Source organism: Acanthopagrus latus, chromosome 18, assembly GCF_904848185.1.
Source record: "Acanthopagrus latus isolate v.2019 chromosome 18, fAcaLat1.1, whole genome shotgun sequence".
Classification (NCBI taxonomy): Eukaryota; Metazoa; Chordata; class Actinopteri; order Spariformes; family Sparidae; genus Acanthopagrus; species Acanthopagrus latus.
Genome location: NC_051056.1, coordinates 2,581,332 through 2,653,420, shown reverse-complemented (window position 1 = coordinate 2,653,420; position 72,089 = coordinate 2,581,332). Strand labels below are relative to the sequence as shown.

The following is a 72,089-nucleotide window of genomic DNA, read 5'->3' as shown; positions in this document are numbered from 1 at the left end:
GGAGGTGGATGAAGGAGCTGACAGCTGAGGACACAATCCAAAAAAATCTCCAAGTCATTTATTCTGTTATGAAGGCCTCAATTTCTTTCTTTTTTTTTTCTTAAAACAAGTTAAGAAATCAGATTAAGATTGTTAAGATTGTTTCACCTGTTTCACCTGCTCCAAATCTGCTTGTTATCAATAATCTATAATTGATGTGCTTGTTCAGATGTAACATGTTGGATATGAGATGTTGTCCTTTTGCTTTTGCTCTAACCGTTTGAGTTAATATAGTAATGTTTGTTTTGTTTATTTCACCTGTTTAATTTACTCCATCTCTTTGTATTTCTTATCTTATTCATCGTTATCATTATTTCTGTTTTTTTTTTCAGTTATTTGTTTCTAATTGTTGAGCTGTAATTGCCATTTATTTTCATTTGTCCAATCTTACACTACTATGTTTGTTCCTTCTGCTTTGTTTTGTTGACGCACTTTGGAAACTGTGTTTTTAAAAAGTGCTACATTAATAAAGTTTATTTTATTATTATTACAAACACAGCTGGACATGTCCCCACTTCCCCATTTAAGTAGCAGGTTTTTGCCTCCACACACGGTGTCACGCTTATGTTAAAGTGCAACCAAGCACCAGTTTGCTGCCTTGTCACCTGTAAGTCCACTACTGTCTTCTCCACCTCCAAACATAAACAACTGCATGCTGTACAATTATCATAAAGTTTCCATTCATTTCTGTCAGTTAGGGTTAGGGTTACTTGTTGCGTGGTGATGCAGCTCAACTGCAGATGTGTGATGACATTTCACTGAGCAGTTTGTGGTGATATAAAGTCAGCGTGATGGATCTTAAAGAGGACATGTTCAGCAATAGGCAGAACCACCGAAGCTTGTTCAATCAAATAATCAATCAAAGCTCTTGTTTTTTGTTTTTTGTTGTTTTTTTTTTTTTTTCTACAAAGTGCATGTTAAAGGCCAAAAAATGTGTGCTTCACTTTTTGCAGGGTGCATATGTCCTTTTCAGAAAGTCTGAAAAAACTCCAACTGCAGTAGAAGCAGAAGTTTCTGGGCTCCTCTGTCTCCCTCTCTCTCAGTGATGAGCTGTGACTTTGGAACGAGAATGCGAGCGAGGTCAGCGCCGCAGAGGAAAGAACATTTTCATTGTACCCCCAGAAGCAATTGTATTCAGTTAGAGAGAGCTATTTTGCAAGAAAAAAAAAAATGTTCTGAAGTGCTCTTTGAAAGACGGCCGGGGCTCCCCCTTTCATTATTTGCAGTATCTAAAGCAGAGAGAGATACCGCCATGTTAGTAGGAGGCTGACTGAGAGCTAAGTGCCCTGACTCTGACAGCTCTGCACAAATGCATATCAGCTGGAGCAGAGATGGGAACTACAGAGAGGTTTAACTCATAAAACATTTAAGAGACTGCCTCAGATTGCACTTAGAAAGTATTTAGAACTGTACACACAGCAAGAGATAATGAGAACGAAAACGTGGCCTCGTGTGAACCCGCGGTGAAAGTGTGGATGAATTAACATAGAAAACCTAAAAGACATTTGCTGCTCCGTTTATGCGAATTCTCAATATCGTCCTGGCTGAGGGCTTCTTAATCAATATCTCCAAACGCCGGTGAAATCAAAATTAACCACAAAAAGCTGGAGAAGAGGGACGCTCCTGGCAAGAGGCGTTCGATATACAAGCAGAGGGATGTGCTGCCATCATAGGCTCATGTTTGGAGTTTTTACGCCCAAATAAACTCAATTTTACAACAGCACTAACCTGATCTGAACCAGAAAATGGACCCATACGCCCGGAAAATCTCCCAGCAGGCTCTCACTGTCATTTCTCCCAGTCAGCCTCGGTGGAGCTGTACGATATAGGGAGGACGACAGATTCCTACACTTGTTTCATCCAGCCAGCAGAGATGGAAACTAAACAGAATTAGGATTTGAGTTTATTGTGTCCTGTAACCCCTAAAATATTCAGCTCCACATTGTTGCAGTAGCAACATACATGTGCGTGCTGGCTCCTCAAGCAGCCACATGTCTGTTGTGGCTGCATCTCATCCAAATATTCTAGATGCCTTTTGTTGATTTTCATATATATATTTGGAAACCTCTGGACTTCAGTGGAATTCCTCTTCAGGTTTCCACATTGCTGGACTGAGAAATGTTGTAGAGCCACTGGAAGAATGCTGAATAAGCATCATGAACATCACTAAGCACAGCTGGAATGGTGGAGACGTCTTATCAAAAATGTCTTGTTTTGTTTTGTGACTTAAATGTCCTGGTTTCTCATCATAGATGTTCCAGTTTGTAGCCACATGCGAGGATGGATATGTCCTGACATCTCTTTTAAAACACCCACAAACACAGCTGGAAATGTCCCAACATCTTGTTAAAAGCCCAGTTGAAACTCTCTAGACTTTTACATCAGTGTCTGTCATAAGTTTCCCAGGATATATAATTAAAAAGTGTCTGGTTATGTTGGATTAAAACTGCTGGAAATTTTTTGCTCTGTCACCACAAAAACAGCTCAACATCTGACCTGTCCTTCAGGTCTCGTCTCCCATGGTTTCCACATTTACAAATGTACATTAACAGCCATGAACAGTGGTCACTGGCATGGCATCTGTCTCGCCTGGCTTTACCTTTTGCTTTACAATTAGTCAACTGATAATTTCACACTGAATATGAGAGCATGAGCTGTTTTCTGTCCACACAGTGAACAAGTTTTGGATGTATAAGCTTGGTGCAGGGCCGGAGGTGGGAGGAGGCTGCAGAATAAGACCTCTCAGTGTCCTCTGATACTACTGGTTTCTCACAAGCTGGTGGATGTCTGTAAAAATCATATGCTTGGGGGGCTGTTTAGCTCAGTTGGTAGAGCAGGTGTCCCATTCACAGAGGCTTTGTCCTCGCTGCAGCGGCCCTGTGTTCCAGTCCCAGTCTGGGGCCCTTGCTGCATGTCACTCCCCCTCTCCACCTGTTTTCTGTCATTTCTACAAATAAAAGCCATATAAAGGCCATAGAAATGTATACATATATAAAAAAAAAATCATATGCCTACACCTTCAAACCTAATCAACAGTTATGCCACTTTTCTAAATCAGTGCTCAACGGCAGGTAACCATAGCAACAGCACTGGTGCTGCACGGTCTGTTAGCAGTTAAATGACTGATGAAACTAATATAACAATGATGTTAAAGTGACCACAAAAACCCTTTGAAACAATGAGGAGGATTTAAACACAGCCGACCTTCATCGAGAAAATCAAGTCTAAACTGCATAAACGGCAATGATGCTTTTAATTTGGTAAATCTACTCAGCTCATTCAATTATTCATGTGAGTGGAAGCTTCCAATGTTTAGGGACTTAACAATAACAACAACACAATGAACTATTGATGTAAAATCCAGAATTTGAGCAGGTTTTTTTTTTGTCCGGTGTGACGCCACATGTCGATACATGAGGAGGCAAAATACAGGTCAGCCTCCAGGATACCTTACGTTCCTGCAAACCACTGATACACTCACATTCATAGATGTCAGAGGCTACATACCATACTGACAATTCTAAGGTGTCATCTCACCTTCACATTGCATGCCTATGAGGGTGTCATGTCTGGAGTTGGATGGGATTGTAAAGGACTTGCAGACAAACCAGTGACCACAGTTAAGAATGTTCAAGTGGATATTTTTGACGAGGGACCACGAGTGTTTCAACATTTGAAAGCGTGACAGCATGTCTGTGTTATATTTTACAAAAGCAGTACAGACATCTCTAGCTTTGTTACTGGCAACAACATGTTCTAGCAATGGTGACGAAACTGAGGAGATGAAGGAGATGTCAGGACAGTTTCCACGTGTTTGTAGCAACAAAACCAAATCTTTTAAAGGAGACATCGCAACAATTTATAGAAACATCGGTAGCAACAAAACTGGGTGTTTTAACAGGTATTGGGGGCAACTTGCAGATATATTTGTGGGGATGAAAAAACTGATGTTAGTGGGTAAGCCAGGACATCACTGGCCATGTTGGTGGCCATAACAGCTATTTTAAACGAAAACATAACATTGTTTTTTCTAATCCTAATAAAGTGGCTTTTGTGCCAAAACAATTAGAACAGTAACACATTTTAAATTGAATCTAAAACGTGTTGCAAAAAAAAAAAAAAAACCTTCAAAAGATGCAACTTTTAAAAGTTAGAAATCAAACACTTAAATGAAATTTTAAAACACAAATGAAGCTAAAAATAAGATTATCATCATTTATCATTAGCATTTAGAGTCCAGCTAACCTGACTGCTGAGTCGCAATCCAGATAATGCCATAGTGGACAGCTGCAAACACAAACTAAACAGTGAGAAGACAAAACACATCTGAAGGCTCAGAAACTCAGTTTGCCTTTTTAAAGCCTTTGCTCAAATGCACAAGAAAAGAAATTCAGCAGAGCACTCGGGGAGAAATTCCCTGGGTGGGAGGTTAGCAGCATGTGGTTAAAAGCAGCATGTCTGCCTCAGTTTGCCCTCTTGTGAGAACAATTTCATCAACAGAAACTCAACAAGACCTCTTGGAAAATAAATTTAAGTCGGGTAATGAAGGAGCACTATGCAGCGAGCACAGGCGGAGAACATTTTTCGACTTTTAAATCTCCATTATTTACACCCGGAACGCCTTTGATATCTTGGGCCTCTGCAGAAATTCTCGCGTGTCGATCGCCCAGCAGAGCCCGTCTGAAGGTAAACCCGCCGAATCGCGGGGGAACGACACCGGCTTAACTCGATGATGTCAAGTCACTGAAACATTTTCATCATCCGGCAACAGTGGGGCAATGTTTTCAATTAATTCTTTCCATGATTTAGTAATTCCAATTTCACTGAACTTACATGGATCAGAGGAGTTGTCCTGTCCTTCTTCTTTTCTTTTCCCCGCCTCTCACTTTTTTTTTTCTTTTTTTGTTTTTCTATTTCTGCAGCCTTTATTTTGTTCACACTTCAAGATGTCTCACTGTTTCAGTGTCATCATGTTAAGATTTTTTTATTTTTTTTTTGCTGCTCCAGACCTACAATTCAGGGCACTTGTGATTCTCTGCTCCTTCTGTCTGGCAATCCTATCACCCCGACCATCTACCTCTCCAGCAGCCACTCCATTCTCTGCTTATGTTTGTTTAATACTCGGTGGAGTTGTCTGCCCGGGATTGGGTGTCTGAGGTGTGATGCAGAGAGATTTCCAATTGATGGGATGGAGAGGATGGGAACGGGAGTGGAGAGAGGGGAGAGCAAGGGGGAGGTTATAGAATTGGAGGAGAAAAGAGAAGAGGCCAAGTCGATGGGCGAGCAAAGTGTTTTGGTCCAGAAAGCATCAGGGCAGACTATTTACCACAGAGAGAGACAGACAAAGTTGAATGGAAACTGAAAAGACTTCAGTGGAGTACTGGGAATTCATTTTTCATGAGAAATTGCACAGTTTTGCACCAGCGTATTGAAATGCGGTACTTAAATCCTTTTTTTACTACAAAAGGCAAGAGAGCTCATCATTAAAATGATGAGCTGAACTCTGTTTGGCTTCCGTTAAATACCTGCCACCGCTCCTTTGAGCCTAATTTGACGTGATTTTTGGTCGATCCGCTGGGTTTATCAGGATGAAGTCATTAAAATGATCCCGTCATTGTTCACTTCCAATGATAACATTGTGTTCAGGTCAGAAGGTCTGACAGTTAAGAACTTAAATAGCAACCGGAAGGCCCTGAAGTTTAACCTTCTCATGGTAGCTTCTCCTCAGCTGAGAAACTATTCATACCTCCGATGCATTTCAATCAAAACTGTCGTGGATCTGCAGGTAATCCATCTCTCCAACAGGTGTAAAGCCAGGTATGTACTTGATGCAAGAAGTTAACAATGGAACCTACCAAGGTTTTCAATTTATAGTCTCACCCACTAACATCCCCAGCTATACTGCATGAATGTCTTGTGCGTGATCAGGCCGTATCCTTCTTTCTCCCAGCTATGATTTCTGTGCTTGCATTCAAGTTGAGATATAAGGGAAGGTGTCTGTCCTCCGCTGAAAGGAAGGTTATAGTCATACAATCACTGTAAGAGGGTGCCAATCAAGGTACACACAGGGTTTACAGTGTAGATTTGTGTAGGGAGGAAAGAGAAGACTAATGAGGCTTTATTTTGCTTGATGAGGCCTTCATTATCAACAGTTTCCACCGACATCAGAGAACACATCTCTTAACGGTATCTCTGAAGCTGCTGTAGCCCTGGCATTTAGTTACACTTTTTATATGGTGCACATCAGCTATAGCACAACACATTAACACAAAAATATAAATTCCCCTTTTTGGCCCATTAATAGAAAAGTGGAGGCTGCAGATGTTTAGGGTTGCAGCTCAGCCCCTGGAGTGAGGAGGGAAAGGGGCGTCACAGTTGAACTGAGCCTCGGTGGTTTGAACCCTGTTTAATTTTCATTGGGGTTATGCTCATAATGATCCAGATACATCTGGTGGTTTGTTATCGGTTCCATCCGACTGGGATGGAGAGTTTGTGTAGCTGGGGTTCAAAACTAACTGTGATTTGGGGCTTGGCCTTACCAAGTCAAAGCACGAGTTGAGCCATGTTGGACCTTTTCTGGAGTGAGGCCCAAGCACGCTGGCCTGCCTCCAAACGTAACTGTGGCCAGCCCTCGATGACCTTCCTTTCCCCCCCTCAAACAAGCATTTTGCAGTTCCCAACTCATTTCTTAAAAAGTGTCTGTGTGCTCAGCTCTCAGTACTTTTGTAACTTCTAACTAAATACTCTTTTTTTTCCTGTGTCCTTGTTGGTATGTTCAGATATCTGCTTTTACTGTTTCAGCCGTGACTCTGTGATAGTAATGCACAGAGTAAAAGTATTGACAGCGTCCTCTGATCATTTTACCATAAATGAATGAACAAATGAACTGGTCAGTGAATTTTATGGATGTTTTACATCCTGCCGTCTTGTGTTTTGTCCTGAGGGTGGTGTAGAAGGAAAGTGCCATCCTCTGTGTATCTGATTGTTTGATTCTACCAATGCTGATTCCAAAACGCTACTTCTTCAATATTTTACATGGACTTTGAGAATACAGTTACAAAAGGAATCCACTGTTCTCACATCTTGTCTTATACAGATGATTGTGTAAGCAAATTTAACTTTTTCAGGAACCATCTGATCACAGAAATAAACATGATTTTGACCCATCAGGTCAATGCGCATTAAGTATAGACATTTTGGGCCCTGGCACTACACCAAAAAGTTCAGTAGGCTCATTTGAGTTATGGAACATTTCATTAAAAAATCTTTTCATTAAACATGTCTTTTCATGGACAAGAGTGCTGGTGAAGTGGGGATTTGAAACCGATGGTAGTATGTTAGGAATTATCGCCTGATGAATACAGATACCCAAACAACGCTTTGTGTCAGTCTGGTCAGAAGTTGTAGAGGTTATGTTTCTCCGGACGGACCGACTGACATCACTAACCTATGGCCTCGCTACAAGCAGCTCAGCCGTTGGGTCACATGACTGAGCTCAGCTGTCGGCCCTGAAGGAACATCACTCCACTTGTCAGCATCTGTCACCACCACGCACATCTTCCCCAGCACGATTCCTCAACGTCTCTGAAGTACAGTCAAACTTTAACATCAGCAGCCGTAGAGGGGTAACCCCCGAGGGGACGAGTGTTACTGGTACGCCGCCCCTCCTTCACCATCCATCACCATCAGGAAAAAAGGTGTCATCTGATTGCTTTGCCCTCCCCGGCGTCTTCCCTCTCCTCCTTTCATTTAACGTTGGCATTCGTCCAGACACTAATGAGGATTGGCTCTTGTCGTTTTTTCTGCAGATGTAGCGTCTTCTCTCCCCCGTTGTCATAAAGTGGCGGCCAGTAAACGGCGACGACAAACTCTTCAAAATGTCAGAGATGAGAAAAATGGTGAGGGAGCCTGCGGTCAGCAGTTTGGGAAGAGGAGGAGGGAGGAGGAGGAGAGGAGGGGTTGCAGTAATTTAAGGTCCCGGTGTGGAAATGCAGGTCCTTCCCAAACATGTTGGACGTGCCTCTGTTAATGAGCACTTTAAGTACCCTGCCAGCCCTCTTTAAACATCCCCATCGTGATGCAAAGTGGGGAAAAGAGGCAGCTTTTAAAGGCAGCATATGGCTGCAGAGGATCTTCCACTGATGTATTGTCACAGGAGACTTCCCCTACCCGGCTCTGCTGCCGAGGACGCTCTCTGAAACTGAGCCAGATGTCCATGTCTTCACAGATACAAGCCCCCCGTCCTGATGTCTCGCTGCTTTATTGGCAACAGCGGCAGCGGCGTGCAGTTGGTCGTGAATGTTAAGGCTGCTCTGACACGGTGACAGTAATGATAATGACCATGATTTTTTATGGGTATGGAATTAATAACAGATGAAGATGGTGATTAAAAAGTTGCAGGTACATGAATTATACAGTTGGGGGATTGAGTCCAAACCATCTTTGATCTATTTTTCTTTGCACTGGTCTGGTTTTATGTTTGTGTGAATACCCAGGGCAGCAAAATTTAAAAAGTAACGTGATGAAATAGCTTTGAACATGCCCACCTAAAAGTACAAGATCTCATAATTTAATCATGTGAGCTGCTGAATGTCTGATTACTCCTCAAGTCAGAGAAGATTGTTGACCTCTCTAGTTGTTTCTCTACTTTGTCTGCATCTTTTCTTTCCTGCATTTTTGTTTTCATCCTTTTTTTTTTTTTTTTTTTTTGGATTTCCATTTAATAATCGTGAGAAGAAACCAGCTCATCAAACTAGCTCATCTTCTGCTCATCACCGGGTTCATGCAGAGTGGATGTGTCCACAAGGGGGACTAACGTGTCTGGTGTGATCAGATCACCTCGGACAGCTCAAAATCTCAGTCTGGGATAATAATTCAGCTTGGGAATCTAAAGTCAGTTGAGGCCGCTCTCCACACATTCACATCAGATCCAGTTCACTGTAATCAAATTATGCTGAAACATTTTCCTGTTTACATTTTAGTCTAGTGATAAACAGTGCAGCAGGGTCAAAACAACTGAGACCAAATTCAAAATACTTTAGACTCTTTTAATATGTATTGAGTATTTTATCCCAGTACTTCATATAAGTGGGTTATTAGATAAAAGAAGGTTAGAAAGACAAACACCACAGAGATCTTTTTACATATTTGGAGAACATTCCTGCAAAAAATATGCACTTGGCTTTCTTGGACTCATCACATCTTACCTTACCAACATGACCAAGATGAGCAGGGATCAACTCAATTGTCCCATCAAACAGCCAATATCACACAGCCTGGAGGTAAGTTGGCACATCAGTGATAGTGCACATCAAGGGAGGCGACCCTCTGCCTTTTAATTGGCTCCAGCAGGTCATCTCCACTCGGCTCTCATGTGTCTGGGATAATATGCGAGACACATTTGGATTTAATTCTCCTACACTCTTTTTTTGCTCATTTGATTTTGTGCCGGGGCCTGGAGAAGAAGAAGAAGAAGAAGAAGAGGAACAAGAAGGGGAGGAGGAGGAGGAGGAGGAGGAGGGTTAATTGAGAGGGAGAGTTGGTTGAAAAAAGCCAGAGAATGACTGGAGGTGACACATAGAGAACAAGAGTGTGGATTTAAAACATGAAAGGATGGGAGAGGGGGAGGGGAGGAGGGGGATGACTCGGCCGACCCGTTGGATTGAAACACCCAGAGATGGAGAGTGACTCATCTGAGATAAAAGAGGGAAGTGGAGGCTGCTGTAGCGACAGCTAATGAAGAGCTCCTCCAGTCGCTCTCTTCTTCACATCCAGCCCTCATTGTTTATTGATGCCTTGCCCTGAGCTTCAGACCAGAGCAGACGATCACCGCTTGCCCATCACACCGTTTAGAGTCCTTTAGCATAAAAGCAATCACTTTTAAAGGCTCTTCCTCTGCTGCACTTCAAAAGGGGCCTCGGTGGCCCTGGTGCTGGTGGAAAGGAGACCTGCCGTGTTTCCCGAACAGAGGGGTAATCTGAGTCGCCAACGCCGCAGCAGCTGTCTGCGATATGCTCCTGCCCTGGAAATGCAGCATCGAGGAGTGAAGAGTCTCACTCTGTAAACTAAACAAATACCCTCTCGATTGGCTGTGAAAGAGAGCAAATTAGGCCTGTCTGTTGAAGTGAGAGTGCTACATAATCAACTGTAAGAAGTGGGAGAGGAGGTAAATGAGTTTTTGGCTGAATTGATATGCAAATGCAGCACATTTACATGACCCGCTCATACTAACAAAGAAGAACACTTAAACCACAAACATACGCTTTGTTTTCGATTTTTATTTGGTTGGTGCGGCAATCACAGATGCAGAGAGAAGCTGTTCAACTGCAGATTTCATGCAGGAATCAGCTTGACGTCTTTGTTCTTTTCATATTTGTAACAAAGAGCATGCCGTTTGTAAAGAACTCGATATAAATGGATGAAAAGGCAGAAAATGGTGCAGCATTTACAAGAATGCAAGACACACAGTTGGTGTGGGCTGTTGCTTCAATAGCGGATAAGGAGAGGAAATATGGTTCAGGAAGTCAGGTTTAAGTAATAGATCTATGAGATTAAAGGCAAGGCAAACAGTGGAGTACACACATCCTGCAAGTATTCTATAGGAAGCCTGTCTTGTATTTGATTGCATGCACTGATTGCTGGTTCAGTGGTTGTGTTGCTGCTTTGGGACCCCACTGTGTTTTGTTACCACAGTGGTCTCATCAGCCCCACACGGTGTGGAGCTCCGTGCTGACACGACGAGGTGTTTGTAGTGGTCACTGTGGGTCCTGAAGAAAGTGGGGTCAGTTGATCCATAGAGTGGACAAAGCTCTTTGACATCCATCCTCGTGGATATAAAATGTCCCCCGTTGAAGCTTCAGTTCTGTAGGTCTTCTGTGCTTATTGGTGGCTGTGTCCTTGGTTCATAAACGCAGCAATCCAATTGGTGCAGCATTGGTTGGATTGGGCATGCGGACATCGGTTGTCTTTGGCAGACTTACTAATTACTGTGGCAGTAGTAGGGATATTTAAACAGCCTGTCCTGATCAGAAAAAAAGACCATATACGGTGAGCCATACTGATGTTTTTTGTTTGGCAGCAACCTCTAGTGGCTGTAGTAAGTTATACGGTAGCAAAGGAGGAAGTCAGCGGACATAAAGAGCATCAAAGCATTCATAAGGCGGAGGGTGGGATGGACTGTGGTTCAACAAGCACAGTACAGGACGGCTGATCCTTTCCAGTTTGAAACCAAGTGTCAACAGTGAAGAAAAGTGAGTTATAGTTTAAGTTATATTCCTACAGTGCAAATATACATGTGTTAAATGGAGTTACATAAGTAATGTAGTTACTTGAAGCCAAACCACAATATTTTTCTAAACCTAACCTAACTGAGCATTCAATGAAGGTCATGTGCAATGGTCACATTATTTTAGTAATCATAGTCATTTAGGTACGAGGATGTGTTATATTTTTGCGTCAGGTAAGTGACAAAATAAATATTCCTGGTTTTATTCAAGTTACGTGCCAGAAAATGTAGCAATGCATAAACAAAGGCAAGAAAGAGGAAGTATTTGTGGGTGTTAAAAACAGTTAGTGGCTGATAACAAGTGTCTAAATGAGACTACAGAGGTTGTTGAGGACATTAAACGTCCTCACAGCAAACACAGAGACTCATCTGCTCACTCGTCCATCTTTACAGAATCTAAAGTCAGTGTTAGAATGGTTTGTAACTAAAGTGTTACAAACTATTCTACTACTTTACAACTTACTTTTCTACTTTACAACTTGCACACTCATCGGTTTAGAGAAAACCCGTCTCTGCAGCAGTTCTTTTTCATTTTTAACTACACATTATCTTGTAATCAAACATTTACAGTAATATATGACAATCTGCAGTTGTTAACATGTTTCAAACTTTCTCACCGCACCTTCAAACACACACTAAGCCCCCCCAGTAAACACTATAAAAGCACCACAGTTGCTCCCAGGCAGCGGCGGAGGATCCACAGAGGTGAAGCTCTGTGCTCCATATACCAGACTCAGCAGGGACTTACAGCAGCAGAACCAGAGGCCATTGGTGTCCTACAGACCTGTTTACCATGCTGCTGTCCTCAGGATGACACCCCCCCACCCCCCCACCCACCCCCTGCTCTCAGCTTAGCTCAGCTCAGCTCAGCTCACTGTCTGCCATTGCCACAGGGAGTCGGTGTCATCCATCCATCAACCCGACGACACACCCGCAGGCAGCACTTCGTCTCACTCAATATGAGCCTTTTTTTAGGGGATCCTGCTAATTAGCTGCAGTAACGATGACTGTTTGTTGTGCCGCTTTTAACTTTATAACCTGCACTTCACCACCTTGGAAAAACTGCTAAGGTGACACAAGGGAGTCAGTCTCAGTGTGACTTTTTTGGAACTTTGTGGGTGGTTTTATAAGCAGGACTGTAGATAGTGGAAACAGTATGCCAAAACAGTTAGCAATGTGGAGAGGTGTTGGTGTCTCTCCTTGTTAGCGTTTAGCAGTGCAGCGTGTAACAAAGGTATTGTAAATTGGAAACATTAAGGGAAAGGATGATTCTACTGTAAAAGAACTTCTTTTGCCTGGATTTAGGTAATGATAAATAGAAGAGTACATGTAAAAACAACAACATCTTTTTTCTAGTTGATAGAAGAGCTTCAGGTGCTCTCTCTCTCCAGATTCCACACTTTCTCCAAGAACAAATTAGGAAAATGACAGAGGTGAAAATTGCTGATTTATGTGATCATTTGTGACTAATTGTAGCAGGAAGTGTTTAGCCTCTCCAGTAATTAAGATATAATGTGTGAGCACACTGCAGGAAGAAAAAGAAATAGAAACTCAGGTTTTCTGTTTTTCAGAGCAGAAACTGAGAGCAGACAAATATATTATAATATATAGATTTTTTTCATGATTTTTAAGAATAAACGACCTCCAGTTGTATTGAGTCATAACAAGCTGTTGCATCAGCTTGCTCATCTGTATGTATGTATGAGTATCAACTGGAAAACACAAAGTGTCCCAGCATCCCTAGTTCCCTTTTAAAAACAAGGCCGTGAGGTAAATTCACACAGGAGGGGGGTGTGGAGGGGGATTTCCTGCTTTCAGCATCATATAATAATAACACACACACACACACACACACACACACACACACACACACACACACACACACAGTCAGTCAGTCAGTCTCTGGGGTCTTTCCTCAGCAACCTCTGACTCTAAAGCTCTTTTCATGGTGGTGAAGTTGAGAGCGGCAGGGTGGAGGTTTGGTTCATCCTCCCGTGGAATTGGATTATTTCTGGATGAGAAGAACACCCCTCTTCCTTCCCCCTCCTCTTCCTCCGCCTCCTCCTCCCTGCAGAGACGGACACATGCAGTTCATCATGCAGAAACACCCCCGTGCCGCTGGTGTCGGTGGGCAGGAGGGAAGATACCGGCGCTGCTCTGTTTCCTTTCAACACCAGCAGGTTTTAAAAGTCCCAGATAGTGAAAAAAACATTTTGCTCTGTTGCTGCGTTGTGTTCCAGCATTTATACACACCCTTCTTCTTCTTTTCTGCTTTGATGAAGACAGGCCTACTAGAAAGCTTGAACATAATGCAGAGTTTTCCGTCCATATTGAAAACCAGCGTTTCCAAACCTCTGTGCTTGTGATGGCTTAATGTGGAAGAAATGTGGACAACTTTCCATTATAGGGTGCAAATAAAAGAGTTGTGAATTGTTTCATTTGAATTTTGAGACCCCCACAAAGTAGAACTACACCATATTTTTTAAACAGACATGCTAACAGCTCAAGCTGTACTCACCAATGCTCAGAGAGAAAATGTAAACAGTGGTGCTAATTAAAAATGTAATTTTATCATGGCCGCCATCTTGGTGTTAGCATGCAAATATTTGCTAATTAGTACTAAGTACAGCTGAGGCTGATGGGAATGTCATCGGTAATGCCAGGCCATTGTCGTCAATCTGCTTGTTTCTTAAGGTGTGTCGTGGGTTTGAGCTCTGCAGTGATTGGCTCTGGTGTGCATGTGACTGTGGTGACACCAGTGGACAATGCTCGCAGAATTTGTAAAGCATTTATGAAATGATTTATTAATGGTATCTTTGCAGTCCAAACAAATCCGACTTGGCACACCCTTGAACCATGCAGCAGCCATGTTGAAACTCTCAGGTCAGTCTGATCCTGATCCACAGAGATCTTTGAGGAACATATACATACACAGACAGATGGACAGACAGACAGAGATTCCTTGCCTTTATAGAGAGACATGTTGTTACATTTACTACCATGTAGCTAATGGCTAACAGCCAGCGAAAGCTGTGTTTGTCTCAACACAGTCTCCAAACTCTTGGACACTTTTCGCATTGTCTCTGTCTCCAGTCTGCACGTTTCCAGACTTTTTACTGTGCCAACCAAGCTGCATCGTAATATTATTAACATTAAACTTGTTTCAAATGCCATTGTGTAGCAGACCGAAGCGGAGCTAACTAGTGAGCCAGATTCAAGCTGACTTCACCATACTTTGTAGGCAACTGTAAATACTATTAGACCGCGGTGACACTTACCTGTGGCTCGGGTGCAGTTGCTGGGCCTTTGCTGACCCTTGTTGCTGAAGCAGTCCGACTGTAAGTGGTTAGCACACACATACAAATTAACAGGAAATGGAGCCGGCATGTTGTCATTAAAAATGAAACACAACCACTGTCTCTTCTGTTGTACTGTAGCTGGAGAGTGGAGGATGGATTTATATTCATCTGTTGGACACAGACAGCAATCTGATAGGATGATCATGTCGCTAAATCTTTTGGATGCAGAAGAAGACAGCTGTTTGCTAAATAAGAGAATACAATATTGTTACTAGCTAATTCAGTCCATTTATATCACAGTCATCAGCTGGAATTTACCTCGTGTCTGCCACAAATGACAGGTAAAACTTTCCCACAGTGGATTAGTAAATTGGCACAGATTTCTGGACCATTCCTCCTGTTGTCTTTTCAGAGCATGTCAGAGTGAAATAACTCAGACAAATGTAAAATGTCACTGTACAGCTTTAATCCACAGCTGAAAATGATCCTAACAAATGTCAGCATCAGCTAACCTTCACGCTGAGGGGAAACTGCCATCTGATCAATTACATCCGCTGGCTCGCTGACCTTTCCCATCATTTGTTTAAAGGAGAATGCCATTTGATTAGCCCTAATTGCACCACTTTAGCCGGCTGTCGTTAACGAGAACGTCCTTTCCACTTCCTTCGCGCTGCGAACTTAAGCAACAGGTGAAGTTCCTGAGACACGACCTCTGATGACATGATGACACTCAGTTAGCTCAGAGTTAGACACAGGGGTCAAACACGCTTCGACCTGAGCGTCAACAGAGCAGAAACTTTTACAGTTTTTACACATGCTTTGAATATTGTTGTCATAACACCTTACTTCTTTCTATTAAAGTAATGGAAAAATAAACCTGACAAACTCCACGTGCCAGTATTTCTATACTTATTACACAAAAATCCAGAAGATTTTTTGTTAGCATTTTTGAATTCAGTTAAAAATCAGGCCACTATGGGGCGCCCTTCTCGCCAAAGGGCTGTCCTTCAGTAATAACGCTGTGACCAGGGACCTTCAGCGGATCTTAACGCTTTCTCCTCTTGTTTCTCACCTCACGCTGTGTAACTGCATTCTCTCCTTCAGCAACATACGAAGCTGGCTGAAATAGGCAGGAGAGCCTCTGTGGGTTTCTGTGTCATGATGAAATTGGTTGAAAGACAACAAATTTACGCTTGTTTGTCCATCTGTCACACGCAATATCTCAGGCACACTGAAAGGATTAACACATTCATTTCTCTTCATTCTGGTGCAGTAATCTTATTCTGTCCTGTCTCCTGATGCTGACACTTTTCTTTAGGAGATGTGTGGAAACAAGTCGACTTGAATTGGGAACAGGTTGAAATAATTTCACTCCATGAGCAGCTTTTTTCACTTGTTCAAGAAAATACAATTTTTCAGGCTCTACATTGGACAAATTGCCATGTTGAGATGAAGGAATATGATCTAGTAAGATACACATTTCTTGCAGTGTGCCAGAGATCTGATTTTGACAAATTCATGGAGTTGATGCATCTCATTTTAGCTTCATCCCAGCATCTAAAATGACTCTGATTGGCCCAGTGGGGGACACCAGCTACAAGCTCAAAACAAGAAGTCATATTTGTCAGTGATTGGCCCAGACGGGGGGGACGACGTGTTTACTGCTGCCTGGTTTTTACTCCAACTCTTTTCATCAAGCCTCAGTTCTGCGGCTCATCCAGCGTCACCCAAATATCTCCAAAATGGAAATAATTTATGTGCTGTGGCATTAAATGTGCATGTATGCTCAAAGTCTTTGTGCATGGTGGCAGCATGTGCATGCCGCTGATGGATGGTACAGACTGTACTGTCGGAAAGGGGAAAGGGGGCTTCTATGTTTTGTACATCAAGGCAGATGCTTCATAGCTGCATTTCTGTCTCATGAAGCCACAAAAAGGTCATTTTATACAGTATATGAAAATGTTCATGATGGCTAAGAGCAGCAAGTGAATGCTTCTTAAAAGCTGACTGTTAGAAGCTTGAAAGAAAGGAAAATACAATGAGAACACTGATGGAAGGGGGAATGAAGGGAGGATGAAACAAGGGAGGGAAATAAAGAAGGAATACAGTACAAATTTAGAAGTTAATCACATATGATGGGGGGCAAGGGCAGACAGAAGTGATTCACAAAACCAAAACAAGAAAATTCAAGAAAAAAAAAAGGGACACGTGTAGAGTAGAGGAATGCAAGGAAGACTAGGGAGTTGAATTTAGAAATAGTCCAACTTGGGAGTGAGTTCAAACTCAATTATATGTTTTTATTTATCTTTACTTAAATGTTGCCTGTCATGGACAAAAATATACCCAATTCAGGTAGAATCAAGCTAGTTTGACCAACTCTACAGATCCAAAATCACATTTACTTTATCCAAACTACTGGTATGTGGGGCGTATCTTTACAGTGTGTTTGAAAGTCAAACACACTGACTACGCATTAAACATTTGTCACGCTGGATTGGAGAAGGTGCAACCAAATGCAGCTAACGGCTAGCTGGAAGTGCAGAGAGACACAAAGAGACACATGAGGATGAAGCCTAAAAAATCAAACAGGAAGCACTGAAACTGAAAACCAAATCAATGACAAGAAGTGACCATATTTGGATGAGAGGGTGGGGCTGGGGACGACATCCTGATTGGATCTGTCTGAGGACACACCCTGGTGAGCATGTTGTCCATCAAAAAGTAGCCACGCCCTAAAACATAAAACTGCTTCATCGTCTGACCATAATTTACAGCATGAACATTGTGTAGTATTGAAGAAGACTCAAAAGTTTACATATTAAACCGGTGGACTCATCAGCTCTGTCCACATTTTATACAGTCCATGGCGGAAACAGAGCCACATGTTTACCACTGAACCATTTTGATAAGACTTTTTAGTCATTTAGTGACACTAATAGTCAAAATGAAAATGAGGGCTGGGATATTTGAACTGTTGTTCCCTGAATGCAGAATATAAATTGGATCGTGACAGATGACGTCTCTGAAGAACAGACAAGAAGGCAGACTGAGGAAAGTCTTAAGAGACAGAGAGCAATAAGACAAGGCCAAAGACGAAAAGACAAAAGATGCAGATGAAGGAACACAGAAAATAATGATGGTTAAACATGAAAGAAGAAATAAAGGAAAAATAAGAGGATGGAAATAAAAGGACGAGCAGATAAAAGCTAATAAAACAATGAAGATGGAGTTGTGTATGGCATACATGCGGGGCTTGAACTCTGTGACTCCACATGATAAATCACCCAGGATTCATTGGGACGTCAACAAAGTGTCCCAGAGCCTCAGTGGTGCGGCTGCTGCATTAACAGGAGATGGATGGAGATGTACCGTGTCCTGGTGTACACAGACTCGTGCTCTTTGCTCTTCACCCTGCCATCCATCATGATTCAAAACTCATACGCTGCTGAATGCATGTACACACATCCATCAGGGACGCACTCAGGAAGACTAAAGGCAGGAGATCAGTTATCTTCCATCTGCATGCTGCATCAAAGTAAACAAATGCTGGGGCTAATGGCTGTCGCTAACAGTTAAGCTACTACGGATGGAAAACTTTTCAACATAATAATAATAAGTAATATTTTCCGTTTTCTCCTTTGGTAAGTGTTCATGTTATAAGTATAATAATAATGTACTAGTTGTGACAGAACATGACAGACTTGAACAGATTTCCCTCCCTTGGTATCAGCTTTATGGAACAGTTAGGTGTCTTTACTTGGAATGTAAATGTCATTTTGGGTTTGACATTATGTATGTAGCGTATGATCGTAACATTTAATCAAAGGGTTCTACGCAAAATGTCATCAGCCTGTGCACGTCATCCATCCCCGCTGCTAGAGTGGTACACAATGAAGCTAATGCTGCAGGAGCGAGTCCTAAAACGCTGCTCGTCTCGAAGTCAGTAGGCTTTTTTGTAAAATGCCTGACGTAAGTTCTTTTGTAAACACAAGTTTACCTTTTTTTTCACATTTTGTCCCCACGTTTGAATTAAAAAAAAACATTAACGTGTGTTAGAAACGGTGGGTGCTAACAGGTGAGACTCATCTACTCACTAGGCCCAAGTAAATAAGAAAGTATTCTTACTCTAACTTTACAACTTGTACATTGTACATATATACATCAGTTTATAATGTAGTGTGTGTAGTGTAGTCTAGTAGGAAGGTTAATAATGGTGACGTGGGGGTCATGGTATCTGGTGATTTCATTCAGCTTAAAAAATCATAAATGTAATGTTCTGTGAAGATTTTCATACTGAACAGAACGTGTAAGTTTCATTCAGTTTTGAGCTTATTTTCAAAATCCAGGACAATGCTAAGTCTCAGGGTAGCCGACAAAAATGCATCACCCCTGCAGCTCTCTGTTGGTTGGTTGGTTGGCAGGCACAGGTTATGGCACTGGTCACATTGCGCGATTGTCATTCCAGATATCTGAATGTGTCTGCATTTTGTTCCAATCTATCTTTGGTTGTGAGATTTTGACAACGTCTATATTTCAGCCTCTTTCAAAGTGTGACAACAATCTTGGATATCACCAACTTTCCTATTGATCTTTTCATCTTTCATGAGAGCCTGAGGATTCGCTGTCCACACGAAAATGCAAGGGCATCATTTTTGGATTTCTCCACCCTGAGACCTGGTTTCAAAAAAGTGCCTTTTCAGGCGCTGCGTTTACAGGTGGACGATTGGCCAAGACAATGCAAAAAATGTGCATTTACACAAAAGAGCGTTTCCATGTGGACGGCCTCTGAAATAGTGTATACTGGACTTTATTTACTTGTGTCCAGAACATGTCAATGAAAAAAAAAGTCAGGGTAATAAATTTAATACATTTAAACCATAATACATGTAGGTTAATGGGATCATTTCAACCTTGTTTGTTTAGATCAACGACTTTCAAATGTTAAAATTCCCATTAAAGAAGATGTGTGAAACCAAGCTTTTTCTTTATGTCCACAGGCTTCTTGTACCTTTGACTTTTTATCAAACACCCAGACATCTTCTAGTTGTTCATCTTTGTCCTGATGATTCAGCCGGAAGAGTTTCAGCCTGAGCCTGAGCCTTGAACAGTGCCGACTGTCTGACACAGTATTTTCTGCTGGTCTGCGAGGAGAAGATACCTGGACCTCTCATACTACATCGCCCACTTCACCTCAGCGAAAGTCCTGCAAGTTCTGCATCCACAGTCTTGTAGGATTGTAATCAAATCAGCCAGAATGAACAGGGCCTGGCCGTGTGTGTGTGTGTGTGTGTGTGTGTGTGTGTGTGTGAGAGAGTGTGTGTTTGAGGAGCCGTGCTGCGCGGTTCGAAATGTCAGGGCTCGATTGATTTCTTCTCCCTCTGATTAATTCATGTTACGCTCTAATGTTCTGCATAGAAAATTGTTGAATGGCATTCAGCGAGATTAAAACCACAAACAGTGCTTTTCATAATTTGACAGGTGATTGGCGGGAGGCAGACTCCTGGATGATTGCATCATTAGGGGATTTTTTTTTTTTCCCCAAAGGGGAATTAAGCACACCATCAGGCTTTTTTCTTTTTTTTTTTTTTACATCCATGTGGCCTCGTTCAAACACTGCTGCTCTGCCTGTCGCTTCATTTAATAATTCTCTCACTTTATTTGAATACATGAACATGGACTCTGTGTTGTCTGAAGTGATTTAAGTTGTCCATCTCAAAGAACAGTTACACTTCAATTTCAATAAATGTGGTCATCTACCACCACTGAGAGCTGGGCCTCTGTTTTAAAAACCACTCATACTAGTGGAGAGGTCCAGACAAATATCTTTCTTTAAAAACAGGCAGCTAGGGATCGACTTGATGAGCATTTAGAGCAGCCAATTACATTTAATGTGTGTAACGTCCCTCGACTCTGGCTGGACCTGCAGCTCACAGTGAACATGGTCAGAACCGAACAGCACAGGTTCATGAAGACGGATCCACTTTGATGACAGGTACAGAAAATTAGCTTTTTGGCAAATCAAGCTAACTACACCATGCAGCATTTAGTTGTTATCTCTTTGTAATTGGTTGGTTTGCAGTAGTTAGCAGTTACTTGTGTGGCAAGTGGGGGGGTAGAAAAGGTTGTCACCAACAACGCCACCTGGGGAGTTTCGCCCCAGGAGACAGTTAATCGTTAATAAGAAATAATTAAGTACCTTTACTATGATGACAGGTCGCACAGTCCGAAATACCACGGGCACGAGACGTTTTTAGAAAAAATATGAGCACAATTTTATTTAACAGCTAATTAATAAAACACATCAGACATCATTGTCATCATCATTGGCTGATGCACATGCTGCTAGACTGGGGCTAAAATGAAGGGGTGAACAGGGCTGGGGTTACCTCGGCACCCAAACTCAAATCAAGGGAGGGATGATTAAGAAAAGCACCCCTGACACCGCACACACATACACTTGTCAAGAAAAAGGCCCACCACCAGGGACTGGGTCGCCGTCAGGGGCCCACAGCACCTGCCCATAAAGAAAAAGAAAAAATATAAACAGGCCTCACAGTCCTAGCACAGCCACTTTAAAACACACACACACAGACACACACACACACACACACACACACACACACACACACACACACACACACACACACACACACACACAGCAATATACATGAATTGAATAATAAGGAAATCACAAACAAAACCCAAATAGAAAAATGGTTATTAAACCAAGTTAACTTAATTAATACAAATGAGTCTCATTCACAATACAAAATACACAACTACTCTTAATTAATCATATTAATGAATGAATGAATGAAGTTCCCAGGGGCAACAATCACAGCCCTGATGCCAGCTCCTCGACAAGTCTCTGAGGTCAAATGACCGCTCCAACACAGCTCCAAAGAGCTGAGGAGCCACAAAACACAGCTTCAGTGAGCCAAAACAGCAGTGGGTCCAGGAGGTGATGGCTTCGGTGTTTTTGGACCTCACCAGCATTACATCGTGGAGAGTTAGATTAAATGTTCTAAGGCAACACACAAAAAAATAGCAGTCAGCTGGAGGCGGAACGATGGAATGGAAAGCGAGGAGCGGACAACGCCGACTTACCACGTGGAGAACACAAGGACACCCAGAAGGGCTTCCAGTGGGACGGCCCAGCCCCACGGCACCAGCAGCCTGCCACACTGCAGCGGAGACAACCGTGTCACATTTACACACTCGACATGCGAGTGGGGAGAAGAAGCAGTGGTGCGCTTTACTGTGCCTTACCTGTGCAGTGGAGACAACGTGCGTCTGTGACAGAGATGCCAAGGACGCTCCAACGCCAGCAGAGCCACACCACCTAACCTCCACCACGCTGGCATCCACAGCCAGGCCACAGCCACCACCGAGGACGAGCAGAATGGCAAAAGGAGAGGGCGCACCAGGTGGAACCACCTGCTGATATAGAGGTGCGACTGCCCATCAATCAGTGCACCAGAGAGACACAGCACCCCCGCTGTGAAGGAGCGAGGGTGCTCAGGCTCCACTTGTGTAAACTTGTAAGTTGAGGCAGAGCAGCCAGAGGACATCTTAACATACTTTATTCATAAAATAAGAACTAGTTTCACCCAAATCAGTGGAACAGTTTCAGTAAATACTTTTGATCTTATTTCTGGAAATGTCAACTACCATGCATTTAAAATACCATTGGGAATACCTACAAAACTACTTCACCGATGTTGCTGGGCCTGATACTGGGGTAATGGCGAGATGTGGCTGATGAAAGTCTGACTGTATTTAAACCCCCGTGCTTTTGCACCCACTTCAGATGGAGGGTGCACTGACACATTCAGCTTTGCCCATGGTGAGTAGATAAAATATCCATCTCATTGTCTTGTTGTGCATGTATTTACATTATCTCATGCATTCAAGAGCAAAAAACCCTGATTCCTCTTAGAAGCACAAGGTTGTTCAGTTACACAGACACAAAAGATGAACTCAATTCACTGAACTCATTAAAAGTGACTCTTCATAAAAATTCTGAAACCACTAACTTGTTCATTCCTAAGCAGGAAATCAAGCAAGTCCCTCTATTTTAGCTCCATCCATCACTTTTTAAATGTTTTCCTCCAGCATGGAAGTTGAAACAATAAAATACCTGATTTATGATCTTCGACTGAATAAACGAGTCAACATGTTCGGCTGTGAGCGATTCATAACTTCAGGAAAATCCGCTTTATAGTCTGCTCAACAAAAAAACCAACGGAGTGAAAGAAACGCACTCTCTCACACGTCCCTCCATCGCATCAGGCATGCTTTCCTCAAACATGAAATATGCAGAGTCAAACTACGATTGGGGAAATGTGATATGACGATAATAATAACCTGCAGTTTGTAAACATCCGCTCAGGTACGACGCTGCTTTCACATCCACACAGCCGCTCCTGTAATTCCTTATTTATCAGTTTGAATAAGAACGCGATAATACTGCCAGACTGCAGCCGTCTTTGAGAAGTTTAATCATTCATGGTGGAAAAATTGCTCCTTTATGTGCAATAAATATTGATTTATGGCTCATGCATATCTAGATGTGGTGCAGCTCGCAGGTCCTCCTCATTGTCCATATTTTACTGCTTTGTTAGCCACTCCATCTCTTTCTCTCCCTCCACGGTGACTTATCATTTTTGCTTTCTCAGGAATTACCTCGTCGTATTTACAGCTTCTTTCCCACAATTCTTCACTCCATATTCAGATGGAAAAAAAAAAAATGCTGCACACACGAGGAGGCGGATAATCCTGCCATCTGGCCTCGTGTGAACGGTCTTTGGTCAGTTTTGACCTTTTATTCATCCAGAGTGGTCTCTTGAGATCCAAATCCCTTTTTGGATGGAGAGTGGGGCTGAAATGACAGCATAATTATCTTCCACACAAGAGAGGGATGAAGGAGGGAAGGTTAAGTATTAACATGTAAACTCATCTCATTCAAAACCTTTTAAAGCAATTTTTGGATTCAACTTTGATGAATGATGAATGATGAAATGATGAATTCAGGTTATTTTTTTTTAGAGCAGGATTGGTTCACCTCGCCTGAAACACAAATTGCCTCCATTGACAAACAAAAGAATCACTACGCTTAAATGAGACTTTAAGAGAAAATGAGCAGAGGTTGTACTGTGCACAACAATAATACATATAATACAAAGAGTGCAGCGGTTGTTTAGTCCATCAACCTCTAACTAAATCCATCCCAAATTAAAAATGGGTCAGGTTCTGAAGGTTATCAAATGAGCTGAACAGTTTCTTGTAGGAAACCCTGGCAAATCCTATGCTTATATTCATTCAGTCAGTCAATTCTGTGATTTGCTTATATATGAACTTAAGCAATGGAGACTAAAGCAATAAATCAGTGAAGTGAATACAAGGCTTAACTGATGTGCTGTAATTGGGATGATCAGTGTGTTAGCAGTATCTCCTCAGTTAACCAGCTGATAGTTAACTTCAGTTAACCAGCTGATGGGTCGTCTTGACAGACATTCAAGGGTGTCAAACTCAAACACAGACAGGGCCAACACCAGGACTATGTCAAGGGCCAAACTGTGTCCTGAGAACATTCATTGAAAAGGATCAACTGGCTGTTGGATGAAAGTGCAGAAGGAAACCATGTATGTGCTAGATGCTTGGCATCTTTTCTTAACTGCCAGTTCATCAATGTTTGGGTTAGGTTTTGTGAGTGAAGGTGTGTATCCGTAAGACGACTCCTTTGTGGGTTTTTGTTCATCTTCATCACAGAGAAAAGCTGCTCACATATTTATGTGTTTCCAAACATGCAGAGCCTTTGAACAACATGTAGGCATCGTTGCAGGTGCTTGGAAAGACGATGCTTAGAAACTGCTGTGCCCTCAGCGTCATACCTTGAGTGTATTATTACACTGGAGGTCTATCAGGTCCATTTGGAGGTTTACAGGTGCTCTTTCTACGTCAACAGCAAATGGATTGCAGAACAGTTCAAATGAAAATTTCTGAGCTGCGGAGTTGGAAAATCACCACGTGAACTCTGTGCCAAGTGCAGCCAGTTTATCAGCAATTTGAGTTGTCAGGAGAGCGGGGGAAACATCGTCTTCTCAGCGTTTGGCAACACGGAAAGTGACTAAAGTTTCCTTGCTGCATCTGAGTCTCCCACAGGGGCAGCTTTGCTTAGAAAGCTCTCACTGTGTATGTGATCACACGTCCTCGTCCCTGAAGCTGGAGGTTTAGCACAATGATATGTTTCCTTATGTCACGCAAAAGCGCCAGATCACATCGCCACTTTTTGTTCTGGAGCTATGTGATGTCTTTCCCTTTGCTTTCCAGAAACTGGCAGATTTCTTCATGCAACTCGAAAAATCCATCAAGCACTTTCACTCGACTTAGCCGTCACACCTCTGTGTGATAGGACACAGTGCCATGTTCAGTTAACTTTTGACCTCGGATGGACAATAAAGTGGGGGGTAAGGTGCAGGTGGGGTTGCTGGTCTGGGCATATTCTCTGTTGCAGTGCATTCTGGGACTTGTAGTGTCAACAATACGCGTCTTATATACCGACGGGCCAGATATGATGGACATATGGTATTTTATCGCGGGCCAGATATAATTGCACCACAGGCCGGATGTGGCCCACGGGCCTTGCGTTTGACATGTCTGGTGTAAATGATGGATGCAGCAGTAGGTCTCCTGGGGGGGCTGCAGCATGCTGTAATACAAGGCATTAAAAAAAATGTCAAAGAAGTCATGGGAATATGAAGTGTCCACAGGACATGAAGGCGAGTGTTGGTTAATCAGTCAACTGTATAAACTATACTGCAGTCTGGAGTCTGTTAATAGTGACAAACAGGCAGACATGTGTTAAAATACCTGATCCTAACTGCACAGTAAACTCTGAGGCCGTTTATCTCTGCTATTAAACATGTATCTCGTGATTATCTTGGCCACTTGTTATGGGATGTCACTTCCCTGCTGTTAATGCAAAAAAACACATTCATCACTGGGACAAACAGACACAATGTTAAAACTGAATAAAGCTCAAGGAACACAGGCAGAAACACACACGGGGAACAAACAGAGCTAACGCAGAGAGACTGACGACAGAAGGAGGGAAAAACACGTGGGCTCAATACACAGGAGGCCAATCAGAACAGGTGAAACTAAGCAGGACAATCTCAAGGGAGGGAAAGCAAAACAAGACAGGAAGTAACACAACATGGCACATGAGGAAGAGCCTTACAAAAATAAAACAGGAAACAATGAATGAATCCCAACATCAACGACAGATTTACAAGAAGACCCAAATAATTAAGAACCTAGTAGAAATGTTTCACAAAGGTTAAGAAGCTTCTCAACAACTTGTAAAATAGAGTGATTTTATAAGGGAGTCTGGTGGACTTTTGCATCCTCTTCATCTCCTTGCTGTTGTTGACTAGTTGATGTGGCTACTCCAATGTACAATATGTTGATTGCAAAATATTCTCGAATTGTTATATGTTGTAATAACTATTAGACATACGTTATCCTGATTAGTGAACTAGTGCACCATTTAAAATGACATCATTACAAACACTGACCTTTCATTTGTGGTTTTTGATTAATTCAGACAGTTGTGTCCATGTTTCCTACTGGATTAATTATAGTAAACGTCAGCAGATTCATGAATAAATAGGCAAATTACCTGCTGATGAAGAGCAGGACTTATTCAGTGGGAAGCTTTTCTGTTCATGCTGAAACTTTTACCCTCATTGGTGAAGCTGCTGCTGCAGTGCTCGTACTTGAATTTCACAATATACTTCAAGAAGTTATTGCATCTCCTTTTTCACTTTTAAAGCCACCCATTCTGATCTGAGGGCAAGTATATATAGCATGAGCGTAGGAGCATGCTTACTGTGTGTGTGATTTCATATTCCTTGTAATGGAATCAATTTTATATGACCCCTCTGATCATACAGTGATCTTTGATCCTTCATTTTCATCTGTTTCCTCTATTATAACACTGTATGTTTTATGACTTTACAGCTATACTGAATACATTAAAATGTCATATGTCTGTACAATCATTTGTAAGTATATACTTGCGTTTTATTAATCACTACTGTATTATACTGTGTACTAACTGATCTGACTGTATTATGATTCAATACTGTATGTGCTCCAGCATCACAAGTACAAACAGACTTGTCTTCCTGCAGGCTTCACCTGATCATATGTTTAACCTGAGCAGTTGAAAGCCCTTCACCTCCTCAGTAGATCAGTGTGACGGAGGTGACGGTGCGTCTAAGCGGGGTCATCAAACCGTCACTACTGCAGCTGCAGGTGTTGTGTGGAGACAAACTGTACCCGGGGCTCCGTGTTGTCCGTTACCGTCAGCTCTCCTCCCGGGCGACCTGGCCTCCCGTAAACCTGCTGTCACGTTTATTTGCTCCTTTCGGCGACAGCGCCGGTGGCGGGGGAGTTTGTCCTGGATGGGGGGCAGCGAGCCAATGAGCCACAAAGAAGAGAATGATGGATCCCCGGCCCCGGCTCAAACGGGGGCTGCTGTCACGGGGGCTCGCGTGGTCATTAGAGCGAGCTCCAAACACCGGCAGCAGCAGGATGACAAATCACAACAAACTCCCAGCACGCCACAGCCCTCTCTCTCCGAATCTGAACGAACGCAGAGTGTTGGACAGTTTCTGCACAACTATGATTAAGCTGTCACCGTGGGGAGGCCAGTTTGTCAGCAGTTGGGATCTCTGCAGCAATTTCTTTAGACAAGTCTGCCTTAATTGAGTATTCAGTCCCAGAGCGCTCCTGGTTGGTTTCACCCCTGCCTGTTCCCTCGAGGCTAAACAAACTGCGGCGCAAGCCAGCTATGGCTTTCCACAACAACATCAGAAACTGGCTCGTGACCAAAGCAGCAGCGGTAGCAGCAAACAGCGAGGCAGCAACACTGTCAGTCTTGTTGTCTCACAAAACAACCATCTGTAAGACTTTCTATTGTTATGGGAGCGCTGCACAAGGGCGTTTAGTAAAAAAAAAAAAAAAAAAAAAAAAAAGCAGTAGTAAACACGACAGGTATGGATACTTTTATTTTCAGCAGTTCGGCTTCAGTGCTTTCAAAAACTTTCTTGCATACTTTTCGGTCCCTGGAGGCCCCCCAGCCCGCTGTTCACTTGGCTAAAGCGGAGGCCCCAGCTGATTGGCCAACCAGAACTCTCAGACAAGGCAGCATTCACCTGTACTCTACTCGAGCTGCCCAATTACCCACAAGTCTGTGGGGTCCTTCATTACCCAGAGGCCCAAGGGCTTCTCGTGTGCCAATGTCCTAATGAGCGGGCAGAAAGACGTGTTCCTGCAGCAGCGCTGCGCCGCACCGATACTTCAGCCTCGGACTGGAGAACTTTACTACACAGAGCAGCTGGACTATGTTCTACGTTAAACAAGGAAATAATTATAATTTTCTCATCAGTAACTCAGTCCTCTGTACTTTCACCCTGCAGGCAAAAACGACCCAAATCTAATTATTTCTCCTGAGACCAGATCTGTTTTTAATGACAGTGTGAAGAAATGTTAAACATTAAAGATAAAGGGGATGTTTTTTCCCCTTGCCTTGAGAGAATGCTTGTGATTTGGGGGTTTATAAATAGATTTTATATTTTGAATAAGAGCATTCTTACATCCAATGCAGCCTCATGTCAGTTTCCCTTTGAATGAAATAAAACAAAACGAAAGTGTGCAACCACAGGATTGTTTCTGAAATTGCTTCCATGCTGCAGAACATGAGGTGTGTTCAGTATGTTCATGAACAGAAATGGTTTGTGTATTTGTATAAATGAATCTCAGGACAGATTTTGCTCATTTGTAGCTGCTGTGTTTACTCTTTAACATTAGTTCTGCTCCACATGTTTACCACTTCTACTCTACAAAATAATTAATGACATTAATTAATGCTGCGCCTTCTTATGGAGTTACTTCTCCCTCCAGACCAAACAATTTATTTCTTTTTTCCCTTTTTGTTTCCATTTCTTGTCTCATGTGATAATTAGATATTTTTGTGTGTTTGTGACCAACAGCATGTCGTTAGACCTGGGCATTTAGGGCTATTGCCCCAGGTATTTTAGGAAAAGCCCTCTCTGTGCCTAAAAAAATAAATAAATGAATAAACAAAAAATCAAATATAATTGCCTGATGATGAAAATAGCCCCCAAGGTTTTTATGTGGTTGCATATCGAATGGCCAGCAGCCACAAATGCAGCACTGTCACCAGCAAAAATTGTGCATATTATAGCATATTATGGCATATGCCCATATATGGGCAGAGTCAGAATAATTTGTTGCAAATTCAACATCAGTGTTACCCAGTGTTCTCCCAGAGCTTGTCTATTAGCCTACTGTTCAGTACCATTGCAGCATTTATAGTAGTTAGTTATTGTGGATATACAATAACTATATTACTATATAATTATTCATTTTGATTTCAAATTTTGCCTGCTGTGGTAAATCAAATCGGAATTGTGGTTGTGGGTGTAGTCTGGGTTAGTAGCCTCAATAATCAGTAATTCAAGGTAACTGAGGCAACACTGTCTGCGGGGCTAAAGCCCCAAATGTTTTGCACTCCTAGCGACACCCCTGGTGACCAGCAACACTTTGAACTGACTTATTGAAATATGCAATACAAATCTCTTTCTGGTGGTTTCATGCTTACACATGTTGAAAAGCAGTCTTGAACAGCAGGTAGCTGATGGCTTGCAAACCCAGCATCTCTGAGTTTACCCTAAAAACAGCACTTCCCCCCTGGAGCTATGTAATGGGGATTCACAGACGCAGCTTTGCAGACTAAAGTCAGGCAACAAAGAGATACATACCTGTTAATTTTTAGGTATGTATGCAGTAACAGAGGTGGATACCTGTATAAACGTGACTTTGCCTCTTAATTCTCCTGTGCATACTGGTGAAATACAGTATCACTCCATCATATAGTGATAGTTTTGCTCTTGATTTCCCACACAACCTGCGTCCTTATCAACTGCGTAAACTCCACTAGACTTCAGAATCACTCTCTGTTGGTCTAAATAAAGCTTTACGAACACAACACGAGGAAGCCAGCGCAGGTTTTGTTGTTTGACAGATTTGAGTGCCTGTTGCTGCTCTTCTCTGCTCAGCAGCAGCTATAAGGTTTAAAACAGAACAGATGCATGCTGGGAGAGTTTATATCATAGCTGCAACTGCACCATCTGTGTCATCTCACTCCTCGCAGGGTGTTTTTCATTATTTATCCTGATGTAAAGAGTTACAGCATCCCTGAATGCTTGTTTCCTCTGCAGCCATCGGTCTTCTGCTCCACTGTCGGCACTCTATTAAACCACTCTCACACCAAAATGTACAGGTTTTTTTTTCTTTCTTTCTTTTTTTAAACTGCAATCAATACTGATTGGTTTGACTTGATCACATTCTATTTCAAAAGTCAGTGGAACCAAAAGAACCAAAAGAAAAATTAAACATTGTCCTTTTTTTCTTTTTTTTTTTAAATACAGACTTTTTTACAGTTTTAACTTAAACTCAGAATACATAACTTTCCTTTATTTAATGCATCTCCGCTACTTTAACTCCAGGATCTGAACCTCTGCCATCACTGGCACAAATAAATTCTGTATAGTGGAAACTCTGCAGTCAGGGCTTTGGCAGCAACAAAATGGTCTTTGGTCCCGGCCAGGTCGGTAGTGTAGATCATCTGAACTGCCCAACAGTTCATTAATTGTTGGTGCTCAGATTTCTGCTGGTGCAGCTCACATCAGAGAGAAACACGGCGCTCTGACCGATCCATTGGTTCGCAGGACAGCAGCCGCCCTGACCCCAGCTCCCCCGCCTCCTCCTCGCGGCCGCCGCCGATGTGTCAGTTAGTGTCTGCTGCCTGGCAGAGGAAGGAAGGAGTCAGCAGCGCTGGTGAATGAATGTGTTTTGGCACAGAAGGAGTCAATAGTCTTGATTTGACTCGATCAATCCTCTCTGGTACACCTCGCAGGCAAATTACCCCTGGACAAATTAAAAGCAGAGTTTCCACCGCTGCAGATAGAGGGAAAAAAAAAAGCCGGAGAAATTGTTGAGGAAGCCGATAACTGAGGGGAGAGACGGGGAGGGAGCGGGAGAGGGGGAGAGGATTCGTTCAAAAGGATCTGGAGCTTCGCCTCGCACACATTATCACCACAGTACAAAGGGCCAAATATATTCAGTGGCTTTTCTGTGGCACAAAGCTGATTAGCGGAAGGTAGCCCCCATTGTGAGGAAAATCACTTCCACGGCTGTAAAGCAAGTGATTTCATATCCTTTTTTTTATTTAAGATTACACAGCAAGTGCCTAATCAGCTGATCCTTAATCATCAGCATTGTGCCCCTTCATGTTTCCTGTAACCTCCCGTCTCCCCCCGCCGCCTGCCTGGCTGCCTGGCTCTGCCGGCTGACGGCCGAGGTTATGAGAACACCGCCGAAAGCTGGAGAAGGAAGAGAGGGAGAGAGAGGAGGGAGAAAAAGAAAATCACTTCCAACATAATCGCCTTAAACAGCCCGGCTCTGTCTCCATCTGCAGCAGCAGCAGCAGCAGCAGCACTGGCTGCTTCATCTGTTCTCATATCATATTAGAGCTTGTACAGGCCTGCAGGAGGAGGGAGAGCAGGGAGGAGGGGTGACGGCATCAGGACTGAGAGGGGTAAAGAGAAGTAATGAATCAATTATCAGTTCCTTGGAAAAAAAAAAAAAAAAAAAAAATCTGCCTCCCCACTACCAACTGTTTTAGCAGGCCTGAATATATATATATATATATATATATATATATATATATATATATATATATATATATACACACACACACATTTCATGATGTCAATGATATGGACATGTATCTCATGTGTAGTCTGGACTTGAACTGAGAGCACGGACGGAGAACATCAATGGCCAAATGTTTCTTTTTTTCTTCTTCTCGGTGGAGGATTCAGGATCTGAGGCCCTCTCAGTCATCTCGTGTGTCAGACATGGCTAAAGTCAAGGAAGGTATGAAATCAGGAAGATCACTTTTAATGTGCACATAAATACATCCATGGACACGTGTATGTATTTGATAACGTGATTGTCATCCTTGGATTAATCATGTTTAGCACTTAATCAACAGGGTAGATGAGTTTGATGCCTTTCCTTTTTAGATTGATTAATGTCCACAAAACTTGACCTCTTCCTATGGCGCGCACATAGTGGAGTGATGAGAGCGCATGCCACATGCATGCAGCGGACCCTGGTTCGAATCCCTGCCAGTGGACCTTTGCTGCATGTCACACCCCCTCTGTCTCCCATTTCAAAAATCTATCCACTGTCTAAATAAATGTGTCTATGCCAAAAAAAACAAACAAAAAAAAAACATAATCTCTTTCCATTTCATGTTCATAACTTGTCTCCATTAGTTCCTGTGGTTTAATTGTGTTGTATTCAACCGACAGTGTCAACCGACTGTCCTGGTTTTCTGTGTTTTTTACAGTGAACCATGAGCACTTTGCTTGACCTTATTTACAGTTTAATTAATTTCCTCAAAGTAAAGATGTGTGTTATAGACCAACTTGTGCCTGATCCACAGGTGGTAGTGTTCTGTGTAGTAACTTTCGTTAACAACATTGTGATATTCACATTCCCCTGAACATGCTTTGGCAGTTCTTACAGCCACATTCATGAGCTGACTCTATTATTCATGATTTCAGACTTGCCACCAGGTTTTAACTGCAGGGTGTCCACATACTTGTAGCTACGCACTGTATATAGTGATACCCATAAAAGGCATTACAGCACATGCATAATGTACCAAACGAGTTCTTAATAATGAATACTGATGTCTTAGCAGTGGTCATATGTGAGTGTGATTATTACGATACATGAAAAGGTCCATTATCATTGCAGCTCATGATTGCTCAATCCATTTTGTGCGACAGATATAAGGTGTAATGAACATTATGGTACTTATGTGTGATTTTAATATGGAGACAAAGTAACACCACCAGGTTTTGTTCCAGAAGTCAGAAAACTTGTTTAAATACCACATTTAGTAAATCTTTAATATACAAAGAACTGAGGCTGATTGCTTTCATACATCAGGAGTCTATTCTCGCTCATTTAATACACAACATGGAGGACGTGATTGACCTCTGGAGAACATTATTTTTCTAAAGCCCATTATGCATCTCCATCCAAACACATTAGTGCACACATAGGTCAGATTATAAACGGATCCTGGGCCAGATCTCTAAATGATGGCATACGCTGTTGCTGTCTCACTACTGCTATTATCAAAAAGAATATGAGAATGTGCACATGGATTTGTGGAGCATGCAGATGAAGCGCAAACATGTGACAGAATTAAAAGACAAAACATGATTTGTTTAATTTGCTGGCTAATTTCACTCATTGTGTTTGACTGTTTGCAGTCGACACAGTGATCCGTACGATGCCAATCAGAGGTGCATTCATAACTTTGTCTTGATTAATTACTGTGTTAAGCTTTATGAATCATATTTTAGAGACATCATTTTCTTTTGGTTTTCTTATCTGTCATTGTGAAGCTCTTTATAATAACTCTTTTGGTATGATGACTGCTATAAAGTGAATTATTAATTGCCTGTTTCATATTGATGATGATGACTGGTGTCCCTGCAGATGATGGTTTACAGCCACAAGATGAATTAATGATCATAAAGGTGCTATCAATAGCTCACTGATGAGAGACAGTCAGTGAAACTGCACTTGGCTGCAAATCTCTAACATGGTCAACAAAATGTGGAGAGCAGTTAGGACCTTATATCAAAGACATCTGTGTATTATGTTGAAGATATGTCACCTGAAGTAAACTGACTAACCAGCTAGCCCCAGGCTTGAAAACCTCTGTCTCCTAGTGGTCCAGTGCTCCTGTGTAAACACCAACACTCCCTGGTGCTTACTCTGGTGATAAGCTGCCCCTATGAATCATGGTGGCTGATTCTTACGTCTTGCACCATTTAAAGGTGTAAGTAACATGACGCGCCGTCACCGAGGGTCTGTGGCTGTAGTTGTTGCTCGCAGAATTGGCAGAAAGTTCTCCAATTGGCTGTTCAGCTAAAGCAAATCAGTGCACGGAAAGAAAAGCAGCTTGAGGTGATGGTATCCATTGTAAGTGGAAAAATTAGCTTTACTTTGTCACCATGTCAGTATTATCTCTGACGTTTTCAGTTTTCCCTTTTTAAATCATGAATACAGATGACGGCCACCTGATGGTATGGAGGATGTTATTTCCTGTCATGCAGAACAGGCTGCCTGGCCTTCAGCTGTAGTCTTTGTGGTGAGCTGAGGTGAGATGAAGCTCATTTAGGCCCCACAGTGCATACAAACAGACATAACTCCATCTAAAACAATGTAACTAAGAAAAGTGGTGATGTTGGAGGAGATTGTGATTATGAAAGGCGACTGCGGTTGTTGAGCTCATTAAATACATCATGACATGTTGAGTACATGACAATTTTTCACTAATACTAGAGATGACAGACACCGACTTCAGGTGACTGACATAATGTCCTGTACTTACCGATATCCGCCATTGTTCAGACTTCTTCTTTATGTCCTGTCATCGTCTGGCTTGAACTATCGACTGCACTGCCCCCCCATGATGCCTGGTGGTACTGCTCCGTTGATCCCAGAAAACACGGATGAAATGAACGCAGTGAACGGACGGAGGGCTCCACCTGTATCTGTATCTGTCTAACACTGAGCATGAATGGGTCTGTGGGGTGTGTCTACATCCACTCACAGCACACAGCTTCAGAAATGTGAGTCATGAACCCTCAGAGTTTAATGCCCCTGGCTCAACTGTCACATCTGCCTCTATGCATTTTGCATTAAAGCTTCTAGGATGTCATGAGCATAATGCTGCAATCTGGCAAACTACAATCTACAACCATTTTTAGCTCCAGTCTGCACATTATCATACATATTTTAACTCCTAACGCAAAATGGATCCAGTAATATGAGAATTCTTTAAATCCGACCTCATACAATACAGATTGTACCTGCAGGTCTTATTGTAATGTGACATAATGCATTGTGAATGCATATCTGATTCATTATGTCAGTGTTCATGGGCTTCAGAGCGTTACCATAAACTTTAAATTTCAAGCCACTTTACACAGATCAACCCTGCTCTCATATAGAGACGATTCAGTTCAAAAGCCATAAAAGCATAAAAAATAGGACGTATAAAGCCATACAATCTGTCAGCACATCACTTCCCACAGCTGCAGCATCATCGACCTCTGCAGTCACAGCAGGCTTTTATGTTAATGCTTTTTTTTTAAAGTTGTGTGTCACAAACAAAACATTAAAGGAAGAAAAAAAGAAAGCAGACTGAAGCGCTCGTTCAACACTTCTTATTTTTATCCGGCGGAGCTTTAAGAGTCTCCAGCAGACGAGATCTGAGGGTAAATGAGAGCACGGCAGTAAAAATCGGCTTGTGCCACTGCTGGAGAAGAGGGATGGAGGAGGCCACCAAGAAGGGGAGATAATGGAGAATTTATGTTCTCTCTGAGAGCCCCTCTTAGCTGGATTTAATTCTCTTAATAGTGGCAAGATCTCAGCCTGCAACACTCGGGCTCCAACCTGCCCCACAGTTTGAAAGCCGGACGTGGGGGGGAAGCAACAGATGCATAATAAATGAGTGAAGCCCTCTGGCTATAGAGAGACGTAATTGCTCTCAGCACCGTTAATGTTTCATGATTTTAATAGCTGCGTTCAGGCTGTTTCGCAGAGATACTCGGCGAATGTGCTGATGTCACCGGGATGATGATGCGGGGTGAAGAGGTGAGAAGTGAAAAGGCTTTTTTCTCCAAGTGGAGGAGGACTCGCACAAGGTTACACAACAGATTCATACAGAGCAGGGCCATGACCACAGACACAGCTCTTTATGTAATCATTCAGTTTTTTATAGTGGAGGAATAATTCAGATTCTCATTGACCTGAGAGTATAGACAACATAATATAAAACATTCTTTGAGGAGGCAGTTTATTATCCAGCTGCAGAAAGAAAACAGGTTCCAATTTATCAGACAGACCAAACTAAATCTAACACATTTAATCATCACTTTGCAGTTTGCGCCAATTTGAGCTTTATGATTGGCCGACGATATAGGCAAGGCAAGGCAAATTTATTTGTATAGCACAATTCAGGCAAAAGGCAACTCAAAGTGCTTTACACGACCATACACATAACATTAAAATAAATTCAAAATTACATTTAAAATACATTTAAAAGCAAGTAAGAAGACATCAAGAAACACAACATTGAAACAAGTTAAGAGATAGGAAAGTATGCTAAAATAGAAAAGGTTTACAGAGACAAGACTAGAAACTCATAGCACAGGTCAAAGCTTTAAAATGTCTTCAGTGAAAAGCCGTGGCAAACACAAAGGTCTTCAGTCTTGATTTAAAAGAGGTGAGAGTTGGAGTTTGTTCCAGGTATGTGGTTCATAATAACTGAATGCTGCTTCTCCATCATCAGCTCTGACTCCAGGGACTGAAAGCAGACCTGTACCTGAAGATCTCAGAGGTCTGGATGGTTCAGACCATGGCAGCAGATCAGAAATGTATTTTGGCCAGAAACCATTCAGTGCTTTAAAAACCAACATCAGGATTCTGAAATCAATTACGGTATTTGACAGACAGGAAGCCAGTGTAAAGATCTGAGAAGTGGAGTGATGTGATCTAGTTTTTTGGTTCTTGTTTGGACTCGAGCAGCAGCGTTCTGAATCAGCTGCAGCTGTCTGATGGACTTTTTAGAGAGTCCTGTAAAGACAGTTACAGTAGTTGGTTAGTACAGCTATTGTTAATAAATAACTGTATATTGTTTCCCTCCGTTTCTCCCATCCCCATAATCAGCCCAGCAGTAATATAAGTAAATAACACAAATTCTGGCTTCCCCTCATGTTGGTTTGACTTTTGTTGCGTTGATAAGTGCCAGTTTCCATTTTCACTCTCAGCAAGCCCTCTTATATGTGAGAATCTGTCATTACAGGTTGAAAAAAAATATATATATATCTGCAGATATTACCTGCAGATATACAGAGAGGAAAAAGGCACTGAGATGCAGAGAACGTGTAGGTGAGACTGGAATTCAACATGGCGGCACCCAGCTGCTAGATCCGATTTAACACCTCTGCTGCATTTGTACATATCCAAACCGCCAGTGAAGGAGGAACTCAACAGCCTGGACCACAAGATTATCAACCAAGAATGGAACGAAACAAACTCATCCACAAGGACACCAACACACTGTCTACCACCATCATACTGGTCAAAAAACAAAAAAGACAGTTCTTGATATAGATGAGAGCAGGCATGCATCACCTTCCTGTCAGAAGAACCACGCCCTCTCTTGGGTGAAAACAGACTCTGTAAAAGTGCAGGCACAAAACTGAAAAAGCTTGCACCACCGTGCCTAAAAGCTGTTGGGCTGTATTTTAAACAGCACACAATAAAAAGTTACCAATTTTCTTTTTAGCTCCCCAATGAACAAATAATGGTAAAAGAAGAGATCTGTGGCTTCAGGCCTTCTGCAGACGAATGACCGAATCAGAAGATAATTCCTATAAGACCTAACCATAGAACACCTGCTTTTAAAATGGATTGAACCGCCAGGAGCAGAGGGTATTTAAACATTAATAATCCTCACAAATGTACCAAATAATGAACCTTATAAATAGCATATCGTAACATTGGAGGTGGAGCTAAACCCAACTTTATTTCTGCTCCTCTATATCTGTTTCTGCATCAACCGATATCAAAGTAGAGACAGCAGTTCATCTTCATCACAGTGATGTGATGACAGTTCTGTCACACTGCACAGAATACCAGCTGAAAACTGGTGGGCCATCACACAAGTACCTGGATCAACATTTACGTCTCACTTCTATTGCAAATTTACATGATTAATGACAGAGTTTAAAAGAATAATAAATCTATTCAGTTGAGAAGCATGCAATGTTTCAATCCTGAAACTCTCTTCAGAAATGGGAAAGAGAGCAAAAGAACACAGAGAAATAACAAAACAATGTGTTAAGTGACATGTTCCTTCCTGTAAACCTGTGATGTGTCATCCGATGTCACATTCAAAATTCACTTCACGGTTTTTAACTTTCTGCCACTTCAGTTCAGACGGTCCCCACAGTGAGCGATGTTATTTCCTCTAAAACTACCCCATCTCTTCTTCCTCCCTCTTCTTCTGCCCTCTTGGCTCGCGACTCATCTGCTTCATGCCCCACTTGACTCTGATGATATGAGATTTCAGTCCCCATGGCAACCGGTGCGACTCGTGGCCATCTCGACTTTCCTGTCTCTAATTCCTGCCCCTTTCATTTGCATAGAAATAACATTTTGGGATGAATGAGCGGTCCCCTCCGGTCCCAATCTGTGTCTGTCTGAGAGCTCCAAGCATCTTATTTGTGTTCCTGCCTGCCTGTATCAGCGCGAACATTTACCTCGTGATGTGAATGATGAAGCTGACAGTGTAGAGGAGCTGATGTGATCTCTCCGAGCTCTGGGCCTCATTTTAATATCGCCTTTGGCCATGTATTTTTATTACACTCATATTTCATCAAACAATCTCACCAACAAGCGGGTAATGACATAATTAACCTACAGGGGGGAGTGCCCTCGCCGCCAGGACAATGAATTTAATTGGCGAGGCTTCAAAGCAAGGCCGGCCAATCAGAGAGGTCGGAGAGAGGTGGGATGGTGAGCAGAGCGCCATCCCTGTGCATTGAGAGCCGACAGCAGCAGGCGGCAACAGCGAGCATACAGTTTAATGAGGTTTTAATGACACTAACTGTCAGGTCCAGGTAGTGGTGAGCTCCATGTTTTACATCCAGGTCACTAATATATATAAAAAAAAAAAAAATTAAAAAAAAATTAAAAAAAAGCAGTGTACCTTTATATTAACTGTAGGTTTCATGTAAAGAAGCTCATTACTCTTTGGAAATTGCAGAAATTTGAGAGCAGAGTAAATGAAGATGAATTCAGAAGCATGTAGGGTCTGTTTTTGTGCCTCTACAATAAAAGCTTATTATTCAAGTTGGACTTTTTGTTAAACAATTCTTCCCATTTTCCTCCTCAGTGCTGTACTAATGGACTACCTGAAGGCTCCCTGCACGGTTTTCTGTTTAGAATGAGATTACTTACACCCGAGGTAACTAATAACCTAAATGAGCTTCAGTTTCTGCCAAAAGACCTTCTGTAACAACGTTTTATTTCATTGTTTCTTACCACTTGCAGAAGGGTCTGAGGGTGGTAATTAGCTCGAGCATGGAACAACTCCTGGTCATGTTATACTGAAGATTGTTGTGGATATTCATTGTTATCAGAGGAAGAACTTCTACAACCTTTTCCTTTTCTGTCAAAATCCAGACAAAATGTAATATTGTGCTCGAACAATATCCAAATTTAATGTGAATATGGTATATTCTGATCGTGATCATGCTAAACCTTATAAACTTTAATGAACACCAGCTCTTTCCTCTAAGGACAAACTATTCCTCATAGTTATTTCCAGTCAGGTTAAAAAAGAAGCTAAATATTGTGAAGCCACTCCAGGACGGAGTCTTGTACTCTGGAAAGCAGAAACAAGCTGTAAATGCAACACAGGTCATTGCACCACTTTATAGGTAATATGTTGAACTTGAACTCGCCTGGGTAAAATGTTGGCACCAAAATTTCAAATGTCACAGGTTACATATATTATATAGATATTCAACTAAACGTTCACATTACATGTTCATGACCAAACGTTCACGTTAGGAGATGGAGGGGATGATGGAGTTACAGGCTGCTGGTCTGAGACACCGTTGTGAATTTAAGACCAATATGTCCTGTCCTTTTGGCTCTGTTTTGGTCATGCCAAGACATCTCATGGTTGACTACAGCACAGATCATAAAGCCTGCCCCCTCCATGTTAACCAATGGCACATGGGTCAAACTCAAATACAGGACCAATTAAGTGGTTTCTGCTTTTTGTTTTAATTAGCTGTATAAGTTGGGCTGGTGTGTGGGCGGGGCCTCCTGTCACCACAGAATTTGGTATCCTAGATATTTTAGCTTCCTATTTATGGAGTGGAGGGAATCTGAGATGTGTCAACCATCTACAGGCTTTTCAATCAAATCTAACATTCACCATCCTTTCTTTTTTTGTTCTTTTGTCTGGCTCTTTAGCCACTAATGTTCCACTTTCTTCATCAGGTAGTGTCCAACAGTGTCTGCCTGCCACTGGCTGCTGCACTGAACCAAAACAGAAAAAATCCCGACCAGACTGCTTAAAACAATGAGCTGAGTGATTAAGATCTGACTTTGCATTTCCCCTTAGCTTTGTCCATCAACATAAGCAAAGCCTCTCACATAGAAGTTCTCATGTCCGATGTTGATGCCACTTTAATGTTCCCCCTACATTTGGCTCGACAACCTCAGACAACAACTTTACTGCAGAATTATCTTAAGGTCTCTGAGTTTTTAAAGCAGCAGATATTTCTATTGACCCTCTTCTTCAGTTACCACTCCACCACCGCTGAGACCATTTTGGCCGGCCTTCAGAGCGGCAGCGGCAGATAGCGAGAAGGACCGAGGGCTCTGAAACCCCGCAGGGTCGTCGCGGCCAAACTTAGCTTGAGTGGAGACGGAGACGGAGGCAGAGGAGACGGAGAAGTCGACTGACTGGCTGCCTAAAAACGTCTAATCTCATAAGAAGTCTGCTGCCTGCTGACAGGGGAGCGCCAAGACGCCAAATACAACTTTAAAAGCTTTTTTTTTTTTTCTTTTGCTCTCCACATCCCTTTATCACAGACAGGCCATGTGCTACAGGCTGAAAGGAGAACGCCTGGCAGGAGACCCCAGTGGAATCATGGGAGGAAAAAGCATGTGTGCATTTGTGCTGCATGTTTCTTTTCTTTCAGCGTTTCTGTCAAATAAAACAACACTAAATATTTCATGTTATGAATTTCCTCTGGAATAATGCAGCTTTTGTTTTTACATGCTTTCCCCCTGCCATCGTTAATATTAAAGGAAGCCGTGGCAGAGACGTCTAAATGGATGCATTGTGTGGGCTGCAGGGCGGTGGAGGAGTGCGAGCAGTAATTCTCCAGCAGCGACGTGGAGACACAGCAGCGCATACAGCCAACATTACCCAGAAATGACCTGTTTTTCTCTATGTGCCTCCTGCTGCATTCTTGTAGGAAATAACATCTTCCATATGAACTGTGTAATGTGGAAAACAAATATTGTCTATGATTGTACTGTATAAGATGGAAGACTGTAAATGTAAGGCAGCTTCAATAGCACCTCCTAGAGGTTTTGGTGTTTTGCGCTCACCACAACACAGAAAAAAACGACCCTTACCTAGCTAGTTCAGCTATTCTGGACAATCATAATCATACAACATATCATGGACCTGGATGACTCTGGCAGATACTGGACATTTCAGGCACTCAGACATTCATATAATTCATTCTGGGATGAATGTTTAAAGAGCTGAATGTTTAAAGAGCTGGTGGCCAGTGGCAGCACGGAGCGAAAATGTCTGAATGGAGTCTGGGTTCATTTTAAGTTCTTCTAAGACGTGATGATGCTGGATCAGACCTAGACTTGGGATACTGCAACAATCAGAGAGCAGCTGTATATGTTGTCTGAGCAAGCAGCTATATTGTGCCAAAGTATTGCAACAACATTATTAATTATGTAGGGAGCAAAGGAGGAAGGCAGGTGACTTAGTTAAAAAAAGTAGTATAAAACATCCACTCTTACAACACTGTTGGAAAACAAAAAATCAAATTTGTTACAACAGAACCTAAGATTTCACCTGTTTTCCCCACACACATTCTTCATCCTTTTCAAAACCAGGTGCCTACATTACCCACAATGCAACTCAGCCACTGAGTGACATCACTGGAGATAATTTATCAGATTATATGCAGCTTCCTGTGGAGCCACCAGAGTCTTTTACTACTTGTTTTCACATATGTTGTAGGACCCCACAAGACCTGTCAGCACATGCTAATGTAGAAAACTGGCTTAGACATTTTTTGTCTAACATAAAGTAGATGTCACGGCAGGAAGAATTTGAGGGAAGTCTTTTGTTACTTTGGTTTATAACTGGCTCTTGAACATGGACGCTGAGAACTGCAGTAGACTCACCTCAGACTCACCTCAGCGAAACCTAAAGACAGGTACCACTTCATGGAAATGTTTTGTGTTCCCAGGGTGCGCTGGCTTCAAATCCAAACTGTCTTCACTCAGAGTTCTTCTAAATGGAAACACTTAAAGAGACATTCTTCTTCATTCATTTTCTCCCTGCTGCGGGATGCTCTGCCTCGTGCCTTTGATGCTGTTCCCTTTCAAAGTAAAACAAGACATGAATTCAACATCGCTGCTGTTTATCTCCGCTCAGGCCTGAGCCGCTTTCAAATGCAGAAAATTTCCTGCGGCCATGTTGCTTAGAACAATTTAGCAGTTCAGAGTTGTTTTAATGTGTCTGTGTGTGTGTGTGTGTGTGTGTGTGTGTGTGTGTGTGTGTGTGTGTGTGTGTGTGTGTGGCTTTTCTCACACAACTTGCCAGCACTTTTTTCAAAGACTAACAGTAGAATTAACATCAAACACCTCACTGTTGCTCTATCTTACGGGTTCTACTGCACTTGAAAGCAAGTGTTTAACATCCATTTTTTATCAGCCATCTTTGAAGAAGTTGGGGAGATCTCAGTGTGGCGTATGAGGCGCTGGTGTTTGGTTTGGTGTGGTACTCTTGTCTGTGATCCATTGAGCCACCTCGGCATCGCTCGGAGCTTTGCTTGCTCACTCGTTTTACTCTTCTGTCCATTCATCAGTTTCTCCTGGACTCAGCGGGGAGGAGAGAAAAGGTTTCCCGGACCAGCATCTCGTTTCATCTCTGCAAAATGTTTAGTAAAATATTAACATTAGTTTGCGTGTGCTGTTTCACATCAGTAAGTCATCACTGTGTACATTTGAGTCATAGCAGTTGTTTGTTTCCACCACTCACCCTCTTCAAACACTGCGAGAAACCAAAGCATGTCTATCATATAACAGGAACCATTTTACTGTATGTGTTGTGTTTAGTCACATGATCAAAAAGTAAGACGACATCAAATCTAAAACCTGCTGAGACTTCAACCTTGAGAAGATGTGGTTTGGTAGTTTTGTTTGTATTACCCTGAGCAGAGACTTAAAGGCCTGTCAGGTTGTTTGTACAGCCTCAGGCTGTGTTGGTTAACTTCTGCTCTTGCAACTCAGCCACTGACTGTAAAAATATTGAACACAGCCACAGTGACATCACTCACGTTTCTTAAGAGCCAGAATGAAGCTCAATATGGGATGTATCAACAGTAACCGACTCCCCCAACTACAGGCTAAACTAAAGTGGACATAGAGGTGGGGCTGAACTGAGCATAATTAAACAAGCCCATCTAGCTGGAAGCTACTAAGCTAGCCAATGCTACCAAGCTGTCAGCGTTCACATATTAAAGACTCAGACTGCTCCTTTGCAATTCAGAGCAAAAAAGATAGAATACTTGAATGTACTTTAGACCAAAGTAAGAGTTCACGAAAGTTTATTTCTGTTATCCTACAGTGACTTTTCTTTTTCCCATCCAGTCTCTGTGTATTTCCCTCCATTCAGCAGACAAATATGAGAGAATTAAAGTACATTACAGACGATTTTGGCAGCTCCACACTCACTGCTGGGGAGGTTGATAAGCGGGAGTGAAGATAAATCCACTTTTCAATCCCAAAAGTTTCAAAAACAAACTGTGTTCTCTCCTCGACTGCTGCAGCAGCTGTCTACTGGTGAAAGCTAACAGGGTCACTAGTTAATCCAAAACACCTTCAACGCTCCGTACTGAGATACAAAGTCCTCCTCCAGACGAACTCTACGGCCACTGGTTCCACCACTTACTGAGCCATGAGCAGTGACGGACTGGCAATCTGGAACTTGGGCAGATGCCAGAGGGGCCTCTGGCTGACCAATCAGAAAGCGGTCCAAAGATTGTTTTTCTCCGCCCACTTTGGAACGTAAATAATACAGTTCTTGCGCTAAATTAAAACCATAATTTTCCAATTTCTCCATATTAAATGGCATGGTAATCTAATCAGTATTTATAGACCACATATGAGTCTCTATATGACAGTCATGGTTACCATTTACAGTCACAAACTTTTATATCAGTCTACATTGTTTGGTAGTGAAATGTCTTATTTAGATGGTCAAAAACATGCATGGTTTGAAATAAAACAAATCTACCTGCAATCGAGTAGACCACTTCTGCATGGTTGTTGGAAGCTGGAAGTTGACTGAGATTAAGCTAGCAAAAAAAATGAATCAAGGCATGAAGCAAAAAGAGAGAGAAATCTCAGAGAGCACTGCTGGCTGATGGTGAAAAATGCTGCAAACTCACTGATCTGTTTTTAAAATCAAGTGCAGCCTCAGCTAGCACCAGAGCTAATACTGCTAGCACTAACGTTAGCAACACAGTTGAGCCAGCACACCAGGGAGAAAGACGGGACAGTGAGAATTATGAGCAAGAGGAGGATGAAGAGGTAGACATGGATAACTGCGTGATGGTAAGACACATTTTTATTATGGAGTGGCTGATTCTTATGATTTATTAATTTGTTTTATGCTTTGGGGTTGTGAATTGTTCCTGTGCAGTTGTTTATAGCATGGGAGTTTGCGTTCACCATCGCTGGGGCTATCAGCGGTGTGTGTTCTTTACATGCATCAAAAGTTGCACGCACCGCATATATATATATATATATATATATATATATATATATATATATATATATATATATATATATATATATATATATATATATATATATTACATTTTAATAGTATAATTTAAATGTCTCATTGCTAATTATGTCTATATAATAGATACCTGTTGATTCATATGCTCAACAAAAATGTTTGGAGGTTGACGCCCGTTCGCTATACGTATGTAGAGAATTGCATTATGAAAAGATCACATTATAATAACTGCCTGCTGCTTCTGTTACCTCTGCTGTATAATCAGACACCTTAATATAGCACAGTTATGTTCTGAGTAACTCAGCTCTTCAACAGCTGACTGACAGGAGGTGACAGAGGTTGCAGGTACGAATCCGCCTGGACACTTTTCCATGTCGGTCACCTGTCAGTCAAAGCAGTGTCATGTTCCACTGAAGGCCCTCGCTGTCTGCTGGCGCCGTCAGACAGTGCTGAGTGCAGCGCTGGTCACAGCTGCTTTTGTCTCTGAGTGACTGCTGGAAAGACTTTCTAGGAGCAACACTCTTCATTTATAAAGTTGAAATATATTTAACCTCTGGTGCTCTGCGCCCTGAGCGCTCAAAATATGCGAAGCCGCCGGGAGCCAAGAGTGATTTCTTTAGAAATGATATTAAAGAGAAGTCAGAGCTTTTCCCAGCAGATGCACGACCCAAAGCAGCGCTGCAGCCACAGAGTCACGACTGTCATCGTATCAAAGGAAACCTTTATCTCACCCTGCTCCAGAAAGCTCCACAGAAAGCTCACAGCCGCTTTATTCTTCCACAATAAATGCTCAAGAATCAGACTCACAGAGATGCTGTAACTTACAGTACAGTACACAAGAATTGATTCATGTCTGCTCAAACCAAACAGATTATATGTATCAGAATACACTCACAACACGATGGCTGCTGTGTTTGTTGCAGTCCTGGTCAGCGTGGTCACAACACAGGACATTCAAACATGGCTAATAAACAGTGACTTAATGAAGAGGTTGACGTGGATGTTTAAAATCAAGACTAAGACTAGTAGTCGTAGTGGCTCTAGTTGATGGAGTCTGCAGGGACCATGACCTCAGAATGGCGGGAGGAGTCACCATGGTCAACAGGGATCAGCAGTCACTCAATGAACAGCTCTGGACAGCAGAATAGTCCCAGTGAACACTGTCTCTGAGAGAGTCTGACATCAGCAACATGTTGAGCTGGAATATGTTCACGTTACTCTGTGAACTGAGGATTTATTTGGACTAAACCAGAGGTGACTGTGGAGACAAACCAACACTGTTCTGGTCACTCTGACGAGTTAACAAGAGGATTTAGCTTGTTTTATTTGAGTCAAAGAGAGAAACCAGAATTCTGAAATTCAGAATTTCTCTAAACATCTAGGGGTATCTGTAAGATATGACCAGAATTTTAGTGTGAAACATAAAAGAAAAAGAATAACAGACTGAATTCTGACACCATATCTTTGCTAAACAAAGAAACCCCAATAAGTCTGTTATGGCCCCAGTGCTGTAGGTGTGTTTTGTGTTGTGTTTACTTTCACCCATTCAGGTGACCTCCTTCCTCCCCCTCCTCGTCAGTGTGTGGATCGCACACCTGAGGCTACTTGCCACTTAGGCCATGTGGTATAAAGGTGCTGTGGATACCAGGAGCCAGACAGACTAAGAGCCTGAGCTACAGCGTGTAGCGTGTTTTCTCATGACTATAGCCGTGTCGGCTAATGAGTGTTTTTTATATATATATATATATATATATATATATATATACTGTATGTGGTTTTTTGTGGGCAATAAAGCCATTTTGAGTTATATTTGCTACAGTTTCCTTTTGCCTCCTTTACCCCTGGTTATTATTTAATTGTGTTACTCCCTTCATCCCCCAACCATCTGGGGACGTCACATATTTGGGGGCTTGTCCGGGATCGTTAAGGAGCCGGAGAAAACTCCACAAAGTGTTTTCGTCCACAGTAGTGGCTGTGGTAGTAAGTACTGGTCGTCCGGTGTGCCATTGTTATGCCGTTGCAACTGTGCAGGTAATTGCTCCTCAGGTAAGACTAGGGGAGTCTCCGGCTTGTTTTAGACAGCCTTTCCATCGGGCACTCTTTTGTTATTTTGCCTTTTTTTATTTTTGGGGTAATCCTGTGCGGGGATAACATTCCCTGTCGGAGGCAGGCGTTTCAGGGCTTCGGCTGTTGATAGTAGCCTTTAAAGTCGCCTCAAGTCCGGCACGCTCCAGATGAGAAGCAGGTAAAGTTATCACAGGTAGGATCTGAGGAGTTGGTTCTCACACGGCTGGACGGGTAATAATTGTGTGTAGCGTCAGACGCCAGTGTTACCGCGATCGCTGCTGTTAAATCAAGTGTTGAATTTTGTTCTAGCGATCAGCTGTAATTTGTTTGGCCTGAGTGGTGTGCGGCTTTAAACTAGCCGGTGGCAAAGTGTGTGATTTTGTTTATTTGCTGTATTGTGAGTATGGCGACCTTTGTGTTAAATGAGTTTGTGTCTAACACTAGTGTGGAGCAGCACGAACATGTGTAAAAAGCGCAATTTGTTTGAAATTGCTGCGAATTATAAGTTACCTGTTTCAACTGCGTGGGTGAAGGGAGAGCTTAAAGCAGATGTTCTTACCAGCTTAGGTGAAGGTGTGTTGGTGGTACTTGGGTTGGATTCTCCTGACTTGGTGGCCGCCGGCGAGGATCAAGGCCGGTTGATCCTACTCCTAATGTGGGGAGAGTTGGGCCAGAGATGAAGCTGTCCACGTTGCCTCGATTTGATCCACTCTCGGTTGAGTCGTCTCCCGGTTCAAAACTAGATGCTTGGTTAAAGCTCCGGATAGCTCGTCTGCAGTTAGACCAACAGGAGAGGAGGGAAGAACGGGAGTTTCAGCTCCAGAGGGAGTTGGAGCTCAAAAGGTTGTAGGCTGAGACTGCTGTTAAGATGTGCCAGCTGGAACTGCAGAAGGAAACAGCCAGCCTTCCTGCCAGTGTCCGCTCGTCTGATAACACCTTTGACGTGAGTAGTAATATTTTGTTAGTCCCCCCGTTTCATGAGAGCGAGGTTGAGTCCTACTTAGGTGCGTTTGAGCGTCTTGTGGTTGCTTTGCTTGTGGCCACGTATTTGGCCAATGAGTTTCTTCCCAGTAGCAGTGTGTTCCGGTTTCCCCATCAAGGGTGTTCATTTTATTATGGGGAATGACGTGGCTGGTAGCAATGTCTTCCCTGTGGCCGAGGTTGAAAGTCCCATTCTTCATTCCCAGTATGAGTGCCATGCTAAACATCATCCAGGAGTGATGGTAGCTAAAGCGTTGACTCGAGCGCCGTCTCCTCACTGCGCCTGATCACATGTTTTCTGTTCCAGCTGAGGGTAGGTTGGCCTTCGCTGGTGGCGCAGTGGTTTGACGGTCTCAGGATCCCAATATCAGTCTACCTTCATCCTTGGAAAAAGGTTATACTGTAGCAAGGAAGAATGTTGGTGGTAGTAAGAAGCACAAACGTCGTGTTAACCAGGGTGTGCCAGGGTGGGTTTCACAGTGGGTTTCACAGCCGGGTTGGTGTGTCTGGGGTAACATGAGTGTTTTGTGTGTCACCAGGTGAGTATGACCTGTGGCAGAGGTCTACACTGTGTGTGTGAATAACCTGTGGTGGAGGTATACATTGTTTTGTAGGGTTTGTGTATGGACAAACGTGGTCTGTTCTTATGGGAGGGGGTCATCCCCTAACCATCCCGGGACGTAACGTATTTGAGGGCTCATTCAGGAGTTGAACCCAGGACCTCTTGCATCCAGGGACGTAACAAAATCCAGCAAACTACATATGCTTATAGAGTATAAATTCATGGGAACGTTGGAAGTTTATAAGACAACTCAATAAGTAGAATTATCCAGTAATATACATACAAAATGTTGAACAGAAATATGTTTGATATGCTTTCTGTTCTCCTTTCTATCATCTCTTGGCCTCGTTTATGTTGGTCTTTTCCTGTAGGGGACCATTGTTGACAGTTCTCATTCACTCCATTAAACTCGGGTCTGTTAGAGCAACATCGAGTTAGAGAAGCTCCAGTTTTGTTTGGCTCATCCTTGGACTGAAGAAAGAAATGCACTCCTTTGCTTTTCACTTAGTCTGCAAGGAGGTCAAAGTGTGGATGGCAAGCTTCTTATATCGTGTTGTACTCAGAAATGTTCTTTAGTTCGCTGTTGATGAAACCTTTGCCCTAGACAAGACATTCTTGTGATGGTTGTGGCTTAAATTACCCGTGTTTGAGGTTTAGTGCTGTGCTCAGGGTCTAACTCTTCCTTTTGACAAGAAAACATTGTGTTCTGTGTCACTTTGCAGCAGAACCTCAGGACATGTGTTGGCAAATCATTTGTTTGTTGGTGATATATTCCATGGGACCAACATCACATCTGTAAAATAAGACATATATGAACAGAGCCCATTCATTAAGCTGACCTCTGTGTGACCTTGCGTCTGCTGCTCGCACAGCTGCTTTCCACCATGCTGCTCTCAATTATGATGTTTTTTATGTTACCTACGCTCGACAGAAATAGCTTTTTCCTTTCATGCTCTCGGATAATTTTCACCCATAATCCTCTCTGTTTGAATCCTTTTGGGTCAAGGAGCTCTGTGACGGCATCATGTATGATTGGATCTTCATCAGGGTCACCTTGCACTTCAATGGGAATGGGCTCCGGCGTTCTCCCACTATCTTTCCTTTTGTTTTCTTCCAGAGGATGTCGAGAGGAAGCTGATGAGAATAATCTACATGCCAGTGAGAGAAAGGGAGAGACGGGGAAAGACGGCGCGTCAAAACTTTGAAACGGGGAGGCGATGATGCAAGGCCCAGGCAAGACGCCTAATACCCCCGGCTAACGATCCAGCAACTGGAATGCAAACCCTCGGTGAGCTCAGGTGGGGAGCTTTGGTTTGTGGAGGGGAGGAGTTTTTCTCTTTTATTTCAGGGGAGGGGGTGTTAAGGTGTCACTCTGCTTGGAGGCTTTTTGACGTCGTTGTCACTTCCTCTTCCTGCAGAAATGTCTCTGAGGCAGGGAGCGATGATCAAGGAGGGACACTGCAGTGTAGCGGAGTTGTGTCTCTGTCCTTTACCGCAACATTTGAATAGCTCATAATCAGAAAAAAAAAACTTATTTCCTTCACTTCACTTCACAAAGACTTCCCCTGTCTGAGATCAGATACAGATTCATTCATGCAGTGGACCAAGATGTTTGCCAGACGTGGAGCAAGAACGCTGTAATTATTTTTTCAATTATTGCAAGATTAATATTATCATAGTAAGTCTTATCCTCCACTAGTGACATGTATATGTGACATTTTGTTCATCATGCGATTAATTAAATACTCTTAAATACCTTTAAAGAAAACACAAACTTGTATTCTTTGCTAGATTCTACAGTCACAACACTGAATCAAAACAGCAACTGGTGGCGTCAGCAACGATTTTGGTACATGAGTTGTGAAGTGAGTTGATGTAAGAAACTTTTACCAAAGTGATCTGTTGTATACTCATACTCATATGGTTTCATTGGCTCTTCCTGGTCACCTAAATACTGCAAACAGCTGTCAACATTTCATTTAAACACTTGGACAAGTTGGACATAGTCCCAAGATGTTGGGAAATGGGACCAACAGAGGAGCACATGAATGCTGCAGTTATATACTACTTCACCTGACTTCCTCCTTTGCAGCTGTAATAATTATTACTGCCACTAGAGGTCACAGACTAACATGACATTGAAAAGTGGGTCTTAATAAGCTGCTTTCAGAGTAGACCTACATGGTAATTTTTGATGAGCACGACATGAGAAGAAAGGGCTCAAGTAAAGCTCAAGTAACTAAGTAAGTAAATGTATTCAGTTACTTGTCTATACCTCCGTGTATGCTGTCACCTGAGAGCCAAACCATTCCAAGAGGATAGCAGGAACCAGAGTAAAGGACAATTTATTAAAGAGGATTTGTTTGTATTTGAAGTTTCTCTCCTCTCATCTCAGGTTAATGTTTTTTGATGTGTTTGTCAGTGAAGAAAATCTGCTTGAAAGTAAAATGGGATGTTTCCTTTTCATTGTACAGCTCTATCTGCTCTATACTCGTCTGATATCATAACCCAGCCAGCTGTATGTGGCCTCATCTTCTTCTTCACAATGAACACATGAAAACACGGGCGAGCTCCCCTTTTTATCTCCTGACACTTCAAAGAGAATCCATGCAAAATTTAGCATGCCTGCTTTACCACCAGAGCGGCTCATAGATCTGTCCTCGCTGCATCAGAGTGAGGGAGTCTCACTGGGGAGATGTGGGCGGTGGGTGGAGGTGAGACGGGGGTGACAGGTGACTCCGCTACAGTCAAAACCAACGACGGGAACTTGTTCCTCCGTGACTCCTTCAGCCGCACGAGGCTGACGTGAGGCTTCTGTGAAGACTCGCTCGCGCACCAGGTTTATCATTTTTAACAGAATAAAATATCACAAAGTGCACACATTAACTGCAAAATTCTCCAGGTACACTATCAGATTTCTTTTTTATATATCATTTTGGGAAGCTGCCACTGTGGCTAGAAGAGGTCCACATGTTTTTTTTTTTGTTTTTTTTTTCATTATTAGCAGTACGTTTTCTCCTCACAGCTACAGCTACAACAGTGGTTCTTAACCTTTTATGAGTGCTGGATGAACCCTTTGTAATGAGCTGACATGGCTCTAGCAAACCCTTGCTGAAGGGAAACCACTGACATCCCGAGCTGCCAGTACTTTGTTTTCGATGGTATATTGTTTGTGGAATATGAAGTAAGCAGCTGAGTTGTTCTTTTCACTTTTTCTGAGAAAATGGAGATACCAGAGCTGACTCTGCCCTGCCCACAGGGCTGCAGGAGGGAAGGCCTGGCTCACGGGTCGTCACAGTTAGGGCAGGGAAAAAATCATGTTTTGGTTAAAAATACATGTGTTTATCCCCACAAACACAGCCGGAAATGTACTTACACCCTGATAAAAAAATATTTGGATTTTTCAGCACAAACATAGCTGGAAATATCTGTCATCAAAACCATCCAGATTTGTAGCCTCAAACACAGCTGGAAGTATCCTGACGTCTTGTTGAAAATTCAGCATTTGTGCACGTAATCTGATCATGATACAACACATTTGATATGTTCAGTGTCAACATTTTATTCTTATGACTCTGCTCAAACACTTCCAGGGCACAATGTGGCCACATCCAGTAGGAAAACACATTTCATTCACATTTTTCATTGTTTGTAATGCAACAATCTTTTAATGAAACATGTCAGTTGGCTGGAATATTTCACCTGTTTCCAGTACAAATCAACCTGTTTTCAGGATTTGTCTTGTCTTTATCTATGAGAAGCCAAATTGTGAAATTGAGAAGAGAAATTGTTTTAAAGTTAACCAGTTTCCTGCAGGAGTGTCCAAGTGGCAGCACACTTAGTCTTAATTTGCTCTGAACACACAGCGAATGAGTCCTACTGAAGATAGTGCAGATGTAGACGGGTCAGAACTCAGACGATGTGTATCTGGAGTCTCTTTGTTCGACTAGTTTCAGTCCTCCGTCTGTCTGAGTGAGGCAGCGGCAGCAGGTCAGAAGACACAAAACTTCAGCGAGGAGAGCGGGATGACCTCTGCGGTTCCTGGAGCGCCGTCTAATCTCACATCACAGCTCGCTGATGGCAAGCACAGCTAATGGAGTCTCAGTGAGGAGGAGGTGGAGGAGGAGGAAGAGGGGCCTGCAGAGGGGTGAAGGTGAAGCAGAGCAGGTGTAGAGGAGAAATTAGGAGGTTGCAGGGCTGTAATTCACAAACAGGTGTGTCTTTGTGTCCAAGCTTTTCATACAGCCTTTATTTCCCCTCAAGCTTGCAAAAAAAAAAAAAAAAAAAACAAACAAGAACGTTTTATAAACTATAATCTTCAAGAACCATCACTGAACAGGAAACAAGATAAAATACAGCAGATTGTAAAAACGGGATCAATATGAGATGTTTTATAGAATTGTGGTTCTGACTATTCTTTTGCTTCTTAAATGAAAAAATATCTACATTGTTTGGATCCAGAGACAGACTGACTGGCTGCTGAATCTTGTTTGTAGTTTTAACATCACTATTACATCTGGATCTGAGGTGTGAGAAGTTAATGTTTTCTTTAGTTGTGGGGAAGGAATAAAGGCCCAGTCCCTTTTTTGTATAATGTCAGGTCATACTTCTCTGATCCCCCTAAACCTTGTTAGGTGTTCGGGGCTGTGGGACCTGTTTTCATTTATTAGCAAAAGAAAACTGAAATGATTCATAATGTTCTTCAACCTCAAACTCATTGGCCTTGGTTCATGTTCTGTGCAGAACGTGTATCAGAGCCCATTTTCAATGACCACACACACTGCACACTCCCCCTACATACTGGACCTGGGTCTAATAGAAGTGGGGAAATTGTAGGTCCTGTGTACCTTCACACCTCCTGTATGGGTCTGCTGAGAGAGTGAGAGTGATTGTGAGACACTGCCTCTGCCATTCCCGCACACCATTTCAAAATTCAAGTACCAACAACATAAATTGGGTTGGGGTAGAATTGAGGTGAGCCCGAATGCAGAGCAGACACGAGGCAGGATCAGGGGGATCAAAAGGCGAGCTTTATTTAAACCAGAGCCAGGATCTACAAAAAACAAACAAAGTAGCAACTAACCAGCCAAACAAAGTGCAAACAGAAAGGACAGAAAGAAACCCCAACAGGAGACTGGAGACACAGGAGGAAACTGCATCAGGGACAGCACACAAAGCACACAAAACAAACTGACAAGGAGTGCAGGGAAGTCAAAGGCTGTGTCCCAACTCAGGGGTAGCATCCTTCGCAGGCCGCATTTGAAGCGCAATTACGTCACAACGGCACGCCAAGGCAGTGCCAATTCAAAGGATCCTCCAAATGCCTCCCACAAATGCTGGCTGCGTTTCCCTCTTCCTGGAGGGCACACCACCACTATCCTCTGCAGCTATAACTTGCTCAAGATTCGTGCGCACCTGAAGAGAATAAATACATAAATAAATGAATAAATAAAGGCAACTTCAAGTGGTGCACGTCTCACATTTAAAAGTAAATATTGGCTTTATACTTGATTTTTTCTCATTCGAACATCCAATGCCAGATATGTTAAACTTCAATGAACCTAAGACCTCGAAATGATGTGTACACTGACCTGAATGGGTTAAATTACTAATGAAGTTCAAATAAATTCAAATCAATAGTTATAACCTTGCTTCATTTGTAAATGTGTTGAATTTCTGCCATTCATATCTTTATTAAAACATATATTTTTAATTACATTTCACAAAAAAACAAAAAAAAAAAACGAGCAGCACTTTAATTCATAAAAGCGATCAGACAAAGGTAAAGGGCAAATATTAACCATATATGTTGTTTGTATTGCTTGTAATAAGGATGAAGTAAACACCTGTTGAGTATTTTAAAATAAATTTGTATGATTGTGTTGAATTAAAGGCCTAAAAATGCAGCAGGTCCACCAGACCCACACACACTGGCTGATTAACAAACATGTGAACTGCACACAAGGGTTAAGAAAGTTCTTCTTTGAGCAGCAAAATGTAGGCACTTAACATTTCTTAAGTCAGTGATATGTATACCTTTGTATGTGTCACAGGACATGTGTCATACTGACATTTCTAGAAACATTTCATATCACGTTAACATTAAATGTTTATGATGTGACTTTCACATCTGGAGGTGGAGGTGATGGTAATGGAGTTAGGCCAGAAGGAGACCGCTGTTCACGAGTGAGTGATTGAGCTTGAAGTGACAAAGCTGGATATTTGACAGGAAGTCTGTGATGTCACAACATCAAATTACATAATATTAAAAATATAACTTAAATACATAAAGACGTATAGTCTCAACTTTGGCTTGCAGATATGTGCATTGCCAACACTGACTCTGGCATTGTGCAAGTAAATTTAGTAACACAGCGTTTGTTGGCAGTGTTGGGGAGACTTAAACTACATGTAGCTGAACTACACAGCTTAAATACATTTTGCTGTGACTTGCTGGTAGTGAAACTACATTCATATTTTGTGCTGCATCAAGTATTTCAACTGCTTTTTGGGTCATTTTATGTAGTTTAACTACAACTAATTTACACATTATAATTGTGGCCAATAACGTTAAATATATATTAAAAAAAAAAAAGACCTATATGATATAACATTTATTTTATTTTCATGACAAAGTGGATAAGGTGGAAGCCTTCGTGAAGTCACCAGATGAGTCCCGACAAAATGCTTTCAAATCTCTACCCAAAATGTCTAAAGTGTCTGTAAAGCCAGTGCAGCATGTGAGCGGCTTTTTAGTGTTGGTAAAGATGTTTTTAGTGCCAAGTGGAACCGGCTGTCTAATAAAAACTTTGAGAGACTGCTCATGTGTCATGTCAACAAGCGACTCTGCCCTGGCATCTAGTTGTAGTCCCTAAGTGTTATTGCCTCTGAAGTTCCTGTGATGTTGACCAAAAACGCCAGCTTTTATTCTTTGAAAAATAAAACCTGAGTTGAGAAGCACATTGCTGGTGGCATGTGAATTTTTATAGTTATTATTATGAATTTTTAATTATATTTTGTTTCATATACACCATATGTTGATTTATTTAAGTTAAATGAGTATAAGTAGTTGCTAAAGCTACTTTTTTCAGCAGTAGTTTTATAAACTACTGCCAGGCTGAACTACATGTATGCTTGTAAAGTGGCTTCCTGAACACTGTCGGTTGGATTTCCTCCTCAGTACATTGGGCTGCAGGTTTAGCTTTTAAACTTGTTTTGGCGTATCTGGGCTTTACAGCAGTAAATGTTTCAGTGTTGGTGAAGTTAAACTAAGAGGTCAGTGAAGTTCAGGTCCAGATCCTCCGGCCTTCAATCTCTTCTGTCAGCTCAGAAAATCATGAAAATGTCAGCTGAATTTTGGCATGAAGAAGCTGTAAAATTCCATCTGCCCTGATGTGTTAAAATCTCTAAATGCAACACCTGGCTCGTCAGCTCCTCCATTGTGGAATGATTCATATGCATGGATGATAATTCTTCAGAAAAAATTTCAAAAATGATACAAAATCCCAAAATTGACTGAGCCTGCTGAACAGGAACCTGTCGACAGGTAAACCTCACGCCTGCAGCTTTACATATTCATAAGCACAGATGCTGAAAAACGTCGAGCGGAGATAAAACATTCAATGAAAATAAAAATATAGAGCTGTTCGCTACATCAGACGTGTTGTTCGCTCCACGTTCAGGCGGCGGGGAGTCTGTGAGCTGAATTTCATCCCCCTGCTTGTTTACTTTATTACCATGTTGCAAGTTTTTGAACAGCACTCCAAGCGATGGCTTGTCAATTATGCATATTGCATATTAATACTTAATTTTATTTGATTTGCCTTTCCTTTGCTGTTAATCCATGCACAAACAAGCCATGGATCCTTCAGTGCGGAAGAAGAGCTCCGCTTTCACTGTATATAGGAAACTGAAAATTGCCCCAAAACCACTAAATCTGAGTAATTAACTCCTTCCTTCACGGTTGGCAGAGAGGGGTTTTTATTTTAATGATTTGATTCACTGATCCTTTAAATTTAGCCCCGCAGGAGGAGATGCAAATAAAACTCCGTCTTCATTTATTGTCTTTGTGGCCTTTTATGCCAGGCAGTAAAAGCCTCATTGAATTTATGAAACACAAAAGCCGAACGAACCCCGGGGCTGATCCGGTCACTTCACTGACGGCTCCAACATTCGCCAGATGACTCCCTGCTCATTAAACAGGCGTGCGCTTGGCAGCGATTGTCGAGCTCGAGCTTCAAAGGACGCAGTCTGATTTAAAATCGATTAGTCGAGCCTGAGATGGCGGAGGAGAAATCACTGCTGTGTGTTTGTGCGTGTGTGAAAGAAAATGAAGATGACACCTGGAAATAACTATGATCTGCTGATCGATATCCGGTCGAAGCAACAGATAAGACATCAAAGACGGCGGTCCCTTCCTCTGCCTCGCCTCGCCTCGTCATATGGAGGCAGCGTTGATCCTCACAGCTGATGGTGGTAATCTATCAGATAGAGCTGAGTATGAATATGAATGTGGGATATTTGACTGCCGCTACATTAACATGTGAAGTCGACTGCACTCCATATTGTGAAGTGAGAGGATTCAGACAGATCCGCCAGCTGAGAGATGAAGCAGGAAGTCAGCAGTGTCAAATGAGCGTGCTGCTGACGTGAGTTACGAAAAAGAGATGTGCTTTATTTTTAAAGTAATTGGATCTTCTGCGCTTCAGCTAGTTAAACGTTCTACTTGAGGATTCACTTTTTTGGAAAACGTTCCCCCTCGCTCACATTTGTCTGACAGCTGGAGTAAATTTGTAGATTTACATTCAACAGGAGGTCAATGTGGCTGCTGCATGCTGGGTAATAATCTGAATGTAGAATCCAGAGGTTTGGTCAGTGATGTCATGTGAAGATAAAAACATAAACGGCTCTTTCCTTGGTTTGCTGTTTTGTGTCCACGTTTCTCTTCCTGTCTCCTCTCTCTGCCACCTCACTGATCCTCTCTCTCTGTATCTCTTTGTCTTTATTTTTTCTTCCTACAGTGTTACTTCTTTTCTTTCTACTTTTCTTTTCTTTGTTTCTTTCTTTGCCTTATTGTATACACTGCCGTTTCACCTCTTTACTTCTTTATCTCTCTTCACTTATTTGTATTTTCTTTCCTTCCTTCTCTTCCTTTCCTTTCTTCCTTCCTTCCTCTCTTTCCTTCCTACCATTTATGTATTTAGTTAATCTCGTCCTTCTTTCTCAACCACATTTAATGTTTCTCCAGTTTCACTAACTGATATTTTCTCTCATCTTTTCCTTCCCTTTCTTCTCTTTTTATGAACACACTTTGATCTTTAATCTTTCTTCCTCACATCTTTGTGATATCATTCCTGCTTTCAGTGCTTTTTTTTTTTTTTTTCCCCGCTTTCCTTGTAGCGCGCAGCTCAGTGTTTCACTGAGCAGATTTCTTATCGCAAGAAAAAATAGATGAACAAAGGTCAACTGCTGAATTTCCTCTTTGGCGAAGTTATTTAGATACTTGTAAATATATCAAAGAGGTAAGAATTGAAAACAGGACAGAGGCGTGACTGTTCACTACTTCTGAAAGGTTTACTAAAAGCACAAGTGTTTAGGCATTTAAATATGTGAAATGGATTTGGATACATTAAATCCCTATTGTTGATGTGTTACACACAAAGTTTGATGTTTGGCTCAGGTGAGATTAACTGACCTGTAACATGTTAAAGATGTCCTCTCATTGTTTTTACAGTATTTGTTCTGAAGGTGTTTTCCTCTGAGTGATGTCAGAGGCTAAAAATCTAGGTTAAGGTTTTCAGGGTGTGTGTGTGAGTGCACACACAGCACTATCCTACTTCACCTCCTCTAATTGCAATTACCAGCGGTGGCCCGAGCTATTATCATTTTGACAGTTTACAGAAGTTTCTTTATTAAAGAGCTGAAAGCGTCTAAGTGGGTTAGGTGTCTTGAGCTTTTGCATCGGCGCTCTTGACAGAATCCGTCTTCCCGTTCCTTAATTGCTTGCACCTCGGCAGGTCGGAGGCGAGGAGCTCACATTGCCCCCCCCCACCGTCGCTACTGTCCCACGGAGGACTAATCTGGCACCGGTTAATGAAGCTCAAAAAACAAATGTGACAAAAATGAACTGCCGTCAGTGGAGGAGGAAGCGACGACCCAGTGTCAAGAATTGAATCACTACTACACACAACTTGAGATCATCTATCACATCAGAAGATTTTACTCTGAGAAACTGAATTCATGGTTTTTGATTTTTCCATCAAAAAAATGTCCTGTGGGACATTATAGTCTTGGGATTAAAAAAAAAAAAAACTTGATTTGAACAACAGCTGGTCAGATTGTGTTTTATCTACAGCAACTGTAGCCTACATAACTTTTGTTATGGATTCACAAACTGAATTAAAATGTAATTTTACATTCAAATATTCAAATCAAGTCAACTCAGTTGTTGAAATTAAAATGAACACGGCCCATCCAATTACATTCTGCCACCCAAAAAAAAATACTGAAGAAAGTTTGTGAAATTTCAAAATGGGAATCTTCCTCAGAAAGATAAGCACACAGGTCGACTGTGAAAGCAGCTTAATGCGACCCATATTTATGTCTGTTGTTAGGTGGCGACCTCTAGTTGTTATAACGACAGCAAAGGAGGGAGTTACATCATGTACGTGAAGTACATTCAGTTATGAGGGCGATGTGTGCAGGTTCTTATGTTATAAGTCACATAGCAACTTTAACACAAATTAAAATATTTGACCAAACCTAACCGAATTGCAAGTATAAGATGAAGGACAGGGACGCTTGGAGCTGGTGTGCTGCTCTGGTCGTGTTGTTTTTGGAGTCATGAATGTATGAGGAGCCTCCAGTTGTTGTGACGATGCACCAAGCACCAGGCCTTTGTGCAAAACAAATGTATTTGTGCGTATAAATTATTCTAATTGTAAATGAACAGGTCTATATGGTTCACTGAAAACAGTTCACATACATCCTTGTAAAAAAAAAAAAAAAAAAAAAAAAAATCCTCTTCCTATGTTTCTGTCCTCTTAGGTCAAAACACAGCAATACTATCTTTAATAACAATGCAGCTATGTATGTATGTATGTATGTATGTATGTATGTATGTATGTATGTATGTATGTATGTATGCATGTATGTATGTATGTACGTATGTATGTATGTATGTATGTATGTATGTATGCATGCATGCATGTATGTATGTATGTATGTATGTATGTATGTATGTATGTATGTATGTATGTATGTATGTATGTATGTATGTATGTATGTATATATGTATGTATGTATGTATGTATGCTTACTTCTATATAACTGAAAACACTTAAAATAAAGCTATATATAAAAAAAGAAAATAAAAAAAAAATAAGCACAGCATTGTCACAAAAACCCAACCCAAAGAAATGTGAAGATGGACATGAAAAAATGTTAAGTTTCAACAAATCCATGATTTAGAATTGTGCATTTATTCTGTCGTTCGGTAGGTTACATTTAAACATTGTTAAAGTGAACAGTTAAACCGTCTACTGTTTCGTTTCAGTCAAATCTTACTTAAATAATTCCAGAAATATACAAACAAAAAATACATGCATACCGAATTTCTATTTTATTTAAAGACTCCGTTACAGTTGTATTGAACCAGCACACATTCCACGTGTCCAGAAGCATGTATGTGTGATATAGTTTCAAAGTGTGATTTTATTTTGTGTGTTGCTTTGCTGATCACAATGGCAGCACCCAAACATGGATCAGTAGCTGGAAGCTTTTGATTTAACTGGTTCAACATTATCTGCTCTCTGTTTGTGTGTATTTGAGCTGCAGCCTTCATATCTGAGGAATATTACGAATGATTGACACTTGGAGGGGAGGTGTCCCGCCCTCCCTGGCAGGTACTTACAGAAATGTGTGCGCATCAGTTTCCTGGCTGTGTTTGTGTGCTCGTGCACGTCCCCTGGGGTCAGCACTGGTTCGAGGAATAATCTGTAAGACATAAATTAATTGTCAGAGCTGTCAGCGACGAGAGCAACAGCTCAGAGAGGCAGCGCTGGAAAAAGATTTGAAAGATGATTTGAATATTTCTCTCTCCTTCCCCCGGTGTCACATTTGATTTGACAGGCCTTAATGGCTGCCGACATCAGAAATTCACCCGCGCTGGAATTAATGTTGGAATGGAAATCTCCTCGCTGCTTTGCTTTTCTTTCTTTTTTTTTTTTTTTATCTTATAAAAGGGATCAAGAACTTTTGCCTTGTTAATACTTTCTCTTTGTGCCTTTTGATATTTTGTTAAGGCCCAGCTGTGAAGAGACAAAGAAGAAGAGGCAGAGGAAGAGGAAGAGGTGGAAGAAGGGCAGGAGGATGAAGAGCGTGTGTGTCAGTAGATCCACATGCTTGTGTTTCATATTCATCCTCTCCACCTGTGAAGAAGCAGCCTCCTCTGCACCTCGCCTCCATTTTTGTAATCTGGTACAGTTCATAATTAATGCAGCAGCTCTGTAGATCCACAGGTAGCAGCTTGGAGCTACTGACCCAGTCACACACACACACACACACACATGCCCACACACACACACACAGAACACAGTGGTGGTAAAGATAATTCTCTATTTTCTCCTTCATACTTCTCTGCATTTCAGAGGAACACATTTATTCCTGTGAATATGAAATATGATGCTTATTTTATGGACAAATACTGTAGTTGTGTACTTTAATCCTTGACCCGTTCGATCAAATCAAAGTGATCTTAAGATTTTTTGGATTTCAAATAACCAGACTGCCAGATGACACAACCCAGTCAGCATGATAAATGTTGGCAGCATCGGTTTCCACAAAAACTGCAGAAATTCTACATGACACAACTTTGCCACTTTGGTGGTTCGATTCTTAATTGTATGATTTGACGACGCTTCGTTCATGGTGTAGTTATGTGATATGAATATATAAACTACTTGGTTAGGGTTTGGGGAAATATCATGTTTTGGCCTTAAAGACTTGTTTTGGTCAGCACAATCATGGCTGGAAATTGTTCTTGGTTTTCATTGATAACGCCTAGTTTTGTTGCCTCAGACACTTTCACCTTCTGTCCCATCTTCCTGTCAAAAATATCAGTTGTTGCCGCCGGACACTGCAGGACATGTCCCAACAACCCGCCCAAATATCCAGTTTTGCCACAGACGCAGCTGGAGATGGCCTGACTTCTGATCAAAAATGTCTTGTTTATTTGGTCACCACAGATTTTGTGTCAAAAAACATATCGATGTTGAAACTGTCTTGAACTCTTGTCTTGGTGATGGGCTGCCTCTTATGTTTTTGGGGCTCCCTTTGAATTTAGGCTGTATTTTATACATTGCAGCTTAAAGTTGTGTTTTTTTTAATGGAAACAACTTTTCATTGTCATCATTTTTTCTGTTGCTGTTAGACCTGAGTAAAAAAATGTTGAACCTAACCCTAAACTGGGCATCAGCATCTTTACAAACCAACCCGTTTACATATCTTAGTCGGGGGGGGGGGGGGGGGGGGGGGGGGGGGGGAGGGGGGGAGGGGGGGAAGAATCTGCATAAGGTCCCTAGAAAACACCACTGAATGCAGATAAAGTGATTATCTATTAGCAGCTCTTATGGCAACTGTTCAGATTCAAACAGTTTACTATTACAGTGTGAGCCCATTTCCTCACTCTTTCTGAAATGACACTGTTGCTCCATCAGCAGATAAAGGAGGAGGTCTTAATTCTACTTCTGTTGAATTTCCTCTTTCCTTGTATGAATGGATTTCCATTGTGTGCAGATGAGGATGAGAGGAGGGAGTGAGGGAGGGAGGGATGGAGAGAGGGATAAAGGGATGGAGGGAAAGTGGTTTCAGAGCAGTAATCTGGTTTGGAAGTCACGGCTGGTCCATACACTCCCAGTAAATTTCCTGCTGTAAATGGGGGCTAATGGGGGAAAGGTCTGTGTAATTCTCTCTCCATTAGCTGCTCCGCCTGGCCTAATTGCCCAGCCGAGCCTGAACAATTTTGTTAGACGTTGCCCGAGTAATTATGGCTGCTTTGGCTAAAAATAACAGCCACCCAGAATCCAGAGTCAGGCAGTGGTTTTCTTTTCTCTTTGTCATCTTCTTCCTCCACCCATCAGTGGCTCCATACTGCTGGGACCGGGCCGAGCTGTAAATAAAATTAATATGGAGGCCATTAGCCGGGCTGAGGGAATCGAACCAGCGGCGGTTTGTTCCTCCACGGACGTGTTCCTGCTGCTGGTGACGAGCCGAAGGACTCTGACAAGGGATGACACTGATAATCCTGCTTCCACTGCCATCAAGCGGCAACTTTCCTCCTCATGAGGTGACAGAGCATCTGCAGATCGCTCACTCGTTACAACAATTATTGTTCATTTGAAACAAAGACATAAAAACCACAACATGAACACTTGAACGCACCACAGGATCAAACCCACACACTACAGCTGAAGGGAGTAAAAGTAAAGATAAGGTATCAAAATGTTACTTTGGTAACAGTGAAAGTCACCTGAGGTCTACTGAGCAAAAGTTGCATTAAGTAACACATATCAACTTCATTTTCTGCCAGTAAATGTGGTTTAGTGTCAAAAGCTTCCTGAAATTACCACCAGCACTTCAGCAGATGTACTTAGTTACATTCCATCACTCGAGTGCTGGAAACAAGTGATACTCGGGCCGTTCTGCTGGCCCAGGTGGCTAACATGCAGTGTTCATTTAAAGATGAGGACATTCATTTCATGTCACACCGTCTCTTTCTCTCTCTCCATCTTTGTTTCCTGTCTGTCCACGCTGTCGACAAGATCATCAGAATCTAAATCAGAGCCAGAATCCATTTTACCACCAAGTACAGACACTCAGACACTTGACTGTGTTTGATGTCTGCAAACCACCAAAAGGTTCCAGAGTGGACGGCCAAATAGTTGACATTCAAGATGAGTAGATAGATAGATAGATAGATAGATAGATAGATAGATAGATAGATAGATAGATAGATAGATAGATAGATAGACAGATAGACAGATAGATAGTCTCTGCTGACGGGACGTTTGAGGAAGTCGGACAGAAAAGTTTCCGCTTTCTCTCCAACACTGTGAGGAAAGAAACCTCTTAAATGAAGACGCGTGTTTTAATCTGCCCTCTACCCATCCATCCTTCCTCCCTTTCTTCCTTCCCTCCATCCCTCCTTCCAGACAGATTTACCTCCTGCTCCGTCAGCCACGCTCCCTACATTTATCCCAGCAGCCCTTTCTGCTGGCCTGGCACTTGTGTTTATGTAGTGCTGTGATTGTTGATTTATATTTTGACAACATGCATCTGCGTATTTTGCTGATGTGTGTGTTTTTTATTTGTGTGTATACGTGCAGACTGCTTGTTGTATGTGTGTATTTCTCTGCCAGTCTGTGTGTGTGTGTGTGTGTGTGTGTGTGTGTGTGTGTGTGTGTTGCTAACAGAAGCTATTGACTTGTTGTAAAGCTGCGGTCCTTGAGAGTATTTATGAGCGGGGAAGCGGAGCAGCTCGGTGGCATTTTCTCGTCGCTGAAGCAGAACGACTCTTTCTCTCTCTCTCTCTCTCTCTCTCTCTCTGCTCTGACAGCCTCTGCTGAGCAAAGAGACTCGTTTCCCAGAGTTCATAGCATTTCCCTCTCTATCCATCCACAGCTATCTGACAAATCCATATGGAGGCTTATTGATGACTAAAAGTATTGAACGAGCACCGAGAAGAGCTGTAATCGATCTGGAAGTGAGAGCCTTATGAACTCTGGTTTATGTATCTGTGTGAGAAAGCAAACAAATATTCACACAATCATATTCTCAGACAAATGACAGACTTATTGTATTGTTCGGTTGTCATATAAGAAAAATACTGCAACACTTGAAGCTGAATTTAACGGTTTTGATGAGACAAGGTTGTTCTGAAGAGTGAAATAGTAGTGAAGACAAAATCCATTAACATGTCGTAAATGTACAGACGCAATTTGTCTTGTAAATCTGGGAGGAACAGCTGTTTCTGCATGTCAGACGTGACCTTTGATTTCATAAATATGATTTGAAGTTGTTCATACAAATACTTTCCACAATCTAATCACCAGAACTAACCTTGGTAATGTACATTTCAGCGAAACCACTGACGTGTTAGAACTCCAGCCATGTTCTGCGAGCCAATCACGATCTTTTCTAAGCCAAAACAAACAACAACAACCTCTCCAGTGGTTTCAAACTTCCAAATGTGAAACGCTGTCTTGATCTGCTGTCACCTTGAACACAGCCTGTTGCCTGTAACCCCACCGCCACATCTGATGAAGTGCTAGCTTTGCAATGATCAATTAGATGAGCGCCAGTTGGATAAAACTCAGTGATGCTCTGCAGGTCGGATAGATTTGGGATTTTTATAGTATTTCTATTGATAAGGTCAGCCACGAATCTGGTTTAGACTTCCAGACTTAAATCCAGCAGAGCAGTGACAATCAGATTACTAAGTGCCAACACTTAACATACCTGTGTTTTGGTGTTTTAAAAGAACTGACGGTTGCATTTGGATTTCTTTCCTGTTGGTTTGTCTTCGATGATCCTCCATACGTCCCTCTGTGCTGAGTGATGCTGCGCGTCGCTCACACATCCAGACATGACCTGCAACAGATGCACAGCTTAATTCCCTCTGCAGACTCTAATGGAGACAAATGGACGAGCCGGCAAGCAACAGAAGGTGTCGCACATCTATATTCATCTACATTTCCTAAAATATGTCTTTGTAGCATTTGTGTATTCATGTCGACCACAAGCAGATACCTGCTGCTGTCTGCTGCTTTGACACAGCATCTGAACATGGGTTTCCTTGTGTTTGCCTGCCCGAGACCTAAAGAAAGAGAGAGAAAGAGAAATGTTCTTTCTCAGGAGTTGGAGGAGACCAAACCGGAGTTGAGAGCTCATGTTGCATGTTGGTGCTTTAAGTATATTTGAGATGGCGCAGGCTGATGTGAATGAAATGTTTCCGAATAATGCTGATGGACCTTCATTAGCAGACCTTACACAAATGATACGAGAGCATGAGTGAGTTTCAGCTCTGACGACTCACAGTCAGTGTTTGAGTTCATCCCAGAGGTGTTCACTGAGGTTGACATCGGGATCTGGTGTAGGCAGCAGAATCTGAAGAAACAACAGTTTTGATATTATGTCAAAAAAGGCAAAATTAAAGCAGACTGGCACCATTTCTATCTGCGTCCACAGAGAAGGGAGGGGTCAAATGTCATAGTTTCTGAAACACTCTTTGGTGTTGAGATAAGTGAGGAGTCGGTAGATGGCTAATTACTTCAGCCCTCGTTAATGACACCGTCTGCACTTTTGCCTTTGAATCCTAAATGAGACTTGGCTCTCACTCACACAAACAACAATAAAAGATATTTAACAGTAATTGTCTGGCGGTAACAAAAGATGATGACATTTTCGAGCGAGGTGTTGCCGTCGTCGTAGCTAATTGAGCTTCGTCGCTCCTGAAGATTTATGGAGGAGATGAACAGCGAGGTGTACTCTGCTCTGCAAGGACACCCAGCTGCTGCCGGAGAGACGGGGACTGCTTTTGAAAGAGAGAGGGATTTTTATTTATTTATTTACAGTGACTAGAAAATAATCACAGATGCAGAAAATGAGCTCCACCAATACACCAACCACACTTTTCTTCTCAGCTCATTTGAGAAGAAGAGACAGAAACAGGCCTTTCAGCTTGTCTACTTCCTGCTGCTTTAGAAACTTTGAGGTCACATCTCTGCTCCGCTTTCCTCCAACCTTTTTTTTCATGATTTACACTACAAAACCTCTTTAAGAAGCCGGGGGAAAAAAAAAAAAACAAAGTGACCTCTATTCAGCAGCGGTCAGGTCAAATCTGTCTGAACAGATGTAATTCTGGATAAATGTGCCTGAGTTTGAAGGTGGAGTGTCTCTGTAAATGTGGATAAACATCAGCTTAAAGAACTCAAAGACGGGCTGAGGCACTGAAGGTGAAATCCACCTGAGGCTCCGAGTTCAGTCCCATTCAGCTCCTCTCAGTCTGTTCAACAGATGGGTCACATCCAGTGTCATTTAAACAGTGTTTAACAGGTTGATTTACTGAGCTCACTGCAAACTACAGTGTGTCGCCACATGTTGTAAACAAGAGGTTGATTTTTATAGTTGGCATCATCTTCATGTGATTTACAAACCCAAGCCATTAATACAGACTGAGTCGGCGGTTATTGGGTAAAAACTTAATATTCATCATGAATGACACAAACCTGGTAAAAAAAAAAAAAAAAATAAATAAATAAATAAATAAATAAATAAATAAATAAATAAATAAGTAAATAAGTAAATAAATAAATAAATAAAATGCACAGAGGTACTGACACAGGAGCCAGCAATGGTGTCGAATATCTTCTACTTCAGTTTGTCTTTCAATCTCAGTGCCAACCAAGCGATATGTCAGAGCTGTATAAACTGAAACGGATGGAGGAGTATTAACAAGCCAGTGTCCTGAACTTCAATACAGGTTAGCATAACATCTGACAACGCAGCCTGCCCTGATCGCTGGTAGTATTACCCCCGTGACATCACCAGGAAACCCTTGGACATTACCTAAGACATTAGCTTCAGACAGTTAGCATAGCAATAATCCAAAAGAAGAAACTACAACTGTCATGGCACTTTGTCAGTACAGGTAACCGCAGCAACAGGTGGACAGAGAAAAGTTGAGTGAAGTTTCAGATTTGTTTCCTTGTTGATTAAATGTTGCGGCGGAGCTTCAGCTGTGAGGTGTCAGTGTTTCCACCATCAGACTGGTTGCATTTATTGGATTTACATTCAAACACAAACAGAATAAATGAGCAGGAGTAAATCAGATGGTGGAGACACCTGAGCAGCCTGCAGTTAAACAGAACTTCCTCACGCTCAGCTGGGATTCATAACGTTCCAGTGAATTACAGAAATGTCCTTTCCCAGGTTTTATGGCCTTCCTGCTTTACTGCTGCTGCTGCTTCATCCCCACAGGAACTCTTTGGAAAAATTAAACTGCTGCTGCTGCTACTGGATGGTTCGGGGAAGAAAGGTGTTAATGTTACAGAGATGGAGCGGAGAGAGTCTGAAAGTTTCTGTCACTGTGTCCTGGTTTGGTCTCATGCAGGATAAAGACATTAAGATTCTCTTTCAGAAATGAGGATGAATGCTTGGCTGGAAGTATCTCCAGATTCAGAGAAGTTCCATTGGAATACAAATCATGTGGTCATATTCACACAATCGCCTGAATAACACAGTGCACCATGCCCAGAGTTTCAAATCTGTCTTTCTCCAAGAACCTGATATTTTTTTAACAAGGCTGTTATGTATTGTGCTGCTGATTCAACCAGGAGAGTTTCATGTCCATACAAACTTAAAGATGTTCAACTGTCAGCCAAGTCGCACTGTCTGTAACTAAATGAACTCAACATTTAATGACAATAGGCCTCTGCTTACAGGGTTTGAACGACGGTCGGAGCTGAAAGTTTTACGCTACATAGGCAAAAAAGAGTCGGAGGGGGGGATTTCTAGTAAAGAATTTGAAGGTAGCTCCAAAACAATAGAGGGCCGCAAACTGATGCAAATTATACTGCTTTACTTGCAGTTATCTCTGGCTGTAGTGACTAGCTGCTGTTAGCATCTAGCTAGGTTACCTGTGGAGCTAAGTGGCCCATTAGCCACCTGGACTGTGACACGACAGGCAGGGACAGCGACAGATGAAGCAACAGAGAAGTGAGGAAGAGTCGGACATCATCAGCGTGTAGAGCCACAATATTTTCACTAGTTTCTGTGAACTGAGCATTTATATGGACTGAACCAGAGGTAACTGTGGGCACAAACCAACACTGTTCTGGTGATTCAGATTCAGTTCATGTCCAGTTTGAATAGTGTGTTTGACGAGGGGAATAAACTCATCATAGGTCAGAGTGAGAAACCTGAATTTAGATGTGAACGGTTGTATTTTTCTGTTCAGTAACAACTGGAATTAACTGTATTTCTTCGTTACTTGTAGAAACAACAACAAAAAAAATAATAATAAGTGCAGAATCTGTTAAAACATGCCATCTGTTCAGAAGCTGCCAAAAATAATAAGTTACATACAGTATATAAAAAAGTACTTTGTTACATCCACTATTATTTAATTACATGTTTTGTGTGTTTATTTGTACAGATATTCTTGTATGTATGTCCTTCAAGACATAATCTGCAAAGTTAAAGAGAAAAGACTCTTTCTTGAAGAGCCTGAAAAATCTGCACAAGTAAACGTTTTATAATTAATATTTACAGTCAGCACTTTTACTGCAAATTCTTCTTTACTGTTTCTTCAGTATTTAAACTCAAAATTGGTCATTTCCACTGTGGTGTGGCCAGTTTTACCTCAGTTAAGAGTCTGACTGCTTCATCTTCCACCGCAGACTTCTGTAAACTGCCAACGAGGATTTGATTGATTTTTGGAGGCTAATTCCTCTAAAAGTCGACAACATTTTTCATCGATAATGTGTTCAAACTGAAGCTACCCTGAGATTATAAATACATTCCTCCACTGAAACATGATCATTATGAAGCATGTGATCAGAGTGTTTGATTAGAATCTGTTCAGGCTGATCAGCTCCTGCAGTCTTTTATTGATGAACTCATCAACTGATCAAACTTTGAGTTAGTCAGGTGAATAATATCAGCATTAGGAGTTTATCAGCTGCATTATGAGCTTCACACACAGGACCTTAGCAACGCTGTCCCCTCATTGGCTGGGTGTTGCCCTCCCTCCCTTCCTCTCGGTGTGTCACAGTAAGGCAGCGTTTGGCTTTCATTAGGCTGCCCATTGATCTGCAGGACCAAGACGGAGCAGCACTCTAATCGCTGACGACTGGCAGCATGTTGGCCTGTCCGTCCTCCTCCGCCTCCTCCATCATCATCATCATCCACTCCTCCTCCTCCTCCACCACAGAGACAGAGAGAGAGAGAGAGAGACCGGAGGAAGTACAGAGAAAGGACGGAAGAAGGAACAGACGTAAATTAAGTCAGATTAAGTCACTTTATTTTGACAAATGCAGGGAGAGATGAGGGAGGAGTTGAGAAAGAAGGGAGGAAAGACAGAGGAGCTTGGACAAGACAACTATTCAGCACTTTTATAAACGATGTCAAACTGATTAACAATCTCGAAGTAGAAACAAAAATGAATGAAGGAGGTGGCTGAAACTGTTGAACATTGTGACGATCCAACCAGAGGAGCTGATCAGGCTCGTCAGAGGCACCAAATGATCAGGAGACCACGACGCATGAAAACAAGCAAAAACAAATGTCAGATCAGTCGGATGTTAAAGTCCCCCACCAGTCAGAACTGTGGCTCTCCTCTTGTTCCTCCAGCTGAGTGTCTGAGTGTCACTGTGTAGAATCATGGCTGTGCACAGTTTGACACTGGACGTCCGTTTCCACATTCATGGTGAGTTTGTGACATCACAAATAGTTTGGAAACTGATCCAAGTCCACGATTCAGCCAAAACAAGCGTGATGTGGACACTCCGGTGCACAGACACTTGTCACAAAAATCATGTGAAAAATGCTGGGCTGTTTTTTTGCATGCCTTCCTACTTTGAGGACTGTCAACAGCATGTTGACTTTCAGTCACAAACACATTTCTTAGAAGTGTGTCAGATATGATTAACTGACAACTCTGAGCAGAGAGCAGACTAAAGAGCAACAGAAACCTTTCCATGACCTCCTCCCCTTACTCCTTTGTGACTTCATATGGGTCAAATGTCAAACACAACAGGAAGATTATTGATCACTTTGGTTATAAACAATAAGCACAGTCTTGTGTGGACTGAAAGTGAGACGCTTTAGTTCGGAGCAGAAGAGTGTTCTGCTGCTCCAATCAGGTCAGATTTATAAAAGGGATATTGGCAGGAGGAGGAGAGATGAAGTTCAGGAGGTGAATACAGATGAAATAAAGCTGTCAGAGACCTGACGTTTACCAGCTCCGTTTATATTGAATTCCTCTGACTGATTTGTCCCAGATTAGCTTGCAGAGATCCGGGCCAGTGTTACTACAGCTACACCTAAAACTGGATTACTGCTTCCTGTTTCTGCTCCACCTGCTATCTTACATTTACTCTGCTCTTAATTTGAAACATTATTTTTTACAGATCGATCTTCATTACATTCATTACTTTGCTTTCTTGCCTCTGTCCTTTTTCAAATTTCCCCTGCATATTTTTTTTTTTACATATTTTTTTCCTTTTACACCTCCAACTCCTTAATTCTTTTTTTTCACCCCATCTCCACCTCTGTCTTCTCCTTCATCACCTCCTCTCCTCATTTCCCTCCATCCTCTGTCTATCTTCCTTCACACTCTTCATCCTCTCCTTCTCCTCCCTTGTCTGACTTGAAGCCCCAGAGATGTCAAAGCTGGTCCCACTGGGTCGTCTTGAATGAATATTAGAGTTGAGACTCAGCAGGTCAGACTGGATGGTTTGGACTGCAGGTTTAGTCTGAATGTTGTGTCTGAAGCTTCTGCACTTTAATAAAAAAAAAAAAAAAAAAAAAAAATACAAGAAATTATCGCAAGCAACAGCAATAACAAAGTGACAAATAGACACAGGAGGTAAAAATATAATAACAGTTATTTTCGCTGAAGGCATTTTATTTATTTTTTTTATTTTTTGTGGAGTTTAAACTCGCTCCTGCTTTAAAACACCTGAAATCTGTTTTTCCATTTCTACAGCAAATACAGATGATACAGCTGTTAGGCATGTCTGAATAATAACACTTTTGATTGCACAGTGTGTTAATATGATGCAAGACAAAGTGAACATAAATCGAACGGTAGAAACAAGATTCAGATTATGACATGATAAGTCCAATCAAAAACATAAAACTGCCCAATACTATCTTCTAACTTGTGTGAGAGGGACTGAATACATGTGGTTTTACCATTAGTATTTATAATGAACATGTAGAGATAACTTGGTGAAAGTACAAAAACCTCAAAACTGTGAGTGAGTATTTCCATTTTGTTCTAATTTATACCACTGCTACATTTCAGATAAAATATTATGTGGTTTTATTATGTTTTTACTCCACTACACTTATCATATAGCTGTAGTTACTAGTTACTTTTCAGGCTAAAGGAGTGTCAAGTGATTCTGGAGAAAGATAGTTTCTTTTTGAGTCTCAGATGACCTTCAGTGGGCTCAGACCACAAAGCCACCAACACAGAGTGTCGGTATCTGAAAGTCTTATTTCCAGATCATCAATCATTTAGTTATTCTACTGTATCTCTTCAGAACAGTCACCTCTTCTTTCAGAGTTAAATCAAATAGTGTGGGTCTCGTGTCAGGCTTTTTGACATGTAACCGCAGACAGTAAATTGTGTCCAGTTATGAGAACCTGTCATGTTTCAGGTGTGTTTTAGTTGTCAGTTCTGAGGGATGATGGATTGTGAATTTGATTTTGATGTCAGAACTGCAAGTGTGCTGATAAATATTTGTCACAGAAGACATTTTATTTCAGAACAGGAAAGTGTGATACCTTCAGCACATTTCCCTTCTAATATTTCTATACTCTGACTTCATTAAAAGTAGTTTGGCACTTTTTGTTATGTAAAGTTAGGTTGCATCTTATACAGGTGGTTTAACACTGATATGATTCAGACACTGAGGAGCTCTTACATCAGAGAGGATGTCATGCTAAAACATAATCTTACAGTCTAACATGTTTTCTATGTGTATGATGATAAAAGTGTTAAACTAACCCAGGCTTTTCTCTGCAGGAGCTGTTTCAGCTGTGTTTTCAGGCATCCCTCTGACCTGAATACAGTGGAACAGTTTTACTTTTTTGAAGTGACTACGAGGAACACTGAAGTGTTTATGAAATAGACTTATGATCCTCTGATGATTATAAATGAGCTGTAACAGCGAACAAACATCAGAGAAAATACTGGTGTTTTTATATGTTAGTATTAACCTCCGTGCTTAT

The 72,089-nt window shown here is 41.9% G+C and overlaps 2 long non-coding RNA genes across 3 annotated transcripts; one reads left to right on the top strand and one right to left on the bottom strand.

Annotated features, from left to right (window-relative positions):
* Positions 1–46,252: 46,252 nt before the first annotated feature.
* On the top strand, positions 46,253–49,885 carry LOC119007721. Of its 2 annotated transcripts, none has more exons than XR_005071208.1 (3): positions 46,253–46,441; positions 49,189–49,359; positions 49,490–49,885. It is a non-coding gene; the product is annotated as an uncharacterized LOC119007721 (long non-coding RNA). The 2 variants fall into 2 exon arrangements; XR_005071207.1 differs by having other exon boundaries at positions 46,253–46,507.
* A 14,701-nt stretch (positions 49,886–64,586) lies between these two features.
* On the bottom strand, positions 64,587–65,218 carry LOC119006891. The gene is made up of 3 exons (XR_005070922.1): positions 65,164–65,218; positions 64,878–64,944; positions 64,587–64,718 (listed from the first exon to the last, which is right to left on the bottom strand). It is a non-coding gene; the product is annotated as an uncharacterized LOC119006891 (long non-coding RNA).
* Between the last annotated feature and the right edge of the window lie 6,871 nt (positions 65,219–72,089).